Below are 71,909 nucleotides of genomic sequence, written 5' to 3'. Positions count from 1 at the left end.
CATGAAACCACACAATGCCCAAGGCTGGCACAAGTGAAGCTGCTGTAAATCACAGCTGAATTACAGTAGCCTTTCTGATTACGATGTCTTAATTGCCCTTGAGATCCTTGATATTTATCACAGGTTAGAAAACAGAATGGTCCATGAGACTATGCATATGTTTAGGAGTTAGGAAATCTTAATGCCAACCTCCCTGCTAGTGGTGATTTATTCTGAATAGCTTCTCCTGTAGTCTTCTCCCCCAGATTTAGATAGTTACTATCACACTCATTAAAGATTAAGAACAAAACAAAACAAAAGAACTTAACCATACAGAAAACCTTCAGGAAGCCACAAAGATATCCAGTAATTCAGAGCCATACATTTACCACAGCAGAGAAACTATTACCTACTCTTTAATATATGCTTGTCCTCAGTGAAAAAATGCTTTAATTAACTACAAGTAGCTCCCGACGAAGACAAGCCTACAGGAAATTAAGGACTGGCCTATAACCTTCAAACTACCAAAACTTAATAATATGGAGACAGAAAGCTTTAAAGAAGAGCTAAATATTTAGGGTAGTGCAAAAGTAATCAAATGGTAAAAATTCTTCTTACTCATTTCTCTTGTGTCCATGCCTTGCTCTTTTTGCCAAATGTTCAGCTTCTAATGCTGTTAAATCTTCGTTTTTTTTTTCATTGCTGATTATTCCAAACACTGAAGAAAAAGTTTAAACATGTTAACAGAACTGCCAAACTATAACCAAAGAATCCTGCACTGTGGACACAGTACTGACAGAACTACCTTTTGCAACTTGTATTCTAAAAGCATTCCGTTTTCTTCGTCCATATTCAGTACTGAAAAAAAAACAAACAACACAGTGTCATGCATTGTAAGTTGTGCCAAACTTTTACACAAGTTCTTATTAAGAACAAGTTCTTATTAAGAACTAGTCTGAACACACAATCATTTTTTCTTAAGCCCAGAACAGGACAATCACTGGGATGAAAAGAACACTAGAATACATTGGTCTCTAAACGGGTGTTTCATAAGAATTACTTAAGTCCTCCTTAGCTATAGATATAGAGAGGCAGCAGTGTACAGATCAGCACAATGGATTCTATTTCACAACATTACTGATTTTCTTATTTTAACTCAGACAAAAACATGCGGACACAGGACTACAGGCTGGAAAGGACAATCCAGTGAGGAACAACTGGGATATAAAATAACATGTCAACGTAAGAAAACCTGATTCAGTGAGCATCCTTAACTGCAAACAAACATCATCAACATCTTACTTTCACTTAAGGAGAGACCATTTTCTTTCATTTATATAATAGCTGACACAAGAAAATCAAAATGCCAAGACCCATAAAAATCCAAGGCAAGCGTTTCATAGAATCATAGAATCCTTAGAGTTGGAAGGGACCTCTAAAGGTCATCTAGTCCAACTCCTCTACAATGAACAGGGACACCTTCAGCTCGATCAGGTGCTCAGAGCCCTGTCCAGCCTGGCCTTGAATATCTCCAGGGACAGAGCATCCACCACATCTCTAGGCAACCTGCTCCAGTGCCTTACCACCCTCAGTGTGAAAGACATTTTCCTTATAGCCAACCTAAATCCACCCTCTTTAAGCTTGAAGCCATTTCCCCTTGTTCTATCTCCCTTTCTCTAACAGGACATTAAAAAATGTGCAAACATAAATAATATTCTTCTCTACCTCCCTTAACTCCCACATCTATCTGCGACCTGCATGAACACAACCTTTCTCCCCACAATGAAAACAGCTGACAAATAATTCAGCAGGGCTGTCTGGGACAGTAAAGACACTGAGCAAGAGTCGGTGTCCTGAGGAATCCTGCAGCCACCTCATCTGCCTGCACCCAGGTGTTATGTTCTCTCATATTTCCAATTCCATAGGACGAGGACCAACATGCTGTAATGCATCTGTAGCTTTTCAATAACATTTGAATCACAAAGCTAACACAATGATCTAATGTAAGTTATTTGATGTATCAGTAGAGGAAAACATGGGAGTGGGAACAATCTTATTGTTTCGATTAACCTCAACAACTGACAAAGAAGGTAACATAAAATTAACATTCTGACAGCACACAAATACAAAACGATATGTTATATATCCTGAGTGTGGAAAATAATGACACCGATCCTTGCTCACCTGTAGGTTTTCTGCAAATCGGAGGCCAGGATCCCGATGTCCACATAGTGGCCACACTTGCTGCTTGCAAGGTACTGAAATGAGACACGTTTGGAGGTGAATCAGACCTTGGTCAATCGCTTCACCAGAACAGCTGCATCGAAGCTGCCTGCTTCATGCTCGGCAGTCACAACGAAGTTGAGGCACAGCTCTGAGCTGACCGGCCAGCGAACGAAACTTTCACAAACCCGGGCGGTCTGCGGCACGGGGACCGGCGCGGTCTGCCCCTCATCGCTTGGCTGTGGAGGCAGCCGCGCCTTTCTCCCGTTCCTTTCCCCTTTCTTCGGTCGCCCCACACCACCCCAAGGCCAGAACGGCGGAAGGGAGCCAAAACCGACGGCGCAACGAGATGAGGCCTCTCCCCCCTCGCCCTCCGCCCCCGGCCTGGCCCAGCCCGCTCCCCGGGGCTGAGGGATGAGGCGCGCGGATGGCACCTGCTTCACGCGCTGCTTCAGCCTAAGGTCCACGAAAGAGCCCGGCCGATTCCGCATCGCCGCGACGCGTGCCCGCCCCGGCGCCGGCTGCACTGCTCTTCCCGGCGTGCCGCGGGGCGAGGCGGGACCTGCGGGCCCCGGGCGGGGCGTACGGCGGCCGGGAGGGCGGCGGGATGGAGTCGGTGGTCTTCATCTTCTCGCTTATCGACTGCTGCGCGCTCATCTTCCTCTCCGTCTACTTCGTATCCTTCTGCGGTCGGGTCGGGGCCGCGCCGCGCGGGGTTGGGGCCACGGCCGGTGGAGGCCGCACGCTGTGGCGTTTGCGAGGGGCTGCGGGCGGCGCGGGCCCAGCCGTGAAGGGAGAGAGGCCCCTGGGAGGGGGTCCTGAGCTCCGGGAACCCATGCAGGCCTCAGCGGCGCTATGGCGGTATGTGGCTGGGAAGGGCGCCCAGCGGGGCGGGGTGCGCTGCCCCTCGTGCTCTCAGATCTTAATGCTGAAATCATCGAGTGTGCCTCCCTGCTCTGCTTTCGGCGTTGAGCTGAACTTTGTCCAATAGCTGCTGGTGGAAAAGTGCCATGAAGTCATTTAGGCTGATAATGAAGCGCGGCCTAACTTTCTGCCGCAAGGAGGGCTGAGCAGGGCGGATGGAAATGTGCCTGTGGCAGGTTTGCTGCAGAAGGGCAATCTGCACCGAGAGCACAGCGCTCTCCCCAGCTTCCTGCATGAAAATGTAGAATCATAAAATATCCCAAGTTGAAAGGGACTCATAAGGATCACTCAGTCCAACTGTTGGCTCCACACAGCACCGCCCAAAATCCCAACCCTATATCTGAGAGCATTCTTCAAATGCTTTTTGAACTCTGCCACTGGGGCAGTGCCTGCTGCCCTGGGCAGCCTGTTCTGTGCTCACCACCCTCTGGGGTGGAACCCTTTGCTGATATCCAACTTGAATCTCTCCTTTGGGTGTTAAGAGTATTCTGACTTACAACAGAGTTTTTCCTTATTGCTAACTTCAGATAATTACACTATCAGATTTGGAATGTGACTACATTAATGCAAGATCTTGCTGTTCAAAACTCAATAAAGTAAATGATTATTCTTTGCTTTTAGTGGGATTTAAGAAAGCAATCTATCTGTCGCCTCTGCATCACAAGTAACAAAGGTTAATGTACATCTGAAGAGCCTGGATTGGCAATAATTTTTTAAAGGGTTTATCCTTTAATTCAGTCTGCTTGTCTTTGTCAGGTCCCTGTCTGTCAGTAAATTAGTCCCCAAAGGCTGTTCTGCTGGCTGTCAGAGCTTGGAGGTGGGCTGCTATTCTGAATTTGTGGCACTCTAACTTTACTTGTCACCCAGCTTTCCAGCTCTCCTCTGTGTACATGTGCCATCAAATAGTGACGTATGCTTGTGGCCGAACTGTGGGATCCCTTTGACACTTGTGTATAGTTCCAAACCTCTTGAGCACTAGAGAGTTTTTCTGGGATTAAAAAAAAAAAAAAGTTCAATTTTAATGAAATCTGCCTGAAACTGTTTTGCTAAATCAGTATGACCTTCCCACATGTCTGATTGCTCTGATTTAAAGGTACTTTCTTAACATAAGATAATGCTACAGGATACTCTCAAGCCAAAAATGTGTTCTTGCTAGGGGCTGACCCAGTTTACCCATGTCTGTTTTTATATTAGTCCATGATCTTATCTATACCACACCTGGAGGTATTTGTATGTCCTATGTCTGCAGATTTTAGTTATCTGCTTCTTCCATTCCTGTATCAAGCGTTCTCTGCAGTGATTTCAGATGAGTACTGTATACTTTCTTATTTTCTTAAGTGCTTGTGTAATATAGCTGTGTTTAAATGGCTGCTGTTTCTTTCTAGAAATCACTGTGTAAAATATAGAACCTCTGTTTTAATACCTTAGGGCATGATTTCTGGCTTATTCATGTGGAGTCTGACTGAAGGTATTAATTTCCCCACATTGTGATGAAATCACATGCCTCTGCGAGTTTTCTAAGTTTGATATGGTTTGAATTGGATTTATTTCAGAAATGAATTTACATTTGTCCATGTAACTTTATTTTCCAACTTTTTTTTTCTTCTTTTTTTTTTTTACAGTGGGTTGTCCCTGAGGTGATTGGCCATGCTGTTGTCACTGTATTAATGCTTATTTCATTGCACTGGTTCATCTTCCTCCTTAATTTGCCAATAGCAACATGGAATATATATCGGTAAGTGCAAAGGATTTTGCATGCTTTCATTCACTGTTACTAGTGCAGCTTTAAGGCTAGCATGAAGATAATATGTTTTAATGAAGAGTTTCAGTCATGTTCTTGAGCTCTTAACAGTCTCCACAGATCTAACAAACAAGTCCCTCCTCTCTTTGCAATTAGTATTGGAAGAAATACAGCAGAATAAAGCATATGAAGCTTTTGGCCTTTGCTTGCATTCTTTCTAATGAACGGACTCTAAATCAAGATTGACAGATCTTGATTTGTGAGCAGTTCCTAAGTTTGTAGGAAATAATAGCATGTTGGGACGGCAAAATGCTGCTGCAGGCACAGTTGCTGCTGTCTTTCATTCTGTACCTGTGTGTCAGAGAGTGATACCAGCACAAAAGTACTCAGCCTGGCTGGTGGCTGTAAAATCATCCAACTGGTTATCCCTAGCACCCACCTTTGTGTACAGTTTGGTTTCTTCCCCTCACTTGCTTTATCTAATTGAATTTTGGGGTCCACCATTTTGCCTCCTGTATTTGGAAAGGTTTCCAGAGTAGTCACTTTAGGGCAGCTGTCAGTAGTACTGGTCTTTGCACACTGAGCTGTCTGCCACTTTGGAATGGTTTGCTTCCTAGTGGAGCTCCACATGTGGCAATGTTGGGTTGGTCAGTTCAGAAATGTTCTATTTTGTATCATTTTGAGGTGTATGGTATCACTTGATGTACAGAGAATTGAGTCCTGACGGGTGTTTATGCTGATGAACCTGAATATGGGTTTTTGGCAAATCAGTCTCTGTACTGCAGGCAGTTAACAGGCCAAAAGTGTGAGACTTAAAAAGTTAGTTGTAATTCTTGTTTCCTCGCATCTGCTGGGATCAACTGTTTGCATGGATGGTTTAGTTTTTGTATTTGTTGGTTAAATAAAACACGAGGTTTTGTAGCTCTCATGAAAGAGAAGGTTTCATTCCCATTATCCTGATTGTTCTATGATAAAATAACTACGTAATTATGTCTTTTCTGCAAAAGGCTTCTAGCGAAGATTTCAAATGTTTCTCTGTTGAGGAAACATGAGTTATTGCTGAGCGTTGCCTGAAGGCCCACATGAGGATAGTTTTGTTTGGCCACCTGTGTGTACAGCTGCATGCTTGTGCAACACTGTTGCACCAAATGACTGATGTCCCCTTTGGTATCTGCTGCTGAGTATAGTATTACTATGTTTCTTTTGGGGTAGCTTGTTTCTACCGAGACACTGGAGTGTGAATGCGTTTGCTTCAAACTTGAGAAGATTTCTTATACTAGTTTTCCCTTTGCTTCTTCCTTTTGCTTGACTACGCTAATGTGTAAAGTAGCCACTTGTTTTCTCATCCTGACCAGACAGAAGGAATTCTACAAGCTAACGGTGCAGCGATGGCTATTTTCCACACTTCAGGCAGTAAGCTTTGAATGCTGTTGTTTTGAATTGACAGCTCTCATATTTGTCATTCACAATACCCTAAAATTCAGGTTTATTTTCTCAATTTTAGATGTGCGGTACATTTGTTAAGTGAATATGACAACATGATACTTTGCCTATCCTGACAGAAGATATCAAAATGTTAATTAGGCCTCTACTGTTAATCCTGCCTCCTTTCTGAGGATCAAGGACTTTCACCCACACTGACAGCCTGGACTATCTCATCCATAGTGAAGGTGCTACAGCTTGGTAAAAACAAGTGTGTTTAGTATTAGAAAGGGAATCTGATCATTTGGAGTAAAACTTAAGTTTGCCTCATTTTTTTAAAGGACAAATGGTACAGTAGTACAGAAAAATAGTGGATTGTAAAAGTGTTAGAACTCAGTGAAGAGAGAAGGTGTCAGTGACTAAGCTAGGATCAGGTGGGAACAGATTAAGTCTAAACCTGTTACCAAGAGCTGCAAACTTCCAGCACCAGGTGGATGTGTTTGAGTCTTCTCTTTCTGTTACAGTATTTCAAGAAGTAATTTCTGCAGTAAATATTGCTGCACATGAACTTGGAGAGGCTTAAATTATCATTCTGCTCCAGAATGAGGACACCAATCCAAATAACAGTGTTGAGGTTGAAGAAGTCTGTGCTTTGTAGTGTATCTGAGTGCCTCCTATTATCAAAGTGAATGTTGTAAGATGTGGGGGAGAGTTTTTTGGAGGTTCTTCTGGTGTCATTCTTCAAGCATATAAAGAAAATCTAAATGTGTGCTGTTCACAGACCTTGCTTTTGCTCCAGGTCTAAGACCACGAGTTAAATTGGAGTGTAGAAAGAGTGTTTTCCCAGAAAGGTAAAACCTATGTGAGATGTAAGTGAAACGATGACAATAGTGTTCTAGATCAGATTCGGCTAGAATGAAAACTCCAAAGTGCTTGCATTTGTTCTCTTGAGAAATGCTTATGACAAGTAAACATGCTGTTTCTTGCATTTCAACAGGACACAGGTGTTTATTTTGCTGCTTTATTCTTCCTTTAGCTTACATTTAACTTTGTTTCACTCAGCTTGTGTTCTTATGTGGGTTCAGACAGCGGTACTGAAGCTCTCCAGTTCTGCTCAGTCTTTCAACCTGTAGGCCACAGGAAAGCTGCATCTTTGCTGAGATAACACAGGATAGTTGTACCAAAGATTGAAATAACATGCAGATCCTTTGTCTTACCTTGTTTTGACCACCGGAATTTGTGATAACCTACATACATTTATTTTTTTGTGTAAAGAAGTCACTTAATTCTTATTTTGTTTCCATTTAATACAACTGTCCACCATGGTTAGATGTTTTCTTCCCAACACTGAGTAATCACAAACAGCAATTAAAATGATCTGGCATTGGATATAACTGGAAACTCCCCCACTTATAGATAGGAAGCTGGGCCAGTGCTTTAATACTACTTGTCCTCCCATTCTTTGTGGATTGTAACGACAGAGTTACGGGCAGTACCTTGAGACTGAAATAGAATTTAAAAAGAGCTCCCTTTTGTTTAACTGTAAAACAACACTTTAGAGGAAAGTCCCTTCCGTGCAAAGCCTTCCTCTCTCGTTCCCTGATATTCCCTAGTGCTTTAACAGCTCAACTTTTCTGGTGTGTTTTTTTTTTTCCTTGAACTTTCAGGTTCATTATGGTGCCAAGTGGAAACATGGGGGTATTTGATCCCACAGAGATCCATAACCGAGGACAACTGAAATCACACATGAAGGAAGCTATGATCAAGCTAGGCTTTCATCTGCTCTGTTTCTTCATGTATCTTTACAGGTTAGTTTCAAAAATTGCTCTCAGAGAACAAAGGAATTGTCTACCAGCTATTTTTATCTCCTCTATTCTGCTCGTATAATTGCTGATATTCATAATTGTCTTATCTTCTTGTGTCCTGCTAAGCTTCAGTGATATATTTTGACTGCCTGCTGCAGGCTTATTATATGCCTTTATTCCTTCTGATTGAACATTGCTTGAAAACTCAGACTAGTTCTTAATCTCAAAACAACTATAAATACAATATAAAGATGTACATGATTTTAGCACTTAAAGTGGCCTATTTAGAGTTGGATCAAGTTTATTTTACAAGTTCTATTTGAGAAAATAAAGTTCATCAGGTTCAGTTAAAACCTGATGAGTTTGTGATGAGGTTACCTACTACCAGAGAGAAGAACTGCTGTTCTTCTACTGCATTCCTTCATAAATAAAGCAAGTAGCACAGGTGCCTTGACTTTCTATTACAGAATCAAGTGCTGTTCCTGCCTGCACATGCTTCAGTAATACACTGGTCTCATGTTTTCTGTTTTATCACAGTATGATTCTGGCTTTGATAAATGATTGAGAAGTTGAAAAAGAACCATTAGCTGCCAAATTGGGTCATCACTCCAGTGACTGGTTGTGGAGCCACAGACACCTACCGAACATACCTAGAACAGTGGCATCATGCAGTATATTTTTCTTCTTTGAACAAGAAATATTTTTCTGTATTTTTAACATAAAATATTTTCAAAAGACATTGGATTTGTGTAGCAGTTGTTTTTGATCTTTTTTTTTTTTGTACCTCAAACTGATGTAGCTGTTGCTTTTGTAAGGTGAAATCCTCACTTACAAAACAGATCTTATAGGAATAAAATGGAGAGATGGGAACAGCATTTAACAGCTCGTGGACAGCAGTACTAGTTCTAGAACAAATTTAAGTGCAGTTCTGATGCCTGCTTCTTACTGGAAGAGGGCAGGATGTGCCTCTGGCTGTCAAGCTGTCTGAGTAGAGCCTAGGTTGAAGCAGTCCTTGGAAAGTAGATTTCAAAGTGGAGCACTAGCACATCTTTGTGTCACTTTGCTTTGTTCCATTACCTTTTAGCTGGAAAAAGAAGTTGTGTTTTTTTTTGTTTGTTTGTTTGTTTGGTTTTTTTGCTTCCCATCCCTCTCCTCCCACCCCAAAACTGTACAAAGTGTTTTGTTTGGAGGGATTAAGGTTGCTTTGTGACACTTATGTGTAAGAGTGAAGAACTTGTATTGCTACAGATAAATGTAACACCTGTAAAACAAGTAACACTTGATTTTCCCCTTCTATTGTTGTTTTGTCATTGAAATACATCACGACCTTCCACATCCAGTAAACATCAAAAACACAACACAAGGCTATCCAGAGGCCATGGCTGCTCTGTAAATGTGCTGTAGCCATATCCTGGAGGTGAATCACAAACACATCTAGCTAGAGGAGGCTGTCTGGTAAACCATAACGCAGTTATCCTTGCAATTCTGATGTGATTCTGCTTCAAACACACAAAGAAGTTTAAATTCTTTTTGTGCAGCTCTTACATCAATGCTATGTACATAAACCTGAGTCTGTGCCCTCACTATCCAGCAACTATGTTTGATCTTTTTATATACGCATAAAAAGATTTTCTTGAAATATACATGTCAAGTGTAGTACTTCAAAAATGTGGGTGTGTAACTAAGTCCTAAAATTCATAAGTATTTCCTTCTTAAGTACTTGTCATTCTTTGTTGTACAGCTGCAGTTAGTGTTGTATTGGTCTTGATCTGTGTGCAACAGCTTGGTTTTATTTTGATCAGGCAGCAAAAAGGCAACACGGAAGCTCAATTTCTCTAGCTAACTTGCATTCAATGTTTGTTCTGGGATAAGTTTGGCCTTCAATTTATGATAGATGGAAACCAAGTTAAGCTGTTGCAAATATCAAAAACTACTGAAAAGCATGCTCATTAGAAAATAACTAGGGGAATAGCTACCACAGCTGCATGCCAGTTCTGCTTGATACCATGCAAAACCAAACTCCTTGTAAAGCTGAACCCCAGAGAGGATGTAGGTCTGTAAAGAGGAGAGAACAAGTAGCACTTCAAAAGAGAAAAGTCAGTAATTTTTGTAGTAACTTAATTGCCTACCATTTAAGCTATCTTACTTGTATGCAAAGACAATTTAAGGTATTTATCTTACAGCCTCATATATTCCTGTGGAAAAAATAAAAACACACCTACCTACACTTACATTGGTTTTAATCTATTAGAAGGTTAATGTAAGCTGCAATGTATCCTGTAAACAGGATACCACTCACTTTGAAAAGCTTCTGTTCTCCTCTATCTAGTGAAGTATTTCTTCTGAGATGGGAGCATGACAAGGAAGGGTAAGGGAAAAGATTAATATCTATAAAAGAAAATGGGAGTAGCATGTGCCTCAATTCATGAGGGATGTTACAGTGGATTCTTCCCCACTGCCCTCCTCAAAAATGAATTACTAACCGCAACAGACCACCAAGAACAGTTATGGATGTTGTCAAATATGAAAAGGATACGCTTTTTTGAATGCAATTTAAAAAAATAATAAATCCTTTGTTCGTTCCTCCCTAATGACTTTTTATAATAGTTGTGAAAGCCTTGGTAGCAGAGTCCAAACTCCACAACTTAAAGGCATTCTAACATTTGAAGAAGTTTATTAAGCTCTTTTCCTTACCCACAGTCTATACATCAGTTAGCTTTGATACTATGTTAATACTCAAACTGTTTAGTGAAAAAGTAGCTAATTTAAGAGAGAGGGATTAATTAAAAATAAGAAAGTACATTTCCCCCTAATTCACTGATATGGTTGTGGACTATTGATTGATTAGCTTGTTTTATTAATGAATGTCCTTACCTTCTCATCCTAATTAAGTTTTATTCTAAAGTAGTTCTGTATTACGGTAACAGTACAGTAACCAGTGGGATTTTTAGGATATCTGATAGTCCTAACAACCGTTCTATGAGTGTTAACCATCAACTTGAAGCTCTGAATACCCTACAAGAGCACATCATTATCTGTTCAGTATTGGTACAGCTTTATTCTCATTCTTTGCCTCACAAGAATCTCCCTAGCATTTTGTACAAATACTCTTTTTTTTTGCCTATAAGGATATTACAGTAATGATACTAGAGGTGTTGGCAGAACAACTAGAGGCGTACAGACTTTGGTGGTTAATCTTTGGAACATTCTATGTATATATGTATATATAGGCTTTTTATTTTAAGAGAAGGCAGCAATTGGGGCTGCCATCTTTCTGTAAGGAGCAGAGAGCTTAAGCATGTGCGACACACAGCAGGTAGCAGAGGACTGCACTAAGAAGCACAGGAAGCATAGGCCAAGGTGTGAAGCACAGAAGTACCCTACCTTGGAGTTTGGATTTAAGCTAATTATGAAGTAGTCACCTAATAATAGGTTCTTTACATGAATTCTCTTAGATTAGATTATTTAACAAGTTGTTTTTTTTTTTTTTTAATCACAATCCATTTTACATCTTACTTACACTGTGTCTCGCTCCAATTTACAGGAGGGAGAAGGGGTTCTTTTAATATATGTATACCCGTCAGCGAGATTAAGACACAAAGGTTCAAATGTTTGCCTGACCAGTTTATTACAAATCCTAGTTGCTTAGAGAGATGGGGAAGGGAAGGTGGGCGATAGGAAAGAGATAAAAGCAAGGAGTCTTTGTAGAAAGCAAGAGAGATAGTCACCACCATGTGTCCAACGTTGTTTGTAGCGCAGATGTTGATCTTCAGTAGTGATGGGCCATCAGGGGGTGTTGCTTGGTAGACGACTGCTTTGGTTGACAACCGCTTCAGTTGACGACAACTTCCAACAGCAGTAAGAACTTATAAATAAATCCAAAGTGGTCGAGTCAGCTCTCTTTGGAGCGACAGCTCTCTCTGGAGTGGCAGCTTCTGGCTTTGGGATCTCAGCAGAAACTCCTTTGTTCCCATCTTCTGGGCCTTGCCAGCAGGTGCCCACCTGCATCCTGTTTTTCACAGGATACTATGGCATCATTCCCCAGTCTCCTGTACCAAGCTGGCGCTATTTGGTCACAGGCCAGATCTTCCGCCAGTAAACACTCCTGAGCACTCTCTTTCTGGGGCAAACAGCTCTGAAGGAAATGCTTTCAAAAGTTCACAAGGTGATGCTGATTGCCACACGGCGACACCCACCATTCGCCTCCTCAGTAAGTCAGTTAGAGTCTTATCACAAAAGATACCTCAGAAAGCAAGTTTTGAGCCAAAAAAAAAAAAGAAGGGTTCTGACATGCTGAGATGTCCCAGTTCTTGGAAATCACGTACCTGTTTCTCCTTCACTCTTCTCACCAGTCAGAGGCAGATGTAGGATGACAGGTGCAGTGGGGGGGGGGGGGGGGGGGGGGGGGGGGGGGTGGGGGGGGGGGGGGGGGGTTGGTGGGCAACAGCCTTCATCTGCCATATGGATATTTTATGGCTGAATTAGATCTGCAATCTAGCAACCCTTCTATTAACACTAGTACCCCAGGGAAGCAGCAAAAACAGGTATCTGGAAAGGGATAACGCATGCCCGTTCTGTTTGCGGCTGCATTTAAGGCACGGTTATATATACGCAGCTTAACCTCTAAGCGAGGGAATAAATATTAATAAAAAGGTGCTACTACAAGATGGCATGAAGACTTTTTTTGTAATCCAAATAGAAGCTGAAAGAATTTTAAAAAACTGAATACAATTCACCAAAGCATTGAAAGCTGGAAAACCTATAGGAAGTAGAAGGCAAATTTAGGTACAGCTTTTACTTAGCAGAACACTAGCTACAGCTGAACAACAATGTCTGTGGTACCAGTACGCACAGAATACAATGGCACCTCAACATTATCCTGCAAGGTATGAGGAGAAACAAGAATGCAGGGCTAGCTGGAAGGAAAAGAGGCAACAGGTGAGGAGTGGGTTCAAGAACCACAAAAGCTGCTGAAGTCAATTTCAGATAAGATGTCCCTGGTTTGCAGCTGGTAAGAGAAGTTTGAGCAAGAGTTAGAAGTACTTTAAAAGCACCTTCCTAACGTGGGAAGAACTCTAGGTATAGATGAGTTATGGTCAGCAACCTGCGTATGATACTTGAGCAAGCTCCAGCATTAACGAATAAGGCTGTCATCCAGCCTCAAAGGAGCAGATGTTCAACACCGTAGATAAGCGCAGGATGGGACGCAGGTGAGCAGCATGCTGAACGGCTTCAATGCACGGTCAGAAAGAGAAGTGGGGGGACATTACAGCCAAGCATCAAAAACTTGCTGCTGTGTGCAGCAATCCAGAGAAGTCATCTTCGGCTGAACTGTCACAAATGATTTCTCCTATCAAGAAATAAAATGCTACAAACATGGAAGAAATTCACAATTAACAATCAAGAAATGAACATCCCAGTGATAGTCACGTAAGTGAAGTCTAGGAAACTAAGAACTATTCATTCCAGTTATTTATTCTGTTTATTGAATTGAAAGAAAGGGAATACAAACATTTCTGTTAAGTGCTGTGCACCAACATGGAAAAAGTGTATTGTTTTTTTAAAAATCCTAATAAAAACAAATCAGAAGTTAATGTAGTTCCAATTGAACAATTTGTAAAGATATGTTTAAAATACTACACATTTATAAAATAAAAAAGTTAAAACGGTGTTCTGTAAATAATTAGTAAAACAAGTGAAAATAAATACGAGACCCAAAGTTCTTATGTTTTTAATGTAATATAGCAAAGAAATTTTAACTACTTAATATAATCTGAGGAGAGTAACAAAAATCCAGAAAGTTTAAGAACGCAATCCTTTGAAACATTTAATATCAGTCCATAGCAAATAGTCATTACATACCAAAAGCTCTAAGTGTTAACTAGTTCCACCACAACTCCATATAAATCTTGACAACTTAGAAATCTTGAGATCAACAATAAAGTTCTTTTCTTGATCTCTACAGCTTGGTTTGTAAGTACATACATGCTTTGAGGATCCATTTTGTCCCAAATGTTTTCGAGGAGCCAATAACTTTTTCCATCTGTGCCTAAAAATGTTAAGATTCAAATCTAGCACATAGACCCTAACAATGAAAAATGTTTAAGAAAAAGATGGGGCACGATGAATTTCAAATTTATAAAAATATACTGATATTAACCAAAACCTTCAGGTCAGAGGACACTTCACATACGCACGACTTAAAGTATGCAATAAAACATGACAAGTACCTAGAACATTTGGTTCTATGTCTGTTTCTGGAACACAAGCACACACACATTCATACCAGATGGGAGGAACACTCTCACAAACTTCTTATTGAATCCAGATAATCTGGATCAACAAACAAACAAAAAAAACTTGTCTACAGTTTATTTCAACAACTAGAGGCAGCTACTGCAGCAGCAGTTCAACACTGCACACTTCAATTAAGTCCACCCTGTTCAAAAAAGTGTCAGAATTAATGAGTTTTTTTCTAAATATCTTTAAAAGTAGCAGTTTTTGAAATTAAGTATGGCAGCTGAAAATGGTCTCCAGCCAATGCGGAAAAGACAGGAGGAGGTAAAAAGGAGGGTCAGCCATTTATGGGAAGATGTTCCTCAATTGTCTCAAAGAAAACAACAACAACAAAAAGAAAACTGTTCAGCAAATACAGGTGTGTTTTGTAGCTATAAAAATATGGACAAACTATTGAAAGTGCATTTTTCCTCCTCCCCCTTGAGTTACAGTAGTTTGTCAGTAAATCCAGCTTTTTATCTTCATTCCTCTTTCTCTACCTCCCCATATGACTCTACATTTCCCCTTCAAACTACAGCTGATCATACGAGTCCTTGTTTCCTACTAAGAAAGCCTTCATAACTGATTCTGGATGGGAGCACTGGTTATCAGTGTAAGGAGATACAACAAGACACAAACTCCCAAGCATACTGAGCTTTATTTAAGATTACCTGTTTGAAGCCAAGATGAGAAGTAACTGGCAAGATCAAGAGAGATTTCTAGCCTGCACCTTTGCTCTAATCATAAAAATGAAGTCAACTTTAAAGTTGAAGAACTTGAGAAAGTACAGAGAATTTGAAACAAAGGTGTCATGTCTCCCCACTACCCCACCCACCCACACAAGGACAAATCTAGCATCACTGCTTGTTTTCCCTTTTGTGCTCCATTGTGCCTTGAAAATTACTTACCTGAACAGCTAAAGAGCATTCAGATAATAAAATGCTTCTGCTTTTTTTTTTTTTTTAAATATCTGCCTTGACAATAACCTGTGACTACTGCAAAAATTTTAAGCTAAGAGCTTACCGAAGAAAGTTAGAAAAGAATAGTATACGCTTACAGTATTTTCCTCTCTAAAATCATAGATCTGTTCACCAGAAATACAGTGTTCATTGCAGGTGTGTAGTTGTTCCAGCTTTAGACTCCAGCCTACAAACATTTTTAAGCACATGGAAATCAATGCATTGCAAATGAGCAAGCTTGTTTTTTTTTTCCCCTCGCAGCCTCATTTTATCGTCTGTGCACAAAAAGCATTGGTACTTCTCAATTCACACATCGTGAATATATGGCATGTTAGAAACAGTCTGAGTTTCTCTTTAATTGTCAGGTTAGAATGGTTCTCACTACCACTGGATCTGTAGTGTAATTTCACTGTGGGACCAAGTACTGTGGTAAAGCAAAGATTACTCTCTCCTTTCATCTCTGCACACCACCTGGTATAAGCAGACATCTATGCAATATAGTGTGATTTAGATATTGGTAAGAATGCCATCTATATGATAAAGGAGCCTTCCTTTATGTTGCACAGTTGTACCACAAAACTAAATTAAAGCAGAGATATCAAAACATGTTTCTCCCTAATTTGCTTCTAAATACCTGAAGTGTTCTTTAGAGGTACATACCTAGTCCAGAAGAGGTCAGTTATTGGCAGATGTACTAGGTTCCGATTTTTACTTACAATGCATTGCAGTAGAAAGTAGGCATCAGCTCATACGTACCCACACACAGCCTGTACCAGGTAAGGAGCCTCACTTTGGTTTAGGTACTGAAACATGAAAAAATGCCTTTTGAAATGCATGTGAGACTTTCAGTCTAAGCTTGAGACTTTGATCCAGCATTCAACACCTGTCTGAAGTTCCCACTGAAGTCCCACGAGTATGAGGCAAGCAAGTAGTGCCAGACTGTTGCTTGACACATCCAAACCAGGACTGTTCTTTCTCCTCTACTCTCCCTAAGTAACACTTAGTTTAAATATAAGAGTTTCAGAGAACAACAACAAAAAAAGGTAATTTCTAAAGATCCACATGCTAGCATTGCTTATGAATGAGACCATGTTTTGAAGATGTAAAACACTGTTTATGGTGTGGTTTTTTTTAAACCCAGAACTTTGGTTTACTAAAAATGGACCTCAGGAAAACTTTGTTTCCCTGAAACACCAATGCCACAGGAGCAAGGCTGACTAATCTTACGCTGTCCAACTAGCAACAGAAAAACTCCTCTAAAATGAGCTAATGGGAGAGGAACTGATTTGTAGTCTTCAGTTTACATACATGCTCCCAGAACACATGGGAATGGTAATTACTATCTCAGCAGTTCACCTTAAGACAAATGAACTAAATTGAAGATAAGAACGTTAGGTTCCTACTTCATTTTGGAGACACTAGATGTGAGTATGTCAGATTCAGAGCTGGTTTCAATGAGATTTTCAAAATCTTAAGTCGTCTTGCAGATTACACACAGGGCAAGGAAAAAAAAACCAAGCCAACCTACCCAATTAATGGAATCTAAAAAAAAAAAAAAATCTGACCTGCTGAACTTTACTTTTGTTTTTCTTGGGGAGAAAAAAAAAAGGACTATTTATGCTAAGCACCACATTCCCATTCAAAGTGGCTACACTGCTCTTCCCAGGAACTCAGGCAAACCTTCCCTCACCCTTCTTCCACACATGACTAAAGTCACTAGATTATTGTGGATTTTGCAAGTTCACCCTTTCATTCACATCATCCTTGGTGGCATGCCCTCTCCTGCTCCCTCATTACTTCACAGCACTACCAATGCTACGTTTCTACCCAAGGTGGGAAAGGGAATCCAGTGCCACCCCACACGGAATTTGTGTGTAGTGCAGAAGCATAGAGATGCCAGGCCATCTGTTTATTAAAAAAAAAAAGCTTCAATTATAAACGTCTGTTTTTTGCTAAACATGGCGTATTAGCGGAACTGTTCTGAAGTGTTAATGTGTTCACAGTACCAGCTTGCGACAAGGTCCAGGAGAGACTTTAAAGCCTGCACACTTAGAATTATATTCTCAAAAATCTACACATCTTTGTTTACCAAATAATAAATAAAGTTTTCCATTGCAAAACAAGTCATCTGTCATTCGAACATTAATTACTTTTTACAAAATGTTGACTTTATGAAGAAAGAGTTCAGCACATTCTTCCGTTGAGGTTTAGTTTACCTTTTATCAGTATTGTTGCATATATTTATATAATTAAAAAAAAAAAGACCTTGTCTTGTTTAAGCTCTTAATCTCCTGGTGTACTCTGAACACTTCTTTGTTTCCCTAAATAATACAATTTATCTTTCCATATGGACAGTGAGTTTCTCCTTCTGAAACATGCTTTGCTGCCTAAGTAAAGCTCCTTCCAGCCACTGCTTTTGATTGGGTGTCAAGACACTCTGGAAGAGCATCAGTGATACCACGTTCCACATTTCTTCTTGCATTGGTTTAATTTCAAATGTATACAAATGAAGTCATTTTAATCCTATAAATAATTTATTTTTAAAAAATTGTGCTGTTAACCCCTTTGCAGGGCAACGAGCTATGTGAAAAGTACAAAACTTTTTGTCAAATGTGATATTGAGAGTGCTTTTGACATAGTTCATTGGTTTATCTCAATTTATATATACTGCGCAACGGGCAAGGCTAGAATCCATGAACCAAGCTGCAAAGATCTCAAGCTAAGTAAGGCGGAGAGATTTGAGAAACAAGAGAAGGAAATACTTTCCTATCCAATGTATACTCTTCAGACTAAAGCACTCTTTCTATCAAGCCTTCTAAACTCTTAAATAAAGTGTTCCAAACAAGCATTTAAACTTCATTACACAGAAGAGCAACAAGAACAGTAGCCTGCCAGACAAAAAGGCAGGAGGGGAAAATATATACTGAGTTCAATGGTTAGCCTGAATGTAGCACAGTTCTTCACAACCGATGGGGGGGTAATTTCAACACGGTGTCCAACAACGCTCTAACGACGTGCTTCATCTTGACTGGTTACTATGAAGCAAGGTGGTAAATGTTTGGCCCCAACCGGGCTTCAGAAATGGTTCTTTTTCATGACGAGCATGTCTGTCCAGCTATCAATCATGTTTGTTTGCACCAAATCCCAAGCCATTTAAAATACGACTAATTAAGTTAAACTGAAGTCGTCTGCTCCAAATTCGCCATCAACTATCCATGCTACTGCATTCCTCTGAGCAAAAACAAAAACAAGAGAAAGAAATCAAACCTTGAAGATCTTATCAACACTTAATATTTCTATAATTACATTAACACAGAATATTTATGCAAGTTTTACTGAGCATGCATTACTTACTGGAACTTATACTGTAACTAAATCCCATGCTAAAAACTAGCAATTTTAGATACCATTATTCATAATAAAGATTAACTTAGCATGTTAGCTGTTGGTACATAAAAATCGCCTCTTGCAAAAGAAGTACAATATATTGTACAATACAATGAAGTACATATATTTGCATTCAAGGTCCAGGGGATTGTGCTAACTACAAAGCTGTCCGTCACCCATTTAAGATTCCCAAGTTGCTGGAGACATGTTCTGTGCCCCTACACTTCTTGTAGATGTACTGCTGTGAGAAATCTAGTTTTTATCATTTCTATTTTTAATAGACTTTACTAAATCATTTTCTGAAGAAACTAAGAAAGTGAGTAGGCAGGTAACCAGGAGGAAACAAAAACCCAAATACAAGTAAAGCAAGCTGGAGCATAGGCTCCGAGTACCTATGCGTTATGTTCAAGATGTTACGAATGAGACTGCCAAAGCTGGTCCACCTAGTCCAGTACTAGAGATAGTCAGAAAGCATATGAACAGGGAGAGGGGATGATCCTTAGTCTTAACATCTTTCCAGCTTTCAGGCACTTTCACCTAAGGGACATTCTGAACTAGAAGTGTTTACTTATCTGCTCACACTTAATGGATTTCTCTTAGATTACTTTGTTCGGTTCCCCTTGAAGTCATGTCCACGCTTAGCACCCAATATAAGACTTGAAAGACAGAAGTCCACAAGCTGCACAACATTCCCCTAGTTTTCATCTTGCTAATAATTCTGAAGAGTAGGTAAGGAGGGCTGGGAAAATGTGCACTTTGACAGTGAAAAACGTTGCACTTATTTAACGTGCGGCTCTCTCCGAGACACATGATGTCTGATGGTCAGGAAAGAATCAATTGTGTACAGATGGTAGGGTGCAAAAATTTCACTTTCCAGATTCTGGAGATTACTTCTGTAAGCACTATAATACCACTATACAATTTTCAGTGCGCTCAGAATGCATTATTTACATTTTAATGATACTGCATGCACTTGAAGCACTAGGGGCAACATTTAAGAAGTCTATATAAGTTAGTTAATGTAATAGCAAGGTCTCAGTGACACCACAGTTTTCTACATGGCCATGTAAGAAATTTGAGTATCATTTTGGAAGCACTTCTTCACAGCAAAGAAAACCCACTGAAGCAGTTTATAGCAATTAGAAAACAGATATACACACACTCACCTTCAATATCCTGGTTGTCTACAAAAGGCGCTGGTCCCCATATTCTAACAGTGCCATCATCAGAGGCGCTGGCCATCATGGATGGAATCTGCGGGTTCCAGCTCACACAGTTAACAGTACGTGTGTGCCCTGTCAGCTCCGCAATTGGCAACTCGCTACGCTTGTGCCAAATATATACTTTGTGATCTAAAGAAAATACGCATTAAAAGAACAAACATGAGAAACATTGCTCTATACAGATCCATTTGTCATGTCAAATAGCACTTCCACACAAGCTCTCAGCAATTACACAGGCATAAACATTGTTCTAAAGCCCGCATCTGTTGAATGGGCAGAAATTTTTTTCTTCTGAAAGTGATCAAAAGAGTATGGGCAAAGATCTTCCACTGAGGGGCATGCTGCTTCCTTTTAAGACTTACAGGAAAAAAATGACTACAATGCAAGGAAACCAATACATAAATAAAAAAACAAGCTGAGCTATTTACTCTTAACTTAAGAATATGTAGTTGTAATCTTATTCAAAAGGAATGCTTACGTTACTTTTTTTAAAAAAACAATCATATTTACATATTAGTACATGATTATATATCGCAAATACTAGAATATTTACAACCACCATGTGTTAATACACACCAGGTAAGATAACAGCTCTACAGTTAATAAATCTTGCTTCTAAAGACTTAGAAGCATTCCATTTAATGTCTCAAATTACAAGTTTTTTTTTTTCAAATTTCTGCTTTTGACAACAATTAATTCCTGAGTTGTATTCAAATACAAATAGAAGCAATAAACATTCCCACAGATCTTATTTTGTGATAGAAAGCATTTAATTCTTTCTAGCAACATACAAGAACTAGAATAGTGAAATGGTCAAACATTCCACCGCAATTCTTTTTAAATTGTGTTTTATAATCAACCATACTTAGGACTAAGTAATTTATTTTTTTCCCCCAACAGTAGATTAGCAGCCTTTAACAAACCTGTGGGTTGACCCCGCTAGGTAAGTCTATATTCTGCAATATTCTAAACAGAGCTATTTAAACTGAACAAGTGTGTGTTATTGGCATTAGAAAAATACTAGTTATTTAGTATTAGCACATCGACTTGAGGTATTTTAATCTGTTTGGAAGGTTTTAATGCAAAAGTCATTCTGAAGACCTAGCAAACAAAACAATCCTTCTCTACTCCTCTTCCCAATCCCCTACAAAACAAACTTGCTTTCTGACCTACCTGCTAGAACAGCATCATGGAATCATGTGATAACTCAATTGTCTTCTGCTGAACCAGCTCATTTGGGTACAACACCTTTATATACACTTGTAATAATGCAAATGTTCTGGTTGATTTCAGGACACTACACATCCACGCTATTCACCAAATAATACAATTCACTCTCTGCTTAAATACTGGACACGCAAGCCTCTGCTGTCTGGGAGAATCAAAGCCTAAACACAAACCAGTATTTTGGTGCTTGTCAGAATGCCTGTATTTTGTTTTGGAAAAATCATGTTAGCTAGAGTAAGATAGCAGCCAATTTCCCTCTCAGAAAGAGACCTTGGTTTTCTCCCTCTTGATTAAAGTGTTAGGAAAAAAAGCCTACCTAGCTGACAGGGCATCCTCCCAAGTATAAGAGGTTATGACAATGTAATCCATTACATTTTTGTATGTTATTTCATTGTTTTGGTTTGTTTGTTTAAATAGGGAGTTTTTGTCAGTAGTCATGTTTGCAACAACTACAAACTGTGCAGAGGCAATAGCCTCAGGTAGTCCACATCTAAATAAGATGCCACAAGCTTCTACCAGCACTGAGTAGTTTTTAGACACTGAAAACAGGGAACTTATAGAACCATGAAGAGGTTCACATGGGATAGGAGATGCTGACCTTCAGTCAGCATCTATCAGTGGGCCTTGTCAAAGAGTAAGATTCGGATATATTTGCTGTTTTCTAAAAGAGAATAGTAGTAATGTCCCGGTCCTATTTCCTAACATATGAGTTACACAGTGATTATATTTCACGTGTAATCCTTAACCCTGCACATAACCTCCATGGGACGTGATGGCACTATGTCAGTGACAGAACTGAATCAATTCAAGATACAAGCCATTAACTAATTTCTTTTCTTACCACAGAAAAGTGGAATAAAAACACCTCACAAAGCCTTTGATTACTAAGAAACCCTACTAGACTATGTCAACAACTGCTTAATTTGAGACTACTCCTTCATAATGAAGCTGACAACTCTGACTGAAATTAAAATCACCTCACCACACCTGTATCTTCAACAGGCAAATGAGGCTGTTATTCTGTGGTAGTATTTCTGATTCAAGCCGTAAATGCGTCATACCACAGAAAGAAAAAACCCTCAAGAACACCCCACCCACTTTTAATTAAAACTGTTCAGATGCTTTAGAGGAAAACACAATAAATTATTAGTGTTTTCTTCTAGCACCATTCTCTCAGAAGATTCTTTCTGCTAGCACACAGTTATTTCTTGAAGTATGCTATAACCTCGGTGCTCCACAAACTTATTTAGCGAACCACTTGCTTGTTTTCAGAGATTACAGCTGCTAACATTGTAAAAGTAAGGTATAGGAAGGATACAGCGTTCCAGTTTTCTGTACAAAAGGGTGATGTTACCTTCGCTGCCACTCGCAATGAAGTCTTCATTATGACCCCCAAAACACGAGTGAATTGTGTAAAATCCTTGTGTAACTCCTTGATACTTCCTCACTAAAACTCTGTCTTGTAAGTCCCATAAGTGAACTCCCTGCAAATAAGAAGTATGGAAGATTTTTTTTTTTAAAACCATTGAACATTATCCACTGGTCCATAAAAAGCATATCCATAAAAAGCTTGAACATGATGAAAGTGCACTACTTCAGACAACTTTGGTACTGTTACTAGATCAAGAGAGTAAAGATATTCCAAATTGCTAGCTTCAACTTCCAGACTGCGGCGCTTTCCATTTTGAAAACTATTCTTAATCAAGGTCCCCAAACCAGAAATACATACATTTTAACCTAGTCCTAACACCTCTTCCACCCACCCCCAGACATGTCAACCTGTCACAGTTCTTGCTGCTTCTGGTTTCTGTGTTATTGACAGATAACAACATTTAATAGTTCATTTTTCATAGTATTAAAACCTTTATTATAAACCAATTCAAAAAGTCAACCTCAAGAATAAGATTATCTTCTCGGCAGAGAATGTCACACTACATTTATGAATATTAAGGTCTTCCTACTAAACTAAATACAACTGGTTAATATCAAATACTTCAATTTCCATCAAGATATTCAGAAAGTTAGTAGTTGCAAACAGATTTATTTGCATTTCCATTTATCATTGCAAACTCACCTGAGTTGCAACATTTAACAAAGCTAAGCGGCCATTTTTTGAAATAGTAAACGACATTATAGGGTGATCTTCTTGTACTCTGAAATTGAAAGATGTCACTGTTAAGAGTATGCTTAACCAAACAATAATGCAACACCATGACAAAAAGTATGCCCCGTCTCTGCACTTCTATTATCAGATAAAGACAGTGTTGAATTTGAATTTCTAATTGAAACTTAGTATATGTCTATGTCAAAACTAGCAAGGTCTGCAACAGTTTGTGGTTTGCTTATACTCATGATAAATTCCAAGACTAAAGGGGACCTGAAGCATCAAATACAGCTCTGAACTTCAAAGCAGGATGTATTAATACACGTCAGGAATTATATATGTATATATTATACATGAGACAAGCACAACACTTAATAACGGAAATGCCAGAACATTGACAAGAAAACTGCAGTGCTTACGAATTCAAGATCTCATACTTGATCTAGTACATCTAGCTGCAGGTGGAAATCATGAATTCTTATGCCATATTATTCTCCTTTTAATACTGAGAGCATTCCAAGAACTTATTTCTCATCCTGCCCCAAAAGATTTTCTCAATCTTCTTCTCACACAACCAGGAATTCAAAACCTGGTACTTACATGTTCCTGTCTGTAAGATCCTCAAAGTTATAACCCCGAATTCGCTGGTGTGTGTCCGACGCTAAAACAGTTTTTCCATCACTCAAGCACCAAAGGCATTGTACTCTTACCCCTTCCCAGGAGTCAAGGAGATTACCATCTAAGTCCTGATTAGAATGAACAAATAGATAAACTTTTAGGCTCAGATTCCTGGAGGAGCTATGCAACAACCATCTTTTTCACCTTCTGTTCACATGGCAGCTACAAAAAGCAATCTTACCATTTAGCGGAGAGGACTTAATGAATTAGGACTTGGTTTGTGTTAACTGAAGACTTTTGTAACTATCTGTTCCGGAGAGCTGTGAATCCCCTTCTTTGCACACATAAAATCAGAAAAACAGCAAGTACTTCATGTCAGGGAGCAATCTGCAAGCTCACTTCTGCAGTGAGTGAGGTTTGCATACTGCAGCATCATTCTGGACACCAACTCAAACGACAACTAAGAGCATGGGTGAGACTGCAGACCGCTATCTAAAAATCAACACTAATTATGCAATGAGGGCTTCAAATTTCTGTTCACACTAAGCAATGACAGCATGCAAAAACTAAAAATGACATGCAAGGTAATCTCTCTGTGAGGGTGTTTGAGCCCTTTTAACTACTACATAGAAATAGAAATGCTGCTGAAATACTAGTATCTGTGTATTGTTCATATGAATTCGAAAGGATCTGAAGGTTTTTTTGCTTTTTTTTTTTAAAAAAAACACGTATCTGTGAAGATTCATTTTTAATATATACACACACAAGGAAGTAAAAAAAAAAACCCCAAACTCACATTGGACTGCGAGACAAAATGTTTCTTTCTATCTTTGTTTTCAGTGTGACAGATACAGAGAACTTACACACTGATAGAACTGTCCACGCTGACCTCCTGTTACAAAACGCTTCCCATCAGGATTCCAGGCCACACTTGTTAAACTGTCTTCATGAGATTGGCTCATCTTCGTCCTCAGCTCCCCAGTCTGGAAAATAAAGACAGTAATGCCTGATACCAGCCAGGAAAGCCCTCTCCCAAAATGACAAAAAAGCCAACAAATGGCTTACTACTTCCAAAACAGTAAGGGTTTCTCTCTACTCCCTAGTGCCAGCTCTAGTGCTCTTCACTGAGCCAATTTACTTCACTAAGCCAATTAAATTAATTGAAACAGAACAAAAGTACTCCAAGAGTGGGAAAAAAAAGCTTTTTTTTTTTTGGTTTCTAGGGAACTAAATTAGTTCAGAGTCTAAACAGTACAATAAAGAATATATAGCCCACAAGTGAAGCCAAGGAAGCTTTTGTATCAACTCAGCTGCCCATAAAAATCAACAGCAGAAAAGGGTTTTCAAAGACATGGAGGAAATGGCCGAATTCCCTATTATCAGACTGAAAGAGAGAAGTTTGAGTCTCTGTGGACTTTTCACTAGAACCAATGGGAAGGGGACACAAACCAACAAGTAACAAATTAAAAGATGCACGCTATTTCTAAAATCTTCTGGAAGTTATTTCTTTCCTTAGATTGCATTTCTGTCCTGTTTCTTTTGATTTCTGGTTCTCCTCTTCAGTAGCTCCCTACGGTCTTGTGGATTTGTGCAATCCCTTCTTTGAAATGAAGGGTCAGTCACCAGATACATTAGAATTGCTGCACAGTCTCAGGCATTCAGACGTGAACTCTGTTTTCAGTTTCGTACAAAATGAGTACAGAACTTGTTGGCTGATATAGTTAGTTTCTCAAATTACGGAAAAAAATTCACCCTATTTTCTTTATGCTCACACTTTCGTACAGGAAGTTTGAAGAATTGATACCCTTCATGCTTAATAGATTTTTATTTATCTACATTAATATCTATCTTCTTTTAAAAAACCTGCATGCTGACCACAAAGTTTTACTTTTTATACTCTTAGTCACCACTTACTTGTACATTCCAGAGCCAAAGCTCAGAACAATCATCTGGGCCACAGGCAACAAGATAGTTGTCATCCGGACTCCAAGCAATATAAGAGACTCCATATGCATGACCTTCTAATGTCTTAAGTAGTTTTAGCTGGTGAGTATCCTGAAACAAGACAGATTCTGTTGAGGTAATACAAACGAGCTCCTACTAGATTTCACATGTACAATGTGTCCAAGTACAGCATGGACACTTTTGCTTTATGCAACTTGACAATGGCATTTTACAAGCCCACTTTAAAAGTCATGTGAATAAGTTTTTACTGGAAAAGCTGTCACTAATTTATAGAGTATGAGCATAATGCAAAAGCTTGTGCAAAAACAAATAGGAAAGCCAAAAATGAATAACAAACAAAAACTTATAGGTATTTGGTTCTAATCTTCCATGATTCTTCTGAACGTGGAACTCACAAAATGTCATTGTGTACAAAGTTTTATGTTACATGACACTCGATACTACAGAAACCTTACATGCTAAAACAAGTCCCTACCTCTGTTGGAATACAGAAGTACTATTATCCATATTTTATGGAATAAAGTTACTTTCTTAAAAGTAAAGCATGAACATGCTGGAAAACTGTCATGGTTAAGCAGAATTATTAACTAAAACCCTCATCATTAAGTGCTTTTTTTTTTTTAAATAACCTGAGTGTATTATGTGTGTTGCTCAAGAAAAAGGTTTCACAGAAAAATACTTGTAAAAGCTCACATGTGAGATATTCTTTTTTCAGAAGCGCTGCCTATAACAAGATGTGCATCCTTTTCCCCAGACTTTGTGAATGAAGCATACTTTGCACATGCAGAGTTATCTTACATGAGCTTTATCTTATAACTGTTCTACTGCTGACTTGTCAAACGAACTAGACTTTCGAGCATCTTCCTATGACAATAAGTAGTACAACCGGATACTGTGAAAAAAATCATACACAAGCTTCCAAAATACGGTTACGTGCTGCATAGAACAGATCTTGCCGAACAGCCTACAACAATTTTTGTGAAGGTTTCTTTGTTTGGCTGTTTTTTTTTTTGTTGTTTTGTTTTGACTGGGGAGGGGGTTGTTTATGCCTCATACTTCTCTTCAGAAGTAATCTGACTCATTTGAAGGTGTAGTTTGATTTCTCAAATTGTTCCATTTTCATTTGTTTTAGCATTAAGCAGCAGAGCATCTCTTGACTTGGGATTCCAGAGAAAGAACATTATCAACAGAGAAAGAGTGTGACATGTTGTCTGGGATAAGCTGTGAGAGATTCAGCAACTCTCATTCAGCCTGATGCTTTCCTGGTTCTGCTGACTAGAAAATGCCTCAAAAGAAAATGGCCTAAGAATAATCTTCAAAGAACAGAAATAAGAGGAGCAAATGCATGGACTCCCTCAAGGCCTCTCCTTTTTCATTCTGTTCATTATTCCTGGTCTGCATTAGACATTGCTGGGTCTCTATCTGAACCAATCTGCACAGGAACTGAGTCACATCTGACATCTCTCATCCTGCAGCTTGTCTGCAATGGCTGCATTTCTTTTAACTAATCCCAGTGTAAAGGTAGCCTGCCGCTTCTAAGCACCTCATTTGAGAGGCAAGAGGAACAGGATGCATATAATCTTTCTCTTCTAATGATAGGAATTGTGGCTGTTACTCTCATACTGCTCTCATTCTTTTCTCCAAATACAGCAGAACTGCTATAATTTGTCTTGCTCTCACTAGAACAGCAGTCAAAGATATTTCAGGTAAACATTCCCAAATTTAGTCAGTTTGCTTCTCATCTGCCACCGAAACATATCTTTCTGCACCAAAACACTGCATTTCTACCCCTCACATACAGCTTCCCAAATTTTTGTTGTGTAGAAGAAAAGTCTACTCAGCTATTAAGTCTGTAACGTTTAAGCTCCTTAGCTGAGAAGTCAAACACCTGTCAATAGCTTTAAGAAAATGTAGTAAAAAATAATTTTCAGTAAGGAACAAGTGAAAGGTGAGCTCTAACAAAGAAGACACATTCCAGACAAAATGATGCCTAATGCTAGCGCTCTATGGATTCTCTCATGCTTTGTAACAGTCAAATAACATATTCCACACCCAAATCTAGTTTACTCAAGGTATTATTTTATGCAGCTGAAAGAACACTGAAATGAGCAAATGAAAATGAAAACAGAAGTATGGGTTAAGGCAGTTTAGATGACATGCAGAGGAGTCTTAAAAATAAGTAATATATTAGTATGGAAAAAAACGAACATTTAGAACAGTGTGTTCCCATCACTTGGCCCAAAGCTGGATGGATGTTTCGTTACAGCTTATACAGGTGGATTAGGATAATTTCATTTACCTAAAGCCTTGAGAATCTGATTAAATTTATGACTCAAAAGACATCGTCAGCTGCGACAGGAAATGTGAAAAGTATGCTCTGGCAAATTTGAAATCAGAGTTATGTGACTTCATGTTATTTAGAAGTCTACCTCCTTGAAAGGTTTTTAAGAGGCTGTTGGTTTGGTTTTTTTGGCTTGTACTCAAATACAGAAAGCAGAACTCTACATCACTTTTCTACTCCTTACTGGAGATTTTGTTCCTGTAACAACCCACAAATCAAAGTGTTAAGATAACCTAAAACACTTCATGTGTTTATTTGGTTAGCTAGCAATTCACTACGAAACACACCATCAGGATGTTGTGTATTAAAAACCATCAATACAAAGTCAAGCAACAAGCCAACAGCAAAGCCATCTGATCTTCAACTTACTTGGAACTGCTGTTAATTTGACTTTGAATTTAAAAAAATTAAGCACACAAGTTAGATTATGCTACTGTACATCTCTTGGCTCAAAGCACACTGGCTCCAGTGAAATGACAAAAGCCAAACAACAGTTCTACACCTGAAAAATAGCATTTGCTAATTTATAAGAGGTATATAATTATACACAAGCAAAAGGTTGTAAGTGCTTCCATTATCGTAACATCAAAAAGGACTAAAATTATACCTCTTCCTAATTCATAGTGGGAGATCGTAGAAAAGGATCAAATTCAGCTCTCAAATCTGACTGAAGTTTGTATGGGACCACAAAACCCTTAACCTTCTACTTAGCATAACAGTCTGCAAATGTGTTGTTAGGACCTGTAAGAATCTTATTTCTGATAGTGTTATACAAGCATTAACAACTTCAGCAACTTATGTGCATATGTTAAAGTTTATTGACAGCTTTCAGTTGTTATAGAAGATACGGACATACTTTCATCCCATTTCTGAGAGACAGTAGTCTTGGATTCACTTAAACTTTCTATTCACGTAATAATAGATACAGATAGAAAATACAAATCTTATATCTGTAGGATATTTCATATAAGTGTAACGGAGGCACACGTTTGATACAAACTAAAAATGTTGTCTGTAAGGTAATGGCTGGGTACAGTTTCATGTATGAGTGGATTCTGCCAAGTTTAAACTGTCATCTCAAACCAAAGCAAAACAGAAACTAATGTGAAGTGGTATTAATAATGCAACTTTAAACAAACCATTTTATTACTCAGAAGTAATGTGAGATGGACAGATGTATTTAAACTCAAATGCACAAGTAGTAAAAGAATAATTTAATAGATTTAGTCACATGTTAGCACGACACTTAGAAGAAAGTGATTCTCTCTTAACACTGCCATGCTCCTTCCACTTTCACCCAATGCTCCCCAAAGCCTTCAAGCTAAGAAGCACCCCCGGAAGGCACTAGCAGGCTCTACTCAGCAGTGCCGGTTAGGGGGCACAGGGACTTCCCATTCCAGCAGCCAACATTTCAGGCCCTATAAAGCCTGTTACATTCAGGCATTAGGTATTCAAGTGTCTTCACTAACTTATTACACTGACTGTGATCTTCAGCTTTTTACATCCTAGACAAATACCCTAGTCAGTGGGCTACAGTATGTGCTAGCTTGTCTCAAAAAAAAAAAAAAAAAATCAAACCATCCTAGCAACAAGAAGTGGAGATAGAGGGGAAACAAACATCATATACAGATTTTAACATATGATGTACACTTACTGGATCAACCTGCCATATAATAACAGTTGTATCCTTGGATCCTGTTGCTAGTTTAGTGCCATCATTGGAGAATTTACAGAACCACACTTCGTTACAGTGCTCTGTTAGTATCTGCTGTGTATAGCATGGGAACTGTTTCCTAGGAAAAAAAAAAAAAGAAAGGCATGCATTAAACAAAAAAGTTAAGAAAGCAGTAAGATATATATAAACAGACAACAAAACAAAGCCTCACTAATCTAATAAAAATTAAGAACATATTTAACTGCCAGACCAGGTAACTTAGAAAAGACTGAAAAAACAGTATCAAGTAATCATAGCTAATTGTGGAGATAGTCTTATCACCCTCACATAATTCATTATGCTTCATATAACCTGGAATAAATCTAACCTCATTAGGACAGGAACAGCTTTTTTACTGTACACTTCTGTGATGTATAGAAAATACTAGAGTCAGTCTCATTGAATCATGCACAAAAAATGTTATTAACATGCAAAATCTTTCCATGTATTTAATAGCCAGACCATGCAAGATTCTTAAAAATAATTCTTAGATAGAAGTTGAACAAAAGAATAGTCTTCCTTGAATGCGAGCTTGCAGTAGGTCGTGGGGTTTTCTTCATTGCGTAGTATGTTTTTTGTTTGTTTCTTTTAAATTTTCCTTGCAGAATACAATGTAGAACTTTAAGCATATCACGACAGAATTGTAGAATGGCTTCGTTTGGAAAGAACCTTGAAGTTCATCCAGTTCCAATACCCTGCCATGGGCAGGATTGCCACCTACTAGACCAGGTTATCCAAAGTCCCATCTAACCTGGCTTCGCATGCCTACAGCTTCTCTAGGCAGCCTGTGCCAGTGCCTCGCCACCTTCATCATGAGGTGGTTCTTCCTTATATCTGTTCTAAACCTATCCTTCATTAGTTCAAAACCATTACCCCTTGTCCTGTTAACATCACTTTTGAGTGTTCAACCCAAACAGTTTTCCCCTCATCAGAGCCACACTATTTTTTAAACACATTAAATGATTAACAAACTAAATATTATATGATTAACTACTGAAAGAGTCAAACATTTCCTTAGAGCTAATATTTAAACTTCTAGTTCCATTCTGAGCAGAAGCTAACAGCCAAAATAATAAGTTCAGGATACATGTTCTGTTTCATTCACTGCTTGCCCACTACGTAAGAAATTGGGAGCTAAAGTAAACGTAGGCTTTTAGAAGAGATGACTGCTTACGTAAGTAATACTGCAGTTATGAAGTTCAGTGTTCGGATGCACTAAAAGTTCACACCTAACCATTAACACTTATTCCTGAACTACAGGTATCCTGGAGAGTGTTAATCTTACAGTGAGTTTTTATGGTGCCCAGCACAACAGGGCAACACAACTCTAATGGGATATGAAGTTACTACTCTAAAAACAATATCTTATGTGAACGCAGAGTTGCGCTTATTCCAAGAAATAGCTGGAATAAGAAAAGTTACTTCCTTACATTTGTATTTTAAAATCTAGATGGCGGTAGCCAGGCTGGCAGACACCCTGAAAAACTACTTTTAAACCAGAAACTTCTGATTAATATAATGACTACATACTCTCAGTCCATTTCCTTCTATTAGAAGATGCTTCCTAGTCTGTGTTTAAAGACCATTGAGCAACACTAAACCACCACGCATCCCCTCATTTCCTGCTTTATGACAGGGGAGGATAACCACATCATGTATACACATACCTGTCTCCATCTTCCTTTGGTATGTCTAGTCACTTCTAATAAGAGTAACATAAGTCTATTCTGCTTTATTCTGTCTTAAGCTGACCAGGAATTGTCTAATTGCCTCTGGAACAACCCTGAGCCCAAGGATAAAAGCTCCACCCATGAAAGACAACTTTGTTTCCTGGAAGCCTAAAGGGAAGTAGACAAGTCCTTACATGGATACCTGCACCTACACCAAGAGCGTTTCATTATTATTTAGCTATACTGTAGTAAGTTAATATTTTTCCTCAGAGCAGCAGTTCCTTCTTGAAAGTTAAAGATTCTTTATCCATAATTCATAAGAAGTACAAGGCACATACTGCATCCCACAAAATCCATTTCAGCATACGTCAATAATAGAAGAACTCTACTAAAATACAAGCACTGTTTTTTCAAAATTAAAAACCTTGGGTGCTTTTCTTAAAGATATGAAGAACGAGCAGCATAAGACTGGATTACAGCATTTCCATAGAAAGGAAGCCTCTAGGTTACCAAAAAAGTTAACAAGCATAGTTGATATCTCTGCTGCACACATCCGATGTTAAAGTATGCTATTCACAATTCAGTCAGATCAGAGCTCTCTCAAAAGGCCTAACAAATGAAACAGAACCCAGCAAGATTTACTTCACAGACAAATGATACATTAAATAATGCTGCAGTTATTCAATAGTTTCTTGTCTACATAATGAGATGCTACTGTAACTCAAAGTGTTTTGCTTTTTGTTTCCTTACAAGTTGTTCTGTTCAGCACAACATACTCGAGTCAAGTTGTTCACATACTGAAATGAAGTCTCTAATAAAGTTATCCACTGTTGCATGTATTCTAAATTTAACTACTACTAACAGCTACTTTTCTATTCACTGTATGTAGAATGAAAGATTTATTCTTCAATTTCTACAAAAGTTCTTTTTCAAAAACGCAGCATTAATCTAGTAGAAGCATGCAAGAAACAACAGCATTCATTTCTCATTTGGGTTTCATTGCAAACTCAGACTAAAAGTGTATTTACACGAAACCTAGAAAATAGAATTCCAGTGGAAAAGAAAAACAAAAACAAGCTTCCTGAAGGCTCTCCAGGAAAAAAAATAAGTAAGTAATAATTTATACACGTAAATACAAGGGCTGCCCTAAAAGTAACACCTCCTACGTTATTATGTTGGCCAATTACATCAGAGGCAGATAGTGGTGGTATGGCAGTAGAGGTGGAACCTTCCCATCCATATTCCACTCCATTTTGTTGCTGTGCGACAGATGGCAGCAGAGGAGCAGTCTGACACAATGGCATCTGACATGGAAGCGTGTATGGAGCAAAGAGGTGGGATTGAATTCTTCCATGCAGAGAACACTGCTCCCACTGACATTCATCAATGCTTGCTGAACGTTTATGGAGACCAAACAGTGACTGCGAGCACAATGAGGTGGTGGGTGGTGCGTTTCAGCAGTAGTAACAGCAACATGGAAGACAAGCCATGTTCCAGACAGCCACTTTTATGAGTGCAGCATGCAGGCTCTTGTTCAACACTGGTGAAAATGCATAGCTCATGGAAGTTGACAAATACTGTTTTGTAGCTGAGAATTCGCTCTATCAAGTAGTGTTATTGTGCTCTTTGTGTCTTTTGTAAATAAATAGAAGGCATTACTTTCAGAGTGACCTATGTACATAAGTGATCACCCCCCTCCAAGAGCATCTATTATCAAAATAGAATGCACAGTAAGATTCCACGTATCACCTTCACTCCCAGCAGTTTCTCCCTCTTATCACCCACTCTTGTGAAGTTATTAAGATTTAGTTAAACATTTTACCCATTAGTGCACTTTTACGCATGCTTGCTCAAAATACCGCCAGAAGTCCAAAACATTAGTTCCAAGTAAAAAGGGAAAGTTGTCAGTGTTTCATTATTTAGCTATTACAGAGCCTAAGTTGTCTGAACTATTAGACCACTGTTGCGTCTGTCAGTTTAATCAAATTTTGGCTTCCACTGTCTTTAACTCACCTCATTATGCCCAAGCATTGCAGCATGTACAGCGTATCACATACTGATCTCAGACCCCTGCAATAGGTAGTTACAACAGGTTGAGTTGAGGACAGAATGGAAGCCTTTATTTTTGAAGTGCTTTTGTTTTGTTTGTTTGTTTTTGATATATATTTTTTTAAATTAGTTTGGCCAAACCTTTATGTCAGCAGGTAGATTCAGATTGGTGGAACTGGAGTCCACATTTATCACACATAGCGTCTAGCTCTATCCAGTCCATCTTCATGCTCTTTACAGTTGACTTGAATGTTCTTTAAGGTTTCATTAAACTCAGTGAACTCCCCTACAGAACATCTAGTGTTATTTATATACTTATGGAAAGACTAAACCACTCTCTGTTAGTTTGGTTTTAAGACTCACTTCTGAAGTAGGGAAACCACAATTCCCATATCTGATCATTGCCAATAGCTCTTAAAATGAGCAACAGTCATAAGTCCATGCACAAAACAAACAACTAGAACAATGTGATGTAGCAAGTAGAAAGCATAACAACAGTCTAAAAAAAAAGTTACTCGAATAAAGTACCAGTTATACTAATTTTAAAACCTTAAGATGGTTACAAGGAAATACTACAGAAGTCTGCATCTTTCAAAACAGATTCTAAGCATTCAAGAACTCGGCTGCTTTGAAGTCTTTAAAAGCAAGTTTATCAGATAGTACTTGCTTTTCAGATGAACTAACCTTCACACAAAAAAGTCTCACATAAGCCCAAGTTCTAGCCCACTACAGTAAAGAAAAAAAAAATGGAAAAAACACAAACACACAAGGATATTTCATATGGCCTGCATTTTGCAAGTGTCCTAGCCCTCATTCCTGTATTACTGTATCACAGCAGTTTCCTACAAAAAGTAAACTGAATTTTTAGATCCTTGGCCAAGTTGTCAATATATAAAGAAAGCCAGTCAAATTAGGTATTTGTTAAAATAAATTAAGGCATACCACACCAACATCCTCCTGCTTCTGTCTGGAGTATGGCATTTTTAAGATTCAGAAGCAGCACCAATATGCACGCAGAAGAGATTCTCAGTTTTACCTTATAAATTTTCTCCCAAACTTTTTATCATTCATATTAGATATTAAACAAATATATACTCCACATTTCAACTCTCTAACTTGTGTCTTAGAAGCACCTTATCATTTACTATTAAAAGCTAAAAGTTGACTTTATTACATGTGCTTTAGTAAGCTTTCTGCATTCCAGTAAGCTTGAAGGCAGAGTCTGATTAACATACTAGTGACAGCCTTGTGAAAACATGGCAGTCACATATCGATTAATAAACAAAATGGCTGCCCAAAGTTATGAAGCAACAAGCAGCTAAGGCTTAGCATAATATATCCTATTCATATCCACCCAATTAAAATTTTAAAGTTTCAGTATGGCTCCATTGCCTCATATCCAGCTACCAAAGCCTTCCATATGCACAATGTATGAACGTTTCCAATTCCACCTCCCACCACTCAATTCATGAGACCTGTCTTTTCCCAGAACTGTTAAACACATTAGAATCATTTTCATGATCCTGGAAACAGCAGGCACAATTAAATTATTTTAAGAAACAAAGAAAAGATATTGCCATCCATCTTACAAGTAGAAAGGGCTTCTTACCTACTACAAACATGATCTATAAGCAGCGAGACAGAATCTAGATTACTATCTAGTTTGGTATTATGATATAGGCACCGGTCCCGTTGTAGTTCCACAGCCTGACGTAGCAGGTTCTGTAAACGCCTTGGAGGAAGCATCACTGATGGGGGTAGGTATGCTATAAAAAAATGTGTTGAAAAATACATATATCAGAACCAAGTTAGAAGTAACAGCATTTGTTGACTTGAGTATTTTTGGAAGAGACTTCAGTGAATAAAACTTAAAGCTACAGGAAAAGAGTGCACACAGCTTGTAATTCCAGATGTATACCTGTAAACATGACAAGTACCAGTCTCTGGAAAGCAGAGCTGTATGCAAGATATTTATAGCTATATTATAGGCCGTCCTGGCAAGCAAACATCATTCACACAAGCTCACTCACAACCCAGTATGTAAGAAAACCTATCAGATTACAAAACAGTATCTGTTGTGTTCCTTTGAGAAATCCTCAATTAATACAACCAAAATGAAGAATACAATGTATCAGAGTTGCAAAATCCATGGTATTACACCAGCCACAAGAAACTAGAGGAGAAATCAAAATCCACAGCACAGTCCGAGATCACTATTAACCAGAGCGAGAATTCACAGTGGTTCTAGGACACAGTTTCAACCTCTCACTATAGCTGGCATTTACAAATCAACCTTCCCTCTGCCCCAAAACAGGAATTCATCACTAAATTATATTATTAATGTGTGCAACAGAACTAAGTAATGAGAGCTAAAGATTAGCTACAAAAGATCAAAACCTAGAGGCACATAAACAACTACAAAAACAACTGGCAAAGGCAGTTAGAATAAATAACCTGAGATATATCATTATGTAATATATATTTGATTTATAGAGGTGGAAATAAACTCTAAACATCTAAACATCTTACTCTGGAGTTTATCCAAAAGTTTAGATCTGGAAGCTGTTCCTTTCCCCTCCCACTCTGCTTTTGCACGCAGGTCTTCTGCATGGCTACACATCAGATACCTGTTTAAAAACAAAAACAAACAAAAAAAACACACACCAACAGACCTCTTTCTGGATTCATTCTTTCCATTTCTAAGCATGATATATAACATTCCTAATTTCAAAATATATGAACTGGAATCCTTAAGCTTAGACTGACAGGAACAAAGGCAAGGAACACAGATGTATTTTTCAGAACAGACAGCTACAAATTGTCAATATATAAGAAAATCAAAAGAGTCCCAAGAGGGTTTTCAGAAAGGTAAAAATATTCTCATCTAAGATGAACCTAAACTAAATTCACCTACTTAAGCTTTTTTTTTTTTAGTTGTAAGATAATAGACCAATAATTATCAAGATCAAATAAGCATACGTGTGTATGTATTAACTTGGGTTCCAATACAAAAGCCATATCAAGTTATTCTCATGCATCTAAAATATAACATTATCTACTGGATGCTTTTCTTTACTCACCACTTTAGATAGTGCATCTCACTACAGCTTATTTATCAGAAGGATAATAGCTTCAATACAGTTTCAGTTTACAAAGTCAGTATAAGCTATCACAAAAGCCACAGTATTTCTTCAAAAAGTGCTCTCAAAGTCCAAGCACTTACCCACTGAGGACATGAATGCGTTCTGTATTATATTTCAGAGGCGTCAGTTCACAGCGTAGAACTTGAAGTGCCTCCAGGACCTTGCCATCCTCCAGGTACTCCAGGTACTTCTGCTGCAGCAGCAAAAACTTCATCCTCTGACATGACAGAAAGCAGCAGTCAGGGGAAAAAGGTTGACTGAAGTTTCAGAAAACGTTTGAGCCTAAACAGAACAGTAGAAACCATTCTACTATGCCCTTCAGAAATACAGCTATATGTAATGTTTCATCACTCAATTTCTTTTTGCTGGATTTTCAACAACACCGCAGCAAGTTATTGATGTAGGCATCCTCCTACCTCCTTTCTAAGATACCCCCCATCAACTTGCCTCCATTTTATATTCACAGTCTTTTCAGTCACTGCTCTTCAAACCTGAATTAGATAGGCTTCCCAATCTCAAAAGCCCAAGAAAAAAAGGAAAGCTTGAGAAAAAAGCCCAAAAGCAACTAATCACATACCACAGACCACATGACAGCACAGAACACTAGAGGCCAACTTCACAAGTTCTTATACTGCTTACATAGGAGCTGACAAGGGTTGTTTGCATAGCTGCATAACATACGGCAATAAAAAAAAATTGACACTGCCCGAAGTCTTGTTTTGTAGTACCATGTTCAGTTGTTTTCCTTGCATGTTTTATCATTTTTCAAGAGTACAGGATAAAAATAAATAACAGTTTCCCAAATTTAGGAATCACTTTTTATTTCTCATTCTTGTTTCATCATTTTCCTTTTATCTCGTACAGTTTCTTTTGTTGTTTTGTTTTAAATAAACAATCAACCCTACTATTCTAACAACTAATGTATGTGGAGTTAGAAAAACACAGGCATTTCATTAGAAATTCATAGCTATACCAAATTCTTCAAGAGCTTGACCAATTCTGGACAAAACTATTCAGTGTTTGCACATCTTCGTTACTGCCAGGACTTATCAGAGGGAAAAGAAGTCTCCAGTCATCAGGTTAAAGAGAAAACCTTACATTATTACGCCTATCAGTGAAAAACAAAATAAAGATCATGTGTATCAAATCACATTTGCTTTTCTAAGGAATACACCACCAGTTCAACCACCAGTTTCCTTTGCTTTGTCAGATCTCGAGCACCTCACTATTTTCATGCTCATATTTGGTCAATGTTTACTTGTTAGTTTCAGACGGACTGCTGGCCTCCTAAAGGAAAGGGATAATTAGGAAGTTTGACATCCCTATCCTATTAAAGCTTATGCAGAAGTTTAAGGTCTCAAATCTGTAAATTCTTAGCTAGAAAACAAAGCAGTTTTAACTTCCAGAGATATTCAGTTCTGCAAAAGAGTAACATTTCCATATACAGTGCTATATCATTACCATAAAGCTTCGTGAAGCCTAAATTGTCTATTGTCCTGCATGCAACGGGCATTCCTGTATTACATCCTCTATAGAACTCTTCAGTTTGTTTGGATTTGTAATCATTAGGACTAAACATGAGACTAGAGCATCACTGTACAGTTGTCTTTTTCCTCCAGGTACAACAGCTTCTTTTTGTGTTTGGGTGATATGTAGGGAACTAACAAAAAAAAGCCAAAACCCAAACCTAACCTCAGTGGTTGCTCCCATGCACTAGGCCAGCAGGCCTCACGCTGTTTGCTTACACAGCAGCAGCAGGAGGGTTATGAGTTTCCTCTCGCAGCTGTGCACATGCTCAGAAGAAGGCATGGAGGAGCTCGGTTAGGGCTCACCATTTTTTCACTCCTCTTTGTCACCTCACACTGACAATCACCATCAGGTAACAACAGTCTGATCTTTCCAGTTTGTAACAAAAACTATAATTCCTTCAACTCTTCCTCTCTAGTCACTGCATATAGTATTTATTCATGTGTTGTTGTTTCTCTCTTAAATGTAGTATGAGTACCTATATTTAACTACTCCTTTCCTCTCTACTTTTAAAGCTTAACACGTTAATTTCATTCTTCGGAGGAAATAAAGCATGTTTTATACAGACAGATAGATACACACACACAAAAAGCCTAAAAAACAGTTTTTGCAATGCCAATTCCAACAGTGCCATGGAACCATTACAGGAACACTACCATGCAGAATGCCGTTGCCAAGTTATCCAAAGAAGTGTAATTTCAGTTTTGGTTTAGCAAAAAGAAAGGTCATCAGTGCTAGGTACAAATTTGGCATATTGGAAATACAAAACATTCAGAACAAGATAGTACCATACACTTCCTGCTACTGATAACATAATAGGAGAATCAGAATAAAAGATTAGCAGCTTTACATTGTAAAATATCTATAGCACAAAGGCAGACTGAAGTGTTAGTAGGAAAACTATTATATCTAAGCTATTTTAATAAATGCTCCAAAACTTACCCTATTGCATACTCAAACTACACCATGAATACAGCCTTCTTAAGGCAGAAGGATTCCAGTGACATCATCCTTCAAAGTTTTTTGTGTGTGGGGGGGGGGGTATCAGAACACTCCTTCCCACCACATATTTTTGTGCAACTCTTGTCTCTTGCCTGACCAACATTTCACTGAGTAACCGAGTTTTGTCTTCCCTTTCTCTCAGCTACTTTCATATGCCCTGCAAGAGCTAATTACTTCCAATACAATCTTCTCAGGGTAGATGGGATCACTTTGAGCATAACAGCTTTTCTAGAGCCTAAACAATCACTTCCACAAAGAAAAGAGAACTGTTTGGAACATCGACAGCTATAGCACAAAAGCAGAAATCCCACCATTAAACTTAATGAATCTAAAACTGATCAGATGCAGTGCGCTCACAAATACAATTTACTCATTTTCCATATTCTTTAGCTGCCTTATGAAAAATGGAAATGAAAATTACTATAATTTGAGTTATACCACATAGAATATAATGGAAGTGCCTGGAATTTGTTGTTACCATTTCAGTGTTTGTAACGGAAATTCAACATCATTACATTCTTTACTGCTGAAGAGCTTATATCCAGATACTACCACCACTTAAGTTACAGCAAGTGATAGAAAAGTTTCTTCAGACTACAAAAAACCATGGAAGAGTCCCAATACAACAGTTTCATCACAGCAGTCTGACCATCCTTGTTCAGTTAGCACTCTCTCATCCTGTCCTTCAACTCTGCAGCAAGGATGAGGATAAAGTCCATTACTTCTGATTCTAGAGGTTGTTATTTAAGTACAGGCTGGGCCTCTGGTCATCCTGAGGCAAAACAGACAGATTCAATAGAACTAGAGTTGCTGGTTTTGTTTGTTTTGTTTAAGTGTATATACTCAGGTTTTGTTTTCTTCAAACTACAGCCTTTATTTACTAACATTGATATTTAGCAGAAAAGCCCCTTGAAGAATCCAAGTTCTAGAAAGTCTGACATACAGCACAATTCACCAGCACAAACTAAAGGTAAAGACAGAGGAAAATGACAAGAGAAGTATCCTACCATGGTAAAGAAAATAAGACTTTCTGATCACTGGTTACAGTAGATCTTCAGTAGTTTAAAGTCCAAGATGCATAAGAACATAATTTTAGGATTAGATTTTGCTATTATGTTTGACCTGCATATCTTGACAAGTTCCACAACAATTCTGTTACTGTACTGAGAGCCTACAGTTAAGCCAGCAAACACCGCCGAAACAACTCTTCTTTGGAATCAAAAAAGGTAACCAGAAGACATGCTGAAGTGATCACCTGATGTTTCAACACACGCTCTCAACACAGTAGCTATCTACTTACAGGCCTGCAGCACTAAGCCCCTGGTTTCAGTGTGACTTTTATCTTTAGCACTTGAATAGTCTTGTAAAAGTACAACACTGATAAATAAAAACACTTAACAACATCCAAAACTTGAACGTAAAACCTGATAATGGAAAGAGCTGAATATTTTCTGCCCTACAGAATTTAGTAAGGCATCAACTGTATCAAATCATGCCACTTAAACAGGGATCATCCCTCAGTGCAAGAGAGATGCCACGCAGGCAGGGGGAGCACTTCACTGACACAAGACAATAACTTTCTCTGCTGTATTTCTAGGCTGCATTCTTTCAGAACTTGGGGAAAACTCAAGCACATGGGAAAAAAATAAAGTGCACAACCGTAAAGTATATTCTAGATTTTAACTATAGACATACGATATCTAGACTCCTTCCCACATTCAATTGGTTTCCCAATATAGATGTTAGAATATGCCTGAATGCCCCTAAACTAAGCAAAACATCAGGTTAACTTGGAGCTGATATTTTTTAAGTGCTACCCAAGGAAAAAATTTAATTATCATGCTTGACTCAAGTCTAAAGTTTGTCTCAAGACAGCTGTATCTTACATGCTGGAAAAGTAAACATGGCTAATCGCATGCTATAGTGCTAATACACAGCACTCAGTTGTGTTGATGCAAACAGAAATAAATAGACTGTCTTCTCCCCATCCACAAGTAGCTTTTAAAAACACATCTAAAGTTTGCAAATGGAGAGCAGCTATTTCATCTTCAGTGTTTTCAACTGTAGAATTTACAGCACTTTGAAGAAATAAGAAATTAAAACAGAAGTAGAGTTTTCAAAGTACATACATAATCCCTCTATTGAATAGACATTTCAAAAGCAGTTACACATCCTGGTTATTTTGACCAGGTCATATTGAGAGACAAGACAAAACACCAAGGAAAAAAACACACACAAAATATACCTCCTAATTTGTTAAATACTGTGTCATCTAAAACTTCAGGGCCTCATTCTTCTTGTATGCATGCATTGAGTCATATAGTATGAGTAACAGATCAGAAGTCAAACCTAAAAAATCTCATTTTCTGTTTTTGAATAGTTACCTGCAGCATCATCTTGTTTGCACTCTTCCCAATCAAGACATTTATTATCTTTATTAGCTCTGACTTTGCTGCAGTCTGGAATAGCTACAGAGCATAAGGCATCTCTCCTTACCTGTAACGGCCTTTCACTAGGTTTCCAGTTGCTGACTGCACTAACTCCTACCCATCCCCTCACCCACATACGAAAAAAAAAAAAAGGGGGAACGACAGGCATGAAGATGGAGAGAATTGTACTTATCTTTACAAATTAGCATTGTCTCATGAAGAAAGACATATAATATTTAGAAGTTATCTGCTTTAAATTAGATTAAACTTAGACATAGGAGAACAACTAAATTATTTCATGTTTGTTTCGGATAACACTCAGTCTACGTCAGTTATCTGTATTGTAACCATTTTCATTTAAGCAGTTAAACATCAGTATTAAAGAACAGAGGCATGCTTTCAAAGATGATCAAAATAGCAGAAGACAAGCTTCCCCTTTTCCCCCCCTCACATTAACTTCTGAAAAGCACAGTAATGATAGACAGTTAAAACCTCTCAACTCCCAGAGACGAGCAACACTTTAATACTGTGAAGAAAGTTTATAAATTCTGAAGGGAAAAACACGAGAAAATTTGCTTCAAATGATCACTTCTTTTTTTTTTAAACATGCAGTAGTTTCAAACTTTCAGTGCTTATAAGACAATCAAAAACTGCATGCAACGTTCAAAAGTATTTGAAGAATAAATTTTCATTTTATCAGGTCTGAAAAAGGAGAAACCAAATTACTGGTCTAACTAAGAACTGCCACATTTTGGCCAGATCAATAGAGCAGAATGTAAACTTCTCTTAAAAATGCTCCAATGTTTTGCTAAACATCTGTTTTTCCTACTTCACTTCCTGTTCTCTCTTTCTTTCCCTCCCCCACCGGACAGGAAATTGTCTTGACAACAAATGAATCAGCTAGAAGTAGAGCTAAGCAGCCATCAGCTGATTCTTCACTGTTTACAGTCACGGACACTTCAAAAAGCACTGCCACTTTTTTCTCCTTAAGTGACTCTAGTTGTCCTAACTTCATTTCATTAGAATAAACATTTAAGCGCAACAGAACAGGCAGTCTGCAGAGCTAAGTAGTCATTTTTGATCTCAAAATAGAAAAAGCAAGCCAAGAAACACTTTCCTCAAAGTAACTGAAATCATAACAACAGACATTGTAATTGTCAAGTCACAGGATCTGCAAACGTCTATTTCTAGGTTCATCTTTGAAAAAAGCCAGCCAGAGAGAAAAAGCTCCAAATAAAATCCCAAACAGCAATACAAATACATTTGCTCTTTAGAAGCCATCTGGAAAAGCAACAGTATTGTTTGTGTTCTATAGAAGCCTCTATATTCCTGGGACATGCTATTACAATGCCAACTCTACGTTTGTGTTACTGAATCTTCGCTTCCTAATTTTTTATTTTCTTAAGGGAAACCTAACTCCAGTAAATACAACAACTGTAAGAAGGATTTCAAGTTCAAAATTAGTATTCAACACAAGCAATTTCCATGGAAACAGACCTATTTTAGGCCTGTTAGAGGATCTATATTTCATCAGTTAAGTATACTTAACAACATTTAAATATTCACTAAAACAAATACTAGGCTTAAAACTTTGGTGCTTTCCATCTCATATTCTAGAAAAGAGTGAAAAGTTAAGATTAGTACATTTTGAGATAGCATGCAAGCCACTCAAACAACAAAGAAAGTAAGAACTATGGACAACTAACTCCATAGTGCAAGATCACACTATTCAACTAGTCCAACTATAGAGCTCTGAAAGAGTTCAAGTGTGCTTCTTACCACAATTGCATGCGGAGAATGCACTAAGGCCTTAAGTTCATTCAGGTCGTTCTCTGCCTGCAGAAATCGGCATAAGAAAAAAAAAACAAACAAAAAAGAAGTATATAAGGAGGGTGGATTTTGAATTCTCTCACAGATACTATGAATTTAAACAGTGGTTAATACAGTCCTAGAAGCCCTACGTTACCTTATCCCATTCTCCTTCCATGACATGATTGCGGAATTTGGTAGCAGAAGGATGTTCTAAACGACATCCTGACTCTTGCATGAGAAGATCAACAGTCTGGCTGCAGGAGAGATACAGTGTAAAAAAACCCGACCAGTTTCACCCTCACAAATATACCGCCTGCTACGATAACAGTTAACCACATTTAAAAGTAACTTTATTAAAGTACCAAAGCTACCACCTGATTCAGACCCTTGTCTGAAAGATTATCTCAGTTGCCTGAGACACGTAAACAGCTGCCTATGTCTAAAACAAGTAGTCAATTAGCTTGAGAGCTTCACTGAAGTACCATGAAGGATGTGACTTACCAGCCACCAAACAGCCAGCCCTGCATAGGAAATAGACTTCATGAAGGAAGAGACAGACTACAGCTGTTAGCCACTGGCTACCAACCCCTGCCCCCCCCCCCCGCCTCCCATAAAAGAGCACAGAGCTATCCACATCTGCAACAGGCCTGTATTAAAAGACTGGCTCCTTAAAAAAAAATAAACAAACTCACGGACCTGCAGCCCTCCCCCCTTAACACTAAAAATAGCTTATTTACTGTGGTGCCGTCTATGAACAGTCACGAGTTGTCTGTTGCTGTAAACTTGCCCCTCATGTCAGGGGCAATTCGTTTAGCATGCTAAGTTCCTTATAATTGACCCGGCCCACTGTGTTTTGAAGACTTGTTTTGCGGTAGCTATGTGAAGGCTTCGCAGGGCTCCTATTCCAAAATCACAATGCGGTGGTTTGAGCCTTGCTCACAAAGTGAACGTTGCGACTAAATTCTCGGACTCTCCTTCCTCCCGTGTAAAATTATTTCTGCTACTCTGATTCTAAGAGAGAGTCAGCGCGCTTGTTCCTAGTCTACAGGATTGCCATCAAAACACGGGGCTGAGACCTTTGCCACTGGTGAGGATGAAGGTTTGGCAGCAGAACACAACAGCCCGTTTCAGCCTAGTTCGGTTGCTGCCAGCAGACAAGTGAAATCTTGGAGCTCATCTGCGAGAAGCCTTCCCCCACGCCCAGCTGCGGGCTCCATTACGCGTACCCGATAACTTCTCCCCCGCTAACACGTTGGTATTGATCCACCTTATCAGCGAGCAGCCCGACTTCCATATTGCCGTCCCTTCCTGAACCGCCTGGGCCCGCCGAGCGGAGCGGCACGGCACAGGGAGCACGACGCCTTCCCGGCTCCATTTTCGCGAGCCCTCGATGCTGCCCTGGCACTCATCTCCCCACCCCACGCTGCCCCGGCCCCCAGAGGGCCCATCCCCGGCCGCCTTTCCCTTCTTCCCCCGCCGCCACTTACTTGAGGCCCAGGCCGTGGAGGTGCTGCCCGATCAGCCGGATCACGTCCTCGTCGGACTGCGAGAGCCGCTTCTTCTTCTTCAGGGCGCTGCCGCCGCCGCCCCCCAGCTCCGCGGCGGCCGTGCCGGGCCCCCCGGCGGCGGGTACCCCGTTGTTGACGCTGAGGCCGCCGGGGCTGCCGCCGCCGCTGTTGGCCGAGGGCAGCAGCCCGTTGGCGTGGGCCAGCTGCTCGCCGGCGGCCGTGCCCGCCGAGGCCTCGCCGTTCTGGGCGCCCAGGCAGCCCAGCTCCGGGCCCTGCGGCGGCTGCTGCTGCTGCTGCTGGCCCCCTCCTGCCCCGTTGGCCTGCATGGCGCAGCCGCCGCTGCTCGTGCTGCTGCTGCTGCCTCGGAGCGGGGCGGCGGCGGGGGCGAGCCCGGCGGGGAGCGAGGGGGACTGGGACGAGGTGAGGCCTGCTCTGCCCGCGGAAGCCCCGGGCTCTCCTGCTCCCTCCGCCGCCGCCGCCGGGGAGGCCCGGGCTTTCTTCCGCGGGGGCGGGGAGGCTCCGCCGGTGTCCGAGTCGGAGGAGGAGGAAGCGGAGGCCAGAGTTTCCTCGCCGAGAGCGGCCGTGGTGGGAAGCCGGGGGGGCGAGGAGGGGGAGGCGGGGGGCGGCGGGGGTGAGGGGAGGCGGAGCGGGGCCCTGCGCCCCCGGGGGTCCCGGAGGCAGCGCCGCCGCCCGCTCGGGGCTCCCTCTGGCGATGGCGGCCGCCGCTGCCTCGAGCCCCCGCCCGGCAGCCCCGGGCGCCCGGCCTGCTCCGCTCGCTGCCCGCTGGGTTTGTCTTCTCTCAGCCCAGCTGCAGCCTAATGGAGTCCGGGCCGGGACGTCACAGGAAATTCCTATACTGCCCCCTACACACACTTCCGCCGCCCAGGGCTGGGGGTGGGGTACGGGCCCTATGGGGGACGGGGGTGCCGGTGGGGCGGACCTCGCCGCCGCCCTCTGGGCCTCTCGGGCAGCCTCTCAGGGGGTGTGGGCTGGGGTCCCTCAGCCCCTCTGTGAGGGCTGTAGGTGCCCGGGGGCACGTCGGGGCTGTGTGTGTGCAGTATGGATTGTGCCCACTGCTGTCAGCCCAGGAGTGGGTGTCTGGAACTGAGAGGTGTGAAGGTGTGTGTGCTGGGTGTGAGCGAGGCCTTGATCCCGTCATGGTGGGCCATCCCCGTCACACAGCGGGATGGAGAAGGGCTGCTAGAATTTCCTGAAGCAATATGGTTTTTTTTTTTTAGTATTATTGGGCCCCACGTGGAGTACTGCGTCCTGCTCTGGAGCCCCCAACTGAGGAAAGATGTGGAGCTGTTGGAGAGGGTCCAGAGGAAGGCCACAAAGATGATCAGAGGGCTGGAGCACCTCTCCTACAGACAGGCTGAGGGAATTGGCCTTGTTCAGTCTGAAGAAGAGAAGGCTGCTGAGAGACCTCATTATGGCCTTCCAGTACTTAAATAGAGGTTATAAACAGGAAGGAAATCAACTTTTTACATGAGTAGGTAATGATAGGACAAGGGGGAATTGTTTTAAACTAAAGGAGAGAGGATTTAGATTAGATGTCAGGGAGAAGTTTTCACAGAGAGTGTGGTGAGGCGCTGGCACAGCTGCCCAGATAAGTTATGGATGCCCCATCCCTGGAGGCACTTCAGGCCAGGTTGGACGGGGCCCTGGGCAGCCTGAGCTGGTGGGGGGCAGCCCTGCCCACGGCTGGGGGGTTGGAAGTGGCTGATCTTTGAGGTCCCTCCCAACACAAGCCGTTTTATGATTCTGTGATTATTATTTTGGTTATTTGTTCTGTTTTAAAAAAGGAGAATTACTCAATGAAGTAGCATCCTGTTGTTGCCCAGCCTGGTTAGTGGTAAGGTTCAAGTTTAGTCACAGTATGCATTAGCTCCAAAGAGGAAGAAAATGGCATTTCTGCACACCCGTAATTGGTGCAGAAATGTTTTGGCATGAGCCCATGCATCAGGATAACCTGTCAGAGGACCACGGGTGTTTTGGGGTTGTCTCCTTCCATCCCCCTCCTTTGCAATGGAAACTGGAATCTGCAGCCAAGCCTCTGGTAAAAAGTCATGAGACAAATAAAAGATTGGTATTTGAAAATAGTCTCTTGAAATAATATATTGTATGTTATTTGGTTTTAGAGCCTGGAATTTTCAACTTTCTATTTTCAAACTTTTCTTCAAAGCCCCAAAGCAAAATAACTCTTTTTTTGTTAATAAAAGCTGAAATTAACGTCTAATGATCATGTTTCAGAAGCCACGGTTTTAAGAACACTGCATATTTCCAACTAATGTTAAAATGGTGAGACAACAGTGCTTTCTTTGGAGGGCAAATTTGAAGAAGTCTGACTGAGGGAAATGTGCGCAAGACCAGTGTAGAAGTCTGCAAAGAGATAAAACCCTCAAAAAGAATTAAACCAGATAAGATGAGAGTGGTGAGGCACTTGTGCAGGCTGCCCAGGGAAGTTGTGGATGTCACATCCCTGGAGGCATTCAAGACCAAGTTGGGTGGGCCCTGGCTGCCTGAGCTGGTGGGGGGCAGCCCTGCCCATGGCTGGGGGTTGGAACTGGGTGGGCTTTAAGGTCCCTTCCAACCCAAGACATTCTATGATTCTGTAAGAAAAGACTGCATGGAGGCAGTTGAAGTAGGTACCATAGCTAGGCCCTGTTTAGAGATCTCAAAAGCTATTTAATTGGTAACAGCTGAAGCACTCTTACACCAAAGGGAGAGGTTGGAAAAAGCTTTGTCACACTCTGTCCAGCCCAGGTGTGGCTGTAGGATTAAATTCAACACTGAGAGGAGTGTTCTGGCTTTGTATCTCATAGCTCACCAGCCATTGCTGGAGAACACATTGCTTGTGTTTTAACCACTTCAGCACTGCCATATCTCCTCTCATCTCCATTCCTCTCTCTTCATCATACTTCAGGTGTCATCCCTTTTTCACTCTCATTCTCCGGTTGTCACCATTGAATCTATAATTCAAAGATTTGGGCAAACATTACAGGAGCAGCACACAAAGTAGCACAGAACCCATGGAGACACTTTACAAAGCAATATGAGTGTTTTCAAGAGGGTATGGTTGCCCATCATTCCTTCCCATTTGCTGTCTGGGTGGTAGAAGCCCCTTCCCACCATGTCAGTTTGTGCCACTGTTCCTCCAGCTGCTTTAATCTGCTATGCTGTTCTTGCACTACTTACAGAGCCTGGCCTTTCCTCATCAGTCCTTGCTTTGATCACCTGCATGTAAGCCTGATGCTCCCACACACTGACTCCTGTACTATGTCAATCACACTGGAGGAGTTGGAAGGAGGAAGGAAACTGATGAGGCTGTGAAGAGCACATCTGTGATGAGTGAAGTGCAGAATCCCTATGCTGTAGCTGGTTGATATATGGATAAGCAGCTCTATATGCTGATCTATAGTAGGAAAAAGTCTCATGGAGTAGCAACATGCCCCACTCATTTCAATCATGTATTCTCAGGGTGTAAGAGTAGTATTTGAAGTTGAACATAAAATAGCACTTTCAAGAGGTATGTGTTGCTGCACTGATCACAGTGAAAGTTGTTACAGCCCCTACCCGGTCTCATTTCCTTCCTTGAGGGAGGAGTTATCCCAGCAGAAACACAGAGAGCTGGAGGAAGAGGCTCACTATTGCTGGAATGGCACAGGCCCTTAGCTCCTCTACCAGGGAAGCAACTTCAGAAGTTTCTTGGGGTCCCAGATGACATGAAAGTATAGAAGTAGAATGATTCAGAGACCCTGGTGTGGAGAACATGCCTCAGTCCTAGCCCACATACGGAATGTTCCTAGAGAGAAGAGTTCCTATACTTTTCATCACCTATGGTTTTCCTGGTCACCAGGAGCGGGTCCTGAGAAGTAGGTCTGTGGCCAATGGACCTTCCTTCCTATGCTGCAACAAGAAACAGGAGAAAGGGGCAATGATACTTTTTGGGAAATATTTCATCAGATGACCCTTGATTTGAAACCTTCTTCTATTCTACATCCTTGTGAGACACAGCTGATTTACTGGAAATCCAAAAAAGCCTGCAGGTTTTTGAGTAATTAGACAAGATCTTGAAGGTCTTTTCCATCCTGAGCAATTCTATGATTCTATGATTCTAAATCAGTGGTTAAATGTAACATCTCACGTGTGATAGAAGACTTTACCATAATAAGACGTACCCATCCATCATACCCAGATCACTTCAGATTTTCCCAAAAGCAGGAAATATATGCAACAGTTCAGCATTAAAAATTGACAAATTGTTATAAACATTCTTAAAAAAAGAAGAGGGATTATAAGGAAAAATGTTGTCAGCCTTAAATGCAGCTGTCACATTATCAACCATATTACTGAAGTACACTATGTTTTGCTTTAGAGGATGGGGCAGGAAGTCCAGATCTGAATAATAGGAAGGAACTCTTTCATTAAGGGGCAGTGTTGTTTTTTTTTTTTTTTTTTTATGGTAATCATGCAAAGCTACTTAGGCAGAGCTGAAATACTACAGAATATTAGAGAAAATCGTGGTGAGATGGATTAATAGTCAAAGCTGCATGATGAAGGTAATGAAATGTTTGATTCCTCCTATCAGACACATGTGTGTATACTTAGAATCATAAAATGATTTGGATTGGAAGGGACCTTAAGGATCATCTAATTCCACCACTGCTGCCAACTCCCCCCTACTTTATTTTTCCTTTTCTTCTGCACTGAATTTAGGTTACTGTAAGCAAACCAACTAAAAGCAAAGAAGAAATGAAGAAAGAATTGTTTGGAACAATGGCATTTTCCATGGCACCAACTAAATTAATGCTTGAACAAGGCCTGTATATGCTTGCAATATTCAAAAGAGGAGCTACAGATGAAAAACAGTCACTTGTCTTAAATAGCACTCCTAGAAAGCCTTCAGTAAATAGAGAATTTGTAACCAAACCACACTGAGACATGATTCCATCCCATCACGCAGAGGATGGTCAGTATTTTAGTGAAGGAGTGGAATCTGGAAAGCCAAAGCTGGTCTGGAGTAGAATCAGAAGTAAAAGTGAAGTGCAACTAAAAGAGCTTCTACAGAAACATCTGCAGCAAAAGAGAGATAAAGGAAAATGTGTGCTTGCTGCAGAACTGAGTAGTTGACGTGGTGTAGGGCAAGGAAAAGGCTGAGACACTCAGTACCTCCTTTGTCTTGGCCTTTACTGGAAGAAAACTCTTCCGCATCTCCCAAGCTTCTGCGGCTGGCAGTGGAGTTTGGATAGAAAGGGAGACTAGGATCCAGTTGAAGTCCACCGCATCACATGCACTTGAGCACTCAGGGAGCTAGCCTCTACTATTGTGTGCTCACTCCTTATGATATTTGAAAGGCTGTGGCATTTTTGGAGAACACCACCAATGACTAAAACCAGGTAAATATTATGTCTTAATGTTCAGTTATCTCCAGCCCAACCTCACTGACTTCTGGTTTAATGAATGGGGGGAAAACAGAGGCTGTCATTTAAGTTTGATTTTGTTAAGGTTTTTGATAGGATCTCCTTCAGTAACCTTACAAATGGGGAGATATGGATGGAGTGGATGGACTGCATCTGGGAAAAACTTGCTATATCACTAGACTTGAAGGGTATCTCCTCAACAGTTTGAAGTCTGAAGTCCTGTTAGGAAGAATTAGGGATCAATACTGGAACAAATCCTGTTTCACAAGTTTATCATTGACTTTGAGGGTGAGGCAGATTGCACACTCAGTATGTGACAGATCTCATCTCAGATCTCCATCAGACCATGGAGATCAGTTGACATACTCCAGACTGCAGCTGCCATTGAGAGTGGCCTTGACAAGCAGGAAGAATGGGCCAGTAAGAGGCTCATAAAGGTCAAGAGAGATAAGTGCAAATTCTTGCTCCTGGGATACATTATCCTCACACAACACTATAGACTGAGAGCCAGATAGCCTGGGAATAACCCAGTAGAAAAGAGCCTGCGGTTGAGCATGGGAGTTCAACAGCCACAGGACTTCATTATCAATATACTCACCTCTCTGAGCATCACAGGTAGGGCCATGTTGGATATCCACTATCCATTTTTTGGTCCTCCAGTACATGAGACATGGCAACAGCCTAGAACAAGTTCAGGAGAGGCTGCTGGGGTTGTAGGAGCTGGAGCATGTGATGTACAAGGAGAAGCTGAGGAAGTGGGTTTGACTGCAGCAGGACCTAATTACAGCGTTCAGCTTCTCAGGGGAATTATGGCACCAGGCTTCTCTCTGAGATGCATACCAAGAGGAGGAGAGACATAAATCAGAAGTTGCACCCAGAGAAATTCCAACTGTATATAAGAAAGAAAAAATTCAACTTGAGAATGGTCAAATACAGATATAGGTTCCCAGTGGAATTTCCAGCCGTGGGCATACTCAAAACTGCACTGGACAAGGCCCTGAACAAGGTTCTGAACAACCATTTCTAGCTTTGAAAATTGCTAGAGGTAGAATGAGTGACCAGCAGAGGATCTCCCTCAACTTTAACTTGATCCTATGAATATGATTCTAGATGAGCTTCCTGAGAGAATCCCTGTGGTGGGGGGAGCAATATCAGTGACTCAACAATTGTATCTAGGGGGTTACTGATACTGTATCCTAAAGCTTCAATGTAGGCAAAGATGTGGGTATTAGTGCTACTGTTGTAATCTAATTAAATATTAAGTAATCACACTGTCTTCTGTCCTCCAGAGCTATGTACATTACGCTGATGGTGACCTCTGCACCTTCCTGGGCATTCACACCATGACGTGGTAACAAAAATACGTGTCAGAAAGTGCTGAAGATTCCATGTAGTGTGGAATATCCTGTTCAAGACAGGACCCATTCTATGGTCAATACAATTTCTCACATAAAGAATATAAGTGTCACACATTTTCTTGTATTTCTGTTATCATAGGTGTCTTTCTGGTTGCCCAGGATGCCCTGTATTGGGACAAGTCAGATTAAGTTGTATGAGCAGATGAAACATGCATGTGCAAGAGGTCTGAAACTGCACTGGAATTTACTGTGCAACTTCTCCGAGCATGTACAGAAAACAATATTGCATATGCTGTGAATCTGACATGTCAGACTTGCTTTGCATGCATGATTGATCTGTCTGGGACTACCCTAGATAGCAGCCTGCAAAATCTGGCTGTGTGTACTGTGGTATATCAGTCATTTTGTGATATGCTGGAAAATTATTTGTAGCCTGGATTTGGAAAGGCACTAGGCTACCATGTCAGTGCCTCAAAGAGATGTTTCCACACTTGCCAAGCCGTATGCTTGGACTTTTTTTTCCTTGACACCTCTATATGCATAAATGTTATTTCTAACACTGACTGAATCTCATTCTGACTGTTGTGTGCAAGGGGAGCTGGCATGTATTCCATGGAAAAGCCTAGCAGTGATTTTGTCCTGTGGGGCATTCTAGGCCTGTTGCTTAGAGAGTTTCCTGCAGTCTGTGTAGCGCTTAACATTAATGTGTATGAGTTATTGGTGTTTTTGTGCAAGATTAGATTTATCATTCTATTGTTGCAGTTATTTTACTTTTCCTACTTGTGGGCCTCTCCCCTGCCTTTAACTTTGTGCCTGCTCTCAAGGCAATTGTTATTTCAGGCTTGTTATTTGTATCTGCCAACTCCCACATGGCTCCTAGAGCCTAACCCCGAGTGGGGTAATGCGGCACTTTCTATTGCCTTGCCATTGAATTATGCCCTGCCTCTCCCAGAATGACATGTACGATAGTCCTTTCTCCTTTTTTCTGTTTTGTCTAGAGGATTATATTTGCAATGATCTCTTACACCTGGAACTAAAAATTCAAGACCAGGCATGTCAACTGTAGTATCACATATCCACTCTGAAATGGGCAGAGAAGGAAATTATTATGTCATCATCAGCAGATTATATCTTCATGTTAAGATTGTGAGTAGCTCCTTGGAACCCAGGGATTACTTATTATTCTTTTTTTCCTCTTAATCAGGAATACACAGTTTACTCAACTCTATATTTTAAAAAGAAAGTGAACCACCAGACCCTCCCTACTTGTTTTGGACAAGAGATGAAAGGTTACTGTCACAAGAATGTCATTGCGCTACTATTTAACTGACCCTTATTTTAAGGGAGATCACTAGTTTTTGCCACAACTGTATCTTTGCTAAAAGGTAAACTTTGCGCACAAGCTTCTACAGCCTTGTTGTTGCATATTATTTACCTTAGAAATAAAGAGCCATGAAGTTAGAGAAAAGATTGATTCATGAATTTACATGCTAAGAAACCTTCACCACTTCATCTAATTTGTAACTGTTTTCCACTGCATCTGCTCTGGCAGTACTGCTCATACTTAAGACCTCATAAGGTTTCAAATAGCTGTTATAATAAAGAACACAAGACACCAATTACCCAGCGCAAAAATTCTTCCTCTGCATACTTGGAAAAGTGCGTCATTCCAGAACCACACTGGCCTGAGTTGCAGGGTAAGGAAGCAGAGTCATGGTACAGCAGCATTGCACAGTACTGAAGTCTGATCGCTCAGCTCTGAGAAGGGTACTCACACAAGACCAAAGTTCTTTCTACAGCTAACAGCAGGCTGTAAGATATTAAACACATATGATCTGATGATCTGTGAACATTGCATTATGATTTCCAGAAGAGCTGGTTCACATCTTTGTCTGAAGGCTCCTGATACTTTATAGTTTTTATTTTTGTTTTGGTTTTAGTTTGGATTGGGTTTTGTTTTTTTGTTTGTTTGTTTTGTCTTTGACAAATATATTCATGGTACTAAAGCAACCTGTTTTCTCAAATAGCTAAGATAATGTTCCCTGAATTTTCTAGATGACATGTATTTTCTTTTCCTCTGTTTTCAACAGTGTACGATCTGTGGAACACAGGCGGACATAATTTTTACAGACATTTGTTTAAGGTGACTAATATTAAATTATTTGAATCTTTACCTTATGAATAGTATAATCATTTCAAATACATGCAAATTAAATCTTTATGCTTTCGTGTCTTCTGTCTTAAAGAAGAGCACAAAGAGGGTTTCTGAGGCATGGGAGGGTAGAAAAGCTGTGTTAACCAATATTCATTTGGCAGTGTTACTCATTACCAGTTTGACTAATAGGAAGGATACTCTATGTATTGCCATTTCTATTTTTGTCTGTCATTGCATGATGATACAATATAGTCAATTATGCCTGCAGTATATTTGAATTCATCCCTAGTTTTCTATAAATACCATTGCCTTCTATTTAAGCATCTCCTTTTCAATAGCACTTTTTCAGAACACCACATCTGAGAAAGGAGTGCGTCCTGCTGAATCCACACAGCGCTGGAGGCATGGTGGGAAGTGGTTCCAGCTGGAAGGAGGAAAGGGAAGATTTTCAAAATAAAGATCAAAGGTTTGATCTTTTAAATATTTCAATGCACATGCAGATATGCTTCCATGAGTAGTACTATTTGTCACATTTTCCCAGTTGGAACTTGATGCTATGAATTGTAACAAACCTGTCACCTAAAAGTACTCGGCTATCACTGTATTGCACACTGTGACTACTCAAAACTTTACAATACATTCTGAAGTGAGCTCAGGCTTCCTATTCGGAAAACAAAGGCTCCTGTCCTTGAAGCAAAGAGAATCCCCATGTGCTCTTAGAAGTATGGTGCCAAAGATATGTAGTGCCAGCAGCAAAGCTGAACTCGATGAGTTCCATTTTGCCAGGAGCACTGACACAAATGCAAAGTAGGTAGTTTGAAGAATCTGCTTTGCTGTTGTTGTTGTAACAACAATATTAGCAGGAAAACTGATAGAACTTTGTTTTTAAAAAACATACTTCTTGATATTCATCTCATCTGACTTTATACATCTGTAAATACCTAGCCCATGCTATTTTTTTAGGCATCCTCTGAAGATTTGAAGGAACCTGCAGAGGTGATTCATTCCAGATGCTTATCTTAGGATGAGATGAATCACTTTCTGATGCCTCACCATAGATACTAAGGGGAGCCTAGCCCAACCGTATTAAACTACATCACTAACTTCTAGGTGAGTAAAGCTAAAAGAGGTAAATTCCGGCCTAGGCTCAATCACTTTGTAGGTAGATTTGCAAATTCAAACAGTGTCATCGTGGGCCAAAGATACCAATATGTCGCTGATACTCTCAGCAAGGTACGACGGTGTAACACTTATTCCCTTATTACTGGGAGGCCAACTTTTGGCTCATGAACTGCATGTTGATTCTTTTGTTGGAGCCATACTGTCACATGACTTCTTGGTGAACTGACATCCTCTGTCAGATTTCTCTTTTATTTGTTAGAAACAAGAACAATGACAAGTATCAGGTACTCCATCCTGGAGAGGAAGTTTTCACAACAAAACTCTAAAATACACCCTTTTGTTCTCCCAAGCCATTCTTTTTTTTTTTTTTTTTTTTTTTTTTTTTTTTTTGTATTCATTTTTAAATTTAAGAGGGTCACTTATACACTTACACCATAATAGATACTTAAAGTACTATATTTTCAAGGCATTATTTTAATTTTGGGAAAAGACCTAGGAAAATCTATTTAATTGTTATAAAATCTTGACCATGAAGGTACCTTAGAATGTCTGATATCAACATGTTATGACTTTGCTGAAGTCTTATGGGATATTTGTTGCTTTAACATTTCAAATTTGTGTTTTATGAAGAATGCATACATTATTTTACTACTTACTTTTATCATTGACTAAATATTAATATTTTAATCATTGCTTTTAACAAAATATTAATATTGTTAGTAAAATATGTGAAAACTCTTAAGTGAAACATAGACTACACCAAAGTTTGTGACAGGAATGAAAATTTTATCTATGCCTCTCAACATCCAATGGTTTTTATCATTTTACATATGTAACAAGTACACCTATAAATATTAATTTAAATGATAAATCCCTTAATGCATGAAACTACGGATACATGGTCTGAATTTTTTCAGCTACAGATATTTTGAATACAGAAAGTTGAGGCAAATTCAGATTGGCAGCAGAACTACTTTCTTACTTTGCTTTTGAAACAAGACCTCTTGAATAATGTTGCATAGGTGGCTATTTGACTATCAGGCAGCTTCCAAGCATAATTAAAATATTTCATTTTTTATTGAAGCCTTCTAGCAGGCTCAGCCTGCAGAATTTTATATTGGGCCGTGGTAATCCTTAGAAAACAGCACTACTCCATGTTTCAAAGGAAAGCATTTTCAGAAGCAAGGCACATTAAAGCCTCTGAAGTGGAGGAAATTTTCCTGCTTGCATAAACTTAATCAAAATAAGACATAGAAATCACATCTTTGGTGGTATTTAATCTTTGCTGATCTGTTTTCTCTTCTTGATCAACGGACTTGTATCAGTCTTCTCATATCTAAAGATGTTTTCAAGTTCAACCATAAATTTTATTTGTCATTATATTGGAATTTGGTTTGTACAAATCATGGTACAAATTCTGCTTTCAGTTGTTTTAGAGGTTTTCCAAGGCAGAGAAGAGTATTGTATTGTTCTGAGTGACACTGCCATGCAAATAAATAACACTGAAACTCAGCAGAGTGTTAATTAGAAATTATTATGGTAACCTGACTGACCTGACTTGGCATTATGGTATCTTGCAAAACTGGCTTTTTATTCTTACACGTGTCTGATTTGTTTTTGTGGTGAGAAGCTAATGATTTCATGGACTCATTTGGCTTAACCCTGCTTTCCTTCCACTATGGAAATTTTATGTGAAGAAGAATAAGTAAAATCAGAATGAGGTTCACTAGGTGTGGCCCAAGGTGATTACTCCAAATGATGCTTTGTGTAGGTTTCTATGTTAATAAATTCATGTACATGATATATTGGACCTGTTATTTGTTTATTATTTGTTTTAAGTTGGTTTTGCTCTGAAAGATTGGCTTGCACCTGTGTAATTCTTCTGGCTTCGGTGCAATTCTTTTTTTTAATTCTTAGTGGAATTAAACCGCAGTAGGGTCCATTGAAACAAGTGAGCATTTTCTTGAATGATGTTATTAAGTAGTAACAATAACATGAGAGCCAATTTATTGCAACTTCTAATCACATTGCCATTCTGATAACCCTACTGGGAAGAAGGATGGCTGTGTCTAGTTGGATTGGAATCCCATTTAAAGAGGTTCCTCAGTTAAAAGAGGCAGATCTTTACATCTGTATGTCCTACACAGACATCAAAAAGCTATTACTTAGAGTCTTAAAAGTGAGATGAGTCTAACATTTGGCACACTCCTCACTCCAACTGTTGGCTGGGGCAGTGGGAATAGTGGGAGGAGCAGGGCTCTGGCCCTCTCCTGCCTTCCTGGTACTGACTGCACTCATTAGCTGGGGTGGAGTGCCTTGGTGACACACCTATCCAGCATCTTGTTTTGAGTTAGCTTGGTAGGAGTGTGGCGCTGAGCTGTGCTGCCATATCCTCCATTTAACTCTAGGTTTATGTGAGTAATCAGTCAGGTAGCTAAACCAAAGTTATTCAGAATATGGAGTATGCGTGACGCAAATGTCAAACAGGTGCAGCATGACCCTGCACTGTGGCCAGTGCTGTATTCAGTAATCATAAGTATGGTTTGACATCTGTGGTTGTAAGCAGCACAAGAACATTCCCAACACGATGTATCATACTGTCCTTTTTGTATCTCACTTTTTTTTTTAATTCTTCAGGAAGTTTTGTTTCCATTTCCATTGTAAGGTATCTAGCAGTAACCACAATCCAGCATTTCCACACAGTACTTACAGTACATAAATACAATACTTCAATATCCATTTGCCAGCAGTCCCTGAAGAACTAAGCAAGATGAACCCTGTTTTTGTAGATTTTAATACAACTTTGGCATCCATCTTTCAAACCATGGGAAATGAAGATATAATTGAGACGGGATGGAAAGGGGAAAAAAGAAGAGAAATAATAGCACTGTGGTGTGAAGAGAAAGGGGAGAAAAAATAAGTATGAATCAGAGAAGCTTTTGTTAACTGGCTTTATTAAAATGATACAATAGAAAGGGAAAAAGAAGTTCATAGTTAAATCACGAGGAGTCAGTCCAAAATCTCCAAATATGTTGCTGATGCATGCTGACAGCTTTTAATTTCAACTGGAAGAGAAGGGCCTCTCTCTTAAAAAAATAAAAATAAAAAAAATCTGTAACCTTTTCCTCCTCCAACTCAAGTAAGTGGCATTAAGGAGTAGCTTTCAGACAAGGACACTGGGCTGAGTCCTATTTGGGCACAGTAGAGGATTTCCAGCTGTATTTTAAAACACCATTCACCTCTTGTGTCTGAATTGTTAATTTGCAGTGGGGTCATTTCTAACTTACACTACTGTGAGGACATTAACGGTCTAAATAACTGCACCTGCTATGTTAATGAAAGTGTGCATAATAGCTGCAGTAATTTAGAAAATCAGGCATTGTTTTGGGGTGGGGAGGAAAACAGAAGGCTGTAAGTGGCTAGAACTTGGTAAAAAGAAATATAGATTTAAGATCGCTTGATAGTTTATTGCTGCAGAGTTATCAGTGCTGCTAGTACAAAGCTTTCAGTGTTTTAATTGCTGTATTCAGCTTTGCAGCTGAGTGTATTGAAGACTAGGAGGGCTTTTTGATTAAGGAGAGAAAGAACTGGAATTATGTTAATGAAAAATATATATTCTTGGTTTTTTTTTTTTTCTGGGAATGTTTTAAGATTGTGAGATTAGTTCAAGACTGATCTCTGGCAGAAGACAGTTCATCAGCCTTCCTTGAATCATAAAATCACAGGAAAATGGGACTAGACAATTCTTGCTTGCAAATATATCAGTATGATTCCTGATAAATGTTTATCCAACCTGTTTTTGAAATTCTTCGCAAACTCCTCAAGCAATCTATTCAAGTCCTCAGTTATACCTACTCTTAAAAAGCCATTTCTAACTTCTAATCTAAAACTCCCACCTGCAGTTTACACCCATTACTTCTTATCGTGCTCTACTGGGCAAGAAGAACAGCTTAATTTTCTTCCTCTGCACATCCAACTTTTATGCATTAGATAATGCTTACTTTCTTCTAACCGAATACAGTATGGGCCTTTTTGTGTACATTTGGGCTCAGATGAAAATAGGCTCAAGGAAAAAATAAGAAAAAATATGTTTCTTGCTGAGACAGTCGTTTTAGCGATCAGGGACTGAGTGTTTGAGATGGAGCAGTGCAGAGCTACAACTTGGAAATCCTGGGCAGGAAGATTTGCTTAAGACAATCTGAGCCCCGAAACACACTGCAAAAGAGAGGGGCCAATGCTTGCCATGTGCTAATCATCTCTTATGACAGTGCTTATTTGGCATTTTGGTCTCACCTGCTCATGTCTCAGTCTATATCTTGAACCTGTCACCTAAACTGCAGCCAGCTGCTTCTGTTGAGCCTGATTTTCAGGAATTAAATTAGTTCTATGTTTTCTTTTTGAGTTCTCTCAATTTCTGAAATAAGAGATAGGTAAAAAAAACTTAGGAAATGAGAAAACTTGAAATGCTGCAACAACTACAAGTTGCCCAGCTAGAGGGGACAGAGATGGAAGTGTTAGAATTAGTCCTAAGTTCCTTCTTTTAGCCCTCAAATGTTGAACTCCAGTATATTTCAGGAAAAACCTTTCTCCTTCCTTCTTTGTTCTTCCTTCTTGGTATCTTATGGGTCTTGGCAAAAATGCCCCCAACTCTGTTGTCCAAACTGATCCCAAACATAAGTTTCTGACTGATCTCATCACCCACTCCAGATCAAATATCCCTCAGCACATGCACTGCTGGCACTTCACAAGCTTCCTACAGACACTGGTGTCTCCAGATCTGCTTGTCCTGGCATGCTTTGGCCATCCACCATATTTGCACCCAAGTGTCCACAGCCACATGAGCCCTTCTTGATGCTATTCACTCAGAGAGTACAGAGCCTGCACTGAAGCTTTAATGGTTTAAATTATGAAGTATATTAGTCTGTATATTTGCAAATAATTTACTTTAAATGTTGCCCACAGTGCTGCCTACTCTTTGGATGCAGGAAGAAGCTCTCCGGTACTCCAAATATAAGGTCTACATGTGGGTGGGTGAAACCAGCCCAGCACATACACTCCTCATCCAGCGGGGTCCTTGGTGGGGATAACTGTAGCTTGTTCCTTTGGAGCTGACAGATGAAGAAAGACACGAAGCAGTTCACCTGATTTGAAGTTGTGGTCTGCAACCTTGAATAAGCACTGATCATATTGGAGTCTAATTTTCTTTTCTGTGTTGGAGACCACAAACTTATTTTTAAATTAAAAAATACGACAGTTCACATTCTTTTGCTTGTTGAATGATTCTGAGAGTTGGGACCCGAACCATATGACTGTACTGTTCTGTATACTGCCAAAACAGTTAAGCTTTCTTTTAGTGAATGGACTTCTTAAGAATGGAGAGGAAATAATTATTCTCTTATCACCGAATATTTGAGATGAAAATCATTCCTCAAGTCCATGAAGGCTAGAATTTTCTCATTCCACTCCATCAGAGGAAATACTTCACAAATATGCTATATGATAGGATCTTATAGCTAGATTAAATTTAAAAGACGAATCTCTATTTTGCTGTATTTTCAGGAAGAACACCATATTAACTCCAATGGATTTTTAATTTTATCGAGGAAACCATCTTCTAGTCTTGGAATGGGGATAGTTATTAATATTATGGGTGCAGTAATTGGTATTATCTCTTATAATAAGACTATTTTGAGTCTTATTATACTGGAGAAGTCCTCCGAGTGCAGAGTTTACTGTTGATAACTCTGACACCCAGTGGTCATCGAAAGAACCATAAAAATGTAGTACAGAATGGCTGCAGTGAACCCAAAGGCTACACAACGTGCTGATGTTTGCACAATACATTTATGCTTTTAAGAGTATAAGAGTAGTACTCTTCCTCAGTAATGTGTACACATAGTGAAAATAAACCATTTTAGGAGTTGTAAGATCTTCATCCATATAATTTTTCTTTACTATATTTAGCACATAAATATTTGCATTTATTCTTACAAAGTTTTTTAGTATCTTGTGAAACTTAAAATACAACTCAGATAAAACACACTGGATGACTTTTAAAAAGTTGTTTTATAAAATATGAAATGGATTTTAATTTTTATTGGCAAGAAACTAGTGCAGAACTCAGGAAGAAAATGGAACTTTGTTTCCCCTCCTTTGTTAGCCACTGACTCATTGTGTGACTTAGAGCAAATTGCTTGTGTGAATGGTTGATAAATACTTCAGTCAACATGTTCATAAAGGTACGAGGTGTAATTAATATTGGTCTAGGAGGTATTCAACTCCAATCAATTATGTCATTTATTCTGTGTAGAGTACATATTTGTACTTCAAACCTTAATATTACTTTATGTGCTGAGTCTTATTGCAGAGCACTGGATACAGACTTAGTCCCATGTATCCAGAAAATGAGGGATTCAATTCTATTGTTTATGGATTGCTGAACATAAAATATCATCTCTTAGTGACACGCTTTAAATAAAGGAAAACCATGAAAATTCGTAATATCTAATTACAGTGAACCAACCATCACATGCTTGCTACATGTATTGTTATACCTGTTGTTTGGGAATGTTGTTTGGAAGCTTCTCCTTGCAGGCAGGAAGAATTACATAGCAAGAGAAGCAACATCAGAAGGCACCCAGTTATACAACTGAAGATTAGACAGCTGGAAAGTCAGTTATTGCCTAGGGCCCTCTTCTTGGCTGCATTAGCTAAGTCTACAATGTGTGCCTCAGAAGTGTTTTTCAGTTCCCAGAGTGCATGTGTCCCGTCTACATTCAGAATTTGGATGACATCTGAGTTCCCACCAGTTATTCATCTCTACCCTACCCAGTTTATGAGCAGGGAAACCGTTGCCAAGAAGGGAGCAGTAAGATAGTCTGGCAGTATTAAATCTTTCACACCATTTTCTCATCAGTGATGACCACAAATGTTTCACGTTTAATGGGATCAGATGAAATAAAATGCTTAACTGTAACCAGAATTGTTAAATACTGAACTCGAGACAAAAAATACCTTAAAATGACACAACATGTTGGAACTTAAAAGGAAAAATAGAGACTTTTTGTATGTCATTGCTTGGATTCCTGTAACACTTAGCAGCCCTGGTTTATGACCTCACTGTACTATCTTTACAAGCACACAAAGAGAAGTTAGTCCCTTTTCTCAAAAGATTACAGTCTAGGCATACCACAAGAAGCAACAGATGGAAACAGCTAGAAGAGAGCACTCCAGGAAAAAGAAATGTTTCATAAAAATGCGTTGTTTACTATATAGACTAAGGTTATCACCTGGTGTTCTTAACTGCACTATGAATAAAAGGCAGAGTGATTTTGCCTTCCAGCTTCTGATAAGAATAAAGGAGTATGACATAATGTTGTTCTAACAAGGATATATGCTGATGCTTACTGATGTATAATATACATATGCAGTTGGTCCAGTTCTGGTGGTGAATGGATCTTTTGTTCTTTAAACCAATTCTAAAGTAGGGATATTTGCTATCAAGATTTGTTTTTGCTTAGCACACCCCCGCTGTTCATTCTATGTTCAAATCTCTTGAATGCTGGCTGTGGACTGTAGATAAGCCTTATTCCATTAGATATATTATATCATATCATATCATATCATATCATATCATATCATATCATATCATATCATATCATATATCAGATTATATTATATTATATTATATTAATTATATCATATCATATCATATCATATTATTTCTATAAGCTCTTGTTCCATTTATATTACAGGCAGCTCAGTTTGACCTAGACTCTCATTAGTTGTTGGGTTTTTTTGTTTGTTTTATTTTGCTTATTTGTTGTTGTTTGTGTTGATTTTCACCTTAAAAAAAATTTGATTTTAATCCTCATAGACTTGGCAAATCATGTTAGAAAACAGTTTGTCTTCTACTTTATTTACAGCACTTTTTGCTAGCCAGCATAAACAAAGCCTCAGGCAGTTTGCCATTCCAGGCAAGATTTCCAACAAGTGCAGTAAGGGTAAGATCTTTTGTTTATATTAATAAGTGGTTGTTTTTGTTTTTCCTCCAGTCCAGTTCTGCATTCTTTATTCTAAAAGTGCATCCTTATCCTATGAGGAGAAAACTACAGCAATTAACATTTTTTGATAAATGAGTTTATCAATACCCAATACTTATATAACCCAATAACCCAGTACTAGAGTTAGAGGAAAAAAGAGTATGCTGAGAGAAGTATGAAGTCTGACATGTGTCGGTATTTACCTTAGTTTATGCGTTTGAGAGAGCATGAGTGGTGATATATTTAACCCTTTCTGCATACCAGTCTGGCAATGCTCAGAACGAGCATCTGCTGGTAACTCTTATTAATTGCCATGATGTAGCAGGCCAGCGGCTGATGACACCTCCCTCATGTCTCACTGAAGCCAGATGTTTCACTTGTACACAAAAATATCATAAAATACAGTTTATTCCCATAAAGCTGCACCCTTACTGATTAGCTGGTGCCCTGAGGCCTAATGATACTATGGACTTCTGCCTCAAACTTCCTCATGCTTTCCTCTTCCACGCTGCTCTTCTGTGACAAACCAGTGTGCTGCAACTGATGTCTGCTGGATGCACATTCTCATTTATTATGTATTTCAGGGAGGGGATAAAAAGGGTGAAAGAAAGGAGCTTAGGACTGAGAAAAGAAAGGTGGAAGGTGACTGCGGAAGCAGCCCTAGAGCTGAGAGCAGGGTGAGCCACAGCTCTCTGTCAGGAGATCAAAACAAGTGGGTCCACCCTCTTAATCTGCTTCTTGCACAACGCCTGACATGGCTGTGTGGATGTTTCGCTCTGAAAAGGGGTGAAAAGAGGACAGGCCGCTGACTTACACAACAGTCCAAGGAGATAGATGTAAATGTTGGACTCAGCCCCAGCAGACAGTTCATGGAGTAAATAACAAGTACTGAGGATGGAGCAAGCAAGCTGAGTTTGTATCAGAATGCAACACTTAATTATTTCTAGATCAAACCCCTCCCTTCTGTTGTTTTAAATATTGAGGTATAAAAATATTACTTGCAAAATGCAGAATAGGATTTCTGGGCTCTAGGAGTGAGCAAGATCTTATAAAATATGTTTGTTTAAATACCCCTATAGCAGATATTATACAGATTGTACCATCTCACTAAGTCACAGGAGTTCAAAAGTTGAAAATGTATTTTTAGGACTGGTATATATAAACAAATGTCAGAGAAGATGGATAGATCCCTTTTTTCTTGAAGCTCCAAACCCTCTCAGAGCCTGCAAATGACAGAAATTTCATCTTGTTCACCAGAAAGCCCTTTCAGAACATGCCATGACTTGTAGTGTCAATGTCAGTCTGAAAAGCTTTCCAATGTGACTCAAGTGTGAAACTGTGATGTGTTCTCTGCCACACATCCACCTGAAGCACAGGGTAGTGCAATCCTATCACCAATGTTTTCTGTGCCACTATTTTGCCAAAAGGCACCTCACCTTGTGTTCAGAACAAGTCTTAGTCATTGTGCCATAAATAAGAGTGAATATTAATTCAAATCTGTAAACAAACTTGACTGGAGCAGTGCAGTGTTTGGTTCAGGAAGCTCTGAAAGAGTTTCAGTGCTCACACGTGAGCTTAAAAAACACAACTGAGAAAACACAACGCATGTTTTTGACAGAACTTTGAAACGTTCATTATTAATCAAGAAAGGATCTTGTGAACTGTAAATAGTGCCAGAGTGGAAGCTGCCAGGGAATACAGGCACTGAAATGCCTGTGTCAGCAAGGCAGGACTGTCCCTTTTCTAAGTCATTTTTATGTTGCTTTTTCTTTTCTTTTTCCTCTTCAAGCACAGATACCAAAGGCAATAAGTAATATGCTGAATGATTAATTGCTGTGACTTTACTAAATAATCCCATTTAAAGAGAAATCTTTGAGAATAAGCACACAGAGTTATTGATTGTTAACCTGTGGTTGACTGAAAATAGAAAATCACGTACGTGGACATTCTTCCTCAAAAAGTCCTTTTCGCTGCTCTGCAGAGTCTCCGATGAGGCCCTGTAACTTTGCTTCATCATCTCTTATGTTGTGTACTGTTCTAGAAGTACAGGGAAAGAGGGAAGAAACCAATTGAGGAACGTAAAATGTTAGAGATACCAAATCTAAGCCATTGATCACTATGGGATTTCAGACAGCTCTGCTAGAAATTTGCTGTATTAGTTTGGACAAGTCATTGCACCTGTTGGCACCTCACACCTTTATTTGATTTAGGGCAGAAGTTTCATGATTAGCCAAAGCTAATCTAAGACTATATTGCTGCCAACAGGTACGTTCCTCCCCCTTCTTACATCACACAATAAACCGATCCAGCAGAACACCAGACCTGGAAAAAAAAAAAGAGAGATTAGTTTTTAATTGAGTCTGGAAATTAAATAAGACCTGTGTGCCACCAGATGGTTGCTGGTGCTAACAACATGAGTGGACTGGCAATGAGTGGCAGGAGGGAAGGTTAGGCCCCAGTGACATTCAGTGGGCAGTCCCATTCTAGCTCGGGACATCTACTTCAGCACACTACTTGATCTGAAGCTCAAGGACTCCATGCTCTTCATAACTCCTGGAAATTTCACCCAAACAGCACATGGACTCTCATTCTGGCTTCAATGTGTCCTTTTGCATGGCTTTCTTAATTTGCCATTTGGGGGCCTTTTGCGCGGTTCATTGACAATGCTTTTCATCAGTCGCTCTGACAATAGAAGAAGAGACAGCAGGGGGCACCAAATCTGCATAATTCCATATAAATGACAGCATTCACTAAACCGCTAATAACGTTGAAATTACTGTGAATACTGGCAGTTTTACTGCTAGAACTTCTTTCTAACACAGAGATTTTTTAAGACACCTCTTAGCTTCTCAGGAGCTACAGTGGTGAAAAAGAGTGTTGAATTTCCACAAATGTGGAAATCTTGGCTATTAGCAGACCTTCTACCTGTCAGTTGTCACCCCATTATCATCTCCTGTTTTCCTTCCCTACTTTGCTGCTGTAGGCTCGAGATCACTCCCAGAAAGATGCTCTCTCTAATACTAAATTTGAGAGGACGCTTGTATTGGCATTTCTTACAACTTACTTTTTTTGAAATAAAAAAAATCCTCTAAAAATACAGGTGAAATGGAGAATATATTCTCACATGTTTGTTTGATTATTCCATTGAAATGTACGCTGCAAGATATAAATCTTATTCAAAATTCTTCCTTATGAGAGTGGATCATACTCATCGAACATCTATGGGCATACTCAGAAAAGCAGACCTGTTGTTTGCATACTAATACATACGTGTTCTTTGTATGTTGGTAGTGTTTCAGGATTGAACCCTTATTTGAAAATATGCAAGGACAAGCAACATAGCAGTTTGGCAAAAAACTTTGAGAAATTTTAAATTGGGAAATACTCATAAAACCATTTACTTACTTGAAGAGTAAGTTCAGCTAGTTACGTGCATGCCTAAGTGAGTAGTTTATTTCTTCCAGGCCTGCTTGTCACATACCTGCCAACCAATGGATGTCCAATCTTTTGGCTGGCCTGGGACACATTGAGTGAAGAGGAACTGTCTAGAGCCGCATATATGTACGTCGCTCTGAAAGTAACGCCTCCTACTTATTTCCGTGGAAACTGTGACAGATACAATGAGCTTGATAGAGAAAATTCTCAGCAACAAAGCAGTATTTTTCAATATCATCACCACCGTTAGCTGTGCATTTTCACCAGTGATGAACAAGAGCCTGCATGCCACACTCATCAAAACCTGTACCAGTGGAGGTGACTCACTGTCACTGTTGCCACTACTGAAACACACCACCCACTGCCTCACTGTGCTCACATCCACTGTTTGGTCTCCATCAATGTTCAGCAAGCATCAAGGAATATCAAGGAGTACTATTTTTTTCTGCATGGAGGAATTCAATTCCACATCTTTGCTTCATACACACTTCCATGTCAGACACCATCCTGCGGACCACTCCTCTGCTGCCATCAGTCACACAGTAACAAAATGTAATGGAATATGTGTGGGAACGTTCAACCTCTTCTCCCATAGCACCACCATCTGCCTCTGATGTGGTGGGCCAATATAATAAAATAGGAGGCATTACTTTTGGAGCAGCCCTTGTAAAATATATAATATAGATAATCTATATAAGCAATAAAATTTACTTTAATTTTTAATATTTTTATTAAAACAGTTTTAAAAAAGAGAGTAAAAAACCCCATAGAACTAGTGGGATGTTTGACCTTGTTTTTGTGCATCAGTCTGGTTCAGTGGCAGCAGTTGCAATTCGTAGTGATTTCTCAAGATGAACATTAGAGATTTTTTATGAAATTCTACTTTTCCTGTGCTTCATCCTTGACAATAGTTGTTCACAAATGTGTATACTGCCAAAAGGGGTGACATGAATAAGGCGTGATTGTGAAGCGAGGGATACATTCCATTTTAAAAAGGTATTTGTGTAGAATGAAAATGGAATTGAAAATATACAAAAAAAAAAGTGTTGATTTTTTTTTCTTGAAACCTGTTCTCTAATTCTTATATCAAAAGAACCAGAGAGGTTGTGGATGCTGCATCCCTGGAGGCATTCAAGGCAAGGCTGTATGTGGCTCTGGGCAGCCTGGTCTAGTGGTTGGCGACCCTGCCCATGGCAGTGGTGTTGAAACTAGATGACCTGTGAGGCCCTTTTCAACCCAGGCTATTCTATGATTCTATGATTCTATGATTCTGTGATTCTATGAAAACTGAAAGCACAGCTGTGTATTTTTCACTGTTCACAGGACTATGTTTAGACAATGCATCAAAATGCTTTAAATTATTTACCATAACTTGAATTAGCCTTGCACTGCACACTCCCCATGCCTGGTTTCAGCTCAGATGGTGCATCAATATTCATCTGGTGCTGAGGGGCTGGGCTGGGCTGCCGTGATGGTGCAGGGCAGGGGGCAGGCTGCAGTACAAGCTGTGTCAGACAGCAGGTTGGACATGCCTGTGCTTAACCTTTCTGGAACAAGCTGTTCTTACAAGTAACCAATATTATTTCTGACAGCAGCAAAATAACTTCTTGTTGTCAGATGACCAAAACTTGAACAATAGCAGCTGTATCTCTGCATATCAACAACTCAATATCTGCCCGACAAGACTTTCATTCTCTGTGTTCAACTGCTGACACTTACTCAGCTGGTCTGTGCATGTGCAGGTTAGTCCTCATCCTAATTCTACTCTATTCCTTTTACATTTGATCTTCTGTATTTCTCCCACTTCTCCCTCTCTAGTCCGTTCATAACATAATGCCAAGCAGTCAGAAAATACTGTAATAAAAATTAAAGTAAGCAGAGCATAGCTGGAGCCAGATTCCTCTGAGCAGAATGGCCATATCCAGGCTTTTGTTGCACACTCTTACAGCCCTCAAAGATTTACAGTTCTATGTGTTCTCAATTATTCTTAGTCATGAAAATCTCCTATATCTAGAATAAAATCTTAACATAAATAAGAGAAATCAGTCGACTGAGCTTATATTCTCAGTAGGCAATGAACCAACTAAGTTTGTGAGCTTTAGAGAATCACACAGTATTTCTAAATGTGGTGGTGCAGTGTGGTTGCCTGCCATATTGTTAAATTTTAAGGCTGTGCCATACCCTGCTGTTTGTTTACTCCACTGCCTTTCCCTGCTCCTGCATGGCACTTACAATTCCAGGAGAAATTAGCATTTTTCTTTCTGCCTATATGAATAAAATTTGACCCTTCATACGTATTGACCCAGAGCATTCTTGTTGGCAGTGGGGTTTAATTTTCTCTGAGTTTAGCTACCCTACCCAACGTATATAATACCAGAAGAAGTAGACTGAATACTGGATCTTGAAAATAAATAGGTTTTCTCTTTGTTGAGGGAGTAGACAAAAAAATTTTTAAACGATTTAAGATACTGTGCTTCCCTAAATTACAATAAACCTTTTGAAGAGTCTTGAATAAAAGGTAAGAAATCATTTAGATTGTGTTAGGTAAGATAAAAAGTCTCAGGTTTCTTATTTTTAGCTAAAGGCTAGCTAACCATTCAGTGTTAGACCTTAGCTGCAGTACACATGAAAGTTGGTGGAAATGTATCTCCTATATAAACCATTATTGAGTAAATGGAGGGAATAGGACAAAGTAATTGCATTGCTTGAAGTTTTCTGGTTTAAATAGACTGTGCCACAAACAGATCCTGAATATCTTTCTTTGTTAGATTTGCTGTCACAATTGGGTATTAATGAGATGTCACTGAGCATGATTTTGGAAGTTGCAGGGTTCTTAAACAGAAGTGAAAATATATGTTCTCCAACAATTCCTACATTTCTTTGGAGATGCAAAAACAGAGTTTTTTCCCAATCACATTCTGGTTTGAAGCCTACACAATATTATAATATCATGCCTGTATGCCCATCTATTATGTTACTTCCTTGATTTGAGGAAAAACAAAACATACAATTGAAAGAGACTAATGTATTTTTCAAAAGTTGTTTCATAGAAGTCTTGTGACCTGCTGTTCAACCTGAGTATGATTCCTACTGTAATGTGGCTGCTGTGTATTTCATCTGTTAATGACACTGATGCTTCTTTTGTTTGATATTGCTACACTGAAGATTGCGTGAAATAAGCTAATAGGTTTTTCCCTGAGTTATTTAATTAATACAAATTAGAATATTCTCTCTCTGACTGAAGATATTTTTAAATCATAGGTAAAAAGGTTGGAAGGTATAACAAAATGCTTGGCATAACTTTGTGTAAACTGCTTCTGAAATATTCCAATTCATGGAACTAGTCTCTGCAGGGAAATCTGTTCCATTATTTCATCGCCTCTTCCAATAGAAAACTCTTCCTAATTTCCAATTTTAAACATTGTAACTTGAGGTCATTGCATTTCACAGAATCATAGAATGGCCTTGTTTGGAAGAGAAAAGGATGTGGTGTGGGATCAAGTCAAAGGCCTTGCAGGAGTCCAAGTAGACAATATCAGTTGCCCTTCCTTTGTTATTCCATTTTAGAAGGTCACATTTTATTCTATGTGTAGTGAACAAGGAATGTTATATTATATTTCTACACTCTGTACTCCTTTATGTATTTGAACACAATTGTCATGCACATCTTCAGAGTTTTCTTTAGGTGAAATAATTTCAATTCTTTCAGTCTTACCTCAGAGGTCATGTGTTTTAGGTCTCTAGTATCTCCTGACTTGTATTCAGCTGATACACAAGGTTTCTGCAAACGTAATTTGCCCAAATGGTGTTACTTCACATCTTGGCTTATATCCACTAGTACAATATCTGTTTTCATGCCAGACTGAAGCTATTGACACATGCTCAGTTTGTGACAAAATATGCAGCTATTTTTGAGGGCTGCTGTCTGATTGTTCTGGCCCATAATATTGTGCATGTATTCCTACCTAAGTGCAGTACTTCTCATTTGCTTCTGTGGAGTTGCTTACACTTTTCACACTGAGACTTTAGCTCATCGTTATGATTCTAAATTTGCCTCATCCCCTTTCACAGGCAGTTAAGAGATCCGCTGCAGTTGCTTGCTGAATGGTATTTAATAATACTCTCCATTGTGTTATCCAAACTATTAATGGGAGTTTTGAATAGTGCTAGACCTGAGATGGAATCCTACAGAATCCCAAGTACAAAATCCTTCTATTTTGACAATGAATCGTGAATTGCAAGAACATCTGTTTTCCCAGCAGAACATTATAGTCACATAAGAACATCAACCAAACCCCTCTTTCTTAACCTAATTATGAAACCTCATGTGAAATAGCACCAAAATCCAAGTTAGGATAAACGGCTGCTTGGTGTACCTTTCAGAAGGCAGCATCCATACGTACACGTTAGTGACAGCATTAACTGATTGATCATTAACACAAGTTGTAAATGCCAGTACTGCTAAAATGTTATCTTTACTTAAATTTCATGCCCAAATCTGCCAATGTCATTAGCCTTGCTTAACAGAATAACATTGCTTATGATGATTGTTTCAATGGATATAGAATTATCATCACTAAAATGAATGCTTCAGAAAACAACCCCCCCACCCAGATATTTGCAAAAAGAATGTGTTTTTTTAGATAACCATGTGAAAGCTAGTTTGATCTTTACTGTTTCTTGAGTTGCAGTGAAAGGAAATTCTTACATCATCTGTTAGGGGAAAAAAAAAGATTCATTCCTATTATGTGCTATTTCACATTAGTTCATAGGTCTAGTATTTATGTAACTTGGTCAGCAAGAAACACGGTGATAGAAGCACCTACTATTCTTAATCACTTGGCTGGCTGGTGTCAGAGCGGTTACGTTAATGCAAAGCTATTACCGGTTCAAGAAGAAATCTTAGTTTCTCTATAGAAGATCTAAGTGCATTTAACTGAGGAACAGATTTTTTCTTTCATTTTTTGTATTATTTTGCTCAGTACTTGTGAGTCATGTTAGCTTCTTAAAGTCTGTTTAACTTCATGATGTTGATATGAGTCATTGTTCTTTTCCCAGGTAATGATTAGTGAAGTTCACATTTAGATCTTCCATTTCTCTAATAATCTCTAAGGCTTGTGTTTCATTGATCTTCCACTGAACAACTACTTCAGAGTTCTGAGTGACAAGTCAAGTCTTTAAGAAATAACACAAGATAGCTCCATTTGGAGAGAATGGATAACAAGAGCTGACACCTGTTACTGTTCAGCAACTTCTGTCTCTGAAATAAAAGTGATTATTGGTTTAACAGAAGAAAGTGTATCTTGTCCTTTCTGAATAATGATAC

The 71,909-nt window shown here is 39.4% G+C and overlaps 3 protein-coding genes and 1 long non-coding RNA gene across 10 annotated transcripts in view; 2 read left to right on the top strand and 2 right to left on the bottom strand.

Annotated features, from left to right (window-relative positions):
• Positions 1 to 2,784, bottom strand: part of NVL (nuclear VCP-like) — a 29,613-nt gene extending 26,829 nt beyond the window's left edge. For 3 of the 4 annotated variants that reach the window (XR_002436775.1, XM_021391380.1, XM_021391381.1), the window contains exons 1-4: positions 2,637 to 2,784; positions 2,164 to 2,237; positions 785 to 837; positions 598 to 697 (exon numbers count right to left, since the gene is read on the bottom strand). Coding sequence is in view for 2 of the 4 variants with exons in the window: in XM_021391380.1 (XP_021247055.1) it covers positions 598 to 697; positions 785 to 837; positions 2,164 to 2,237; positions 2,637 to 2,693 (284 nt within the window). In the remaining 2 variants the exon portion in view is untranslated. Of the gene's footprint in view, positions 1 to 597; positions 698 to 784; positions 838 to 2,163; positions 2,238 to 2,636 lie in introns of those variants that run through there. The other variant, XM_021391382.1, reaches the window with a different exon arrangement.
• Positions 2,726 to 9,733, top strand: CNIH4 (cornichon family AMPA receptor auxiliary protein 4). 3 transcript variants are annotated; one of them, XM_021391386.1, is made up of 5 exons: positions 2,726 to 2,878; positions 3,654 to 3,722; positions 4,749 to 4,861; positions 7,957 to 8,097; positions 8,632 to 9,733. In XM_021391386.1, the coding sequence occupies exons 1-5, from the start codon at positions 2,810 to 2,812 to the stop codon at positions 8,657 to 8,659; spliced, it is 420 nt and encodes a 139-aa protein (XP_021247061.1). In that variant the 5' UTR covers positions 2,726 to 2,809; the 3' UTR covers positions 8,660 to 9,733. The 3 variants fall into 3 exon arrangements, with proteins under 3 accessions (XP_021247061.1, XP_021247062.1, XP_021247063.1); XM_021391387.1 differs by lacking the exons at positions 2,726 to 2,878; positions 3,654 to 3,722 and adding an exon at positions 2,941 to 3,063; XM_021391388.1 differs by lacking the exons at positions 2,726 to 2,878; positions 3,654 to 3,722 and adding an exon at positions 3,925 to 3,943.
• On the bottom strand, positions 13,818 to 45,514 carry WDR26 (WD repeat domain 26). 2 transcript variants are annotated; one of them, XM_021391378.1, is made up of 15 exons: positions 45,028 to 45,514; positions 43,695 to 43,794; positions 43,508 to 43,564; positions 36,851 to 36,987; positions 36,157 to 36,254; positions 35,237 to 35,393; positions 33,592 to 33,648; positions 29,849 to 29,987; positions 25,803 to 25,943; positions 24,752 to 24,871; positions 23,871 to 24,016; positions 23,241 to 23,319; positions 22,521 to 22,650; positions 19,883 to 20,068; positions 13,818 to 18,560 (listed from the first exon to the last, which is right to left on the bottom strand). In XM_021391378.1, exons 1-15 carry the CDS (start codon positions 45,372 to 45,374, stop codon positions 18,535 to 18,537), a joined length of 1,920 nt encoding a protein of 639 aa, XP_021247053.1. In that variant the 5' UTR covers positions 45,375 to 45,514; the 3' UTR covers positions 13,818 to 18,534. The 2 variants fall into 2 exon arrangements, with proteins under 2 accessions (XP_021247053.1, XP_021247054.1); XM_021391379.1 differs by lacking the exon at positions 33,592 to 33,648.
• On the top strand, positions 52,403 to 55,085 carry LOC110397190. The gene is made up of 4 exons (XR_002437597.1): positions 52,403 to 52,975; positions 53,920 to 53,972; positions 54,323 to 54,450; positions 54,948 to 55,085. It is a non-coding gene; the product is annotated as an uncharacterized LOC110397190 (long non-coding RNA).

Source organism: Numida meleagris, chromosome 3 (genome assembly GCF_002078875.1).
Source record: "Numida meleagris isolate 19003 breed g44 Domestic line chromosome 3, NumMel1.0, whole genome shotgun sequence".
NCBI lineage: Eukaryota > Metazoa > Chordata > Aves > Galliformes > Numididae > Numida > Numida meleagris.
This window is presented reverse-complemented; position numbering and strand designations above follow the sequence as displayed.

Excerpts from the sequence above, each read along its gene's own strand:
- CNIH4 (XM_021391386.1), top strand. The coding sequence starts at position 2,810 with ATGGAGTCGGTGGTCTTCATCTTCTCGCTTATCGACTGCTGCGCGCTC. Across the intron at positions 2,879-3,653 it reads TCTTCCTCTCCGTCTACTTC|ATAATTACACTATCAGATTT; the intron begins GTATCCTTCTGC and ends TGCTAACTTCAG. Across the intron at positions 3,723-4,748 it reads GCTGTTCAAAACTCAATAAA|TGGGTTGTCCCTGAGGTGAT; the intron begins GTAAATGATTAT and ends TTTTTTTTACAG.
- WDR26 (XM_021391378.1), bottom strand. The coding sequence starts at position 45,374 with ATGCAGGCCAACGGGGCAGGAGGGGGCCAGCAGCAGCAGCAGCAGCCG. Across the intron at positions 20,069-22,520 it reads CATTGCGAGTGGCAGCGAAG|ATCACAAAGTATATATTTGG; the intron begins GTAACATCACCC and ends TATTTTCTTTAG. Across the intron at positions 18,561-19,882 it reads AGACAACCAGGATATTGAAG|AGGAATGCAGTAGCATGGAT; the intron begins GTGAGTGTGTGT and ends GTTTTTGCTCAG.